The sequence below is a fragment of the Anguilla rostrata genome, chromosome 9 (assembly GCF_018555375.3).
Source record: "Anguilla rostrata isolate EN2019 chromosome 9, ASM1855537v3, whole genome shotgun sequence".
In the NCBI taxonomy this organism is placed as follows: Eukaryota; Metazoa; Chordata; class Actinopteri; order Anguilliformes; family Anguillidae; genus Anguilla; species Anguilla rostrata.
Window position 1 is genome coordinate 39,041,913 of NC_057941.1, and position 72,089 is coordinate 39,114,001.

A 72,089-nucleotide genomic window follows, 5' to 3' on the forward strand; every position below is an offset into this window, starting at 1 on the left:
CGTACATTAGCATGTGAAGTCTGCCCTCTGAACTCTCAACCGTGACGTAACCATCCATGTGATATTTGGACCAACAGCTGAGAGGGGGAGATCGGAGAACAAGAAAGACATTTTCTAAAAGTTCTCCCTGGTCCTGTCGCACACTGCACCGTGAAAACACACAACACCACGTTTTTGTTCTTCAGTTGTTCTCATTGCGTCTTTTTGCTCAAAAAGTTCTACTTCTTACTAAGTATAGCGCCTACTTTATTCTTATTCTCTGATCATCGAACATTATCAGCGGAATAATGTATATTTACATTGTAGGCTACTGTAGGCTATTGTGCTACTGTGGAATTAAATTCACACAAACAAATATATTTGAAGAAAAGTGTTTTAATTGGGACGGCAGGTATGCCAAGTTACAGCTTGGTGGGGTGGCACGCCCCATACCTATACAGCACATTGTGGTTATTTGGGTTTTCCACCAAAATAACCACAATGACCACAGGTGCTCATTCCTTAAAAACATTAATTTCTGTACCTTCTGACCTCATGTGAACAGACAGAATTCACAAGCTATTACACACGTACACACAATAAATCCCTAAACTTAGGGGATTTTGTGTTTTTTCCTCCTCCTTTTTCCTGCCGATTACATCATCACAAATGTTCCAGGCCCACAAAGAATATGTCTCCCCATTGGACATTTAGCTACATGAACCAATAAAAATAACGGATGCGCACGCAAAATGGATATATAGCCTATAGGAGCTACTTCACTACTGCCGTCCAAAGGCTAACCGCAGTAACTACATTTTTGGTCGAAACTGAGTTAACTAAAAATAACTTCTTGATATCTGTTTTATCTTGTGACAAAGTTTCAGAGTTAAATTTAGCTTTGTTTTGGAGAAAAAACTGTATAAAAATTGCAGTAACTACAAAACCCGACTCAAAACCATGGCAGACCGCAGTAAGTGAAGTTACGGCGGTCTGCTTTGGGATCCTACCGGCCGATTTAGCGCTCTACCCATCTAAGTTACCTCACGCGACTGCTTTGGGATTCTACCACCAGCCGATTTCACCCATCTAACCTCACACAACAAAGCCATTTAAGATGGCACTATCCAGGGGAAAGAGGATAGTGGAACTGGTGTTGAAAAGAAAATACCCAGGTAGGCTAAGTAACGATGACATTAAGCGTTGAGAAACTAGCACATTATAAAACACCTGTCAGCCTCGCTACACATGCTGACTGACAGGCGATGTTTAGTTAGCTAGCGTTAGCTTACCTGCTCCCTGAAAGCTGTAACATTATCATCTGTAACTTCACATCATCGCCAATGCTATGTCATGCACTTCAAGACTGTTTACAATCTAGCCTACACATTGTGGATATTTGCCATGAATACGAGTGCGGAGAAAGAAGTGCATGTATCCGCAAATAATGTTGATTAAAAATGTGCACAATTTCGTACTGCAAATGAAAATAAATGTAGGCTATACGGCCTAGGCTACTCGCTAAAACTTCCTATTTGGGTAGAGCTATGATAGTATTGAGTAGCCTATTTTGTGGATTAATTGTATTGATACTCAAGGAAAATCTGGGAAGTTTCTGCTACTGCTTAGTGATTAAAACGGATTTTTCTAAATCGCATTTATCATTTAATCTCCCTAACAATTCGAAGAAGCTGTGTGTCACTTTCCAATTGATTAGTCAGATCGTTTGCATGCTTGTTAATCACTGAAAATTAATTAAAACAGTTTGAGATCAATTAGTTTAAAGGAATGTTTTGCGCCCCACCAATTTTCAGCTCACCAGTCACCGCTGTTTAAAACATGTAATATAATAAACACATTTTACTGTGATTCAGTGTAGCCTTGTATTTATTCATTGTGTTAAATTGTAAAGACAAGGATAATGAAAATTATTAATGTGACTCATCAAGGCAACAACAGTGGTGGCGGTGACAACGATGGTGAAATTGAAGATGATGATGCAAAGTTTAATTGATAGGAAAATAATTATCTAGATAGGTGAATAAGTAAAAAAGTGAAATGAAATGATATTAAGACTAAAATATGACGTCTAACTTCTCAATTTGTCCAGACTTAATTAAACATGCACAAATCCATACATAGAGTTGTTAAATACTGTTAAATACAATTATAACAAAATCAGTGTCAAAATAGTTTTTGTTCACTGAAAACACAATATAAAAGCTGAGAACATTGTAGTTACTGCACTTTGCTTTTGCATTGCTCTTAGAACCATTTATAGCAATGCAAAGGCAGAGTGCAGTAACTGCATTTTTGGGGTCAAAGGTCAAATCAGCCATCATGGTTTTTGGGCATAAAAATTACCTCATGAATACATGTACAATTAGTGCAATATCACTGATATACCTGTAACCCATTTGGCTGGCCAGTTAAAATACTTTAAAGCCATTTTTCTCAGTTTTACCCTTTGCATAGTTACTGCAGTTCGGCTTTGTAGGGCAGACTAGTATGGATAAGAATAATACAAATAAATAATAATAATAATAATAATGTTGTACTTGTCATACACCCAAAGCACTGGAATTTTGGAATTATCAGTGCTTATTGTCACAGCCTTTGCTACAGATTCAAAGGAGTGCAGGCAAACGTGTTATTCTCTCAAGCATGTGATGCCACCTGGTGCTTGTTATCACACTGAAGTTTGTAGCACATGAGTTGGAGGAAAGTACTCTTTGTGCAGCATGACAGGCAGGCCACAGCAACCGATCGAACAGCTGGGTTTACTAGTGCACGGTGGGAAGCAGTCACCCAGGGGGCTGCCAGCCACAGTCAGCACTGGCACAGTCCAGATTTGATTAAGATACACTTTATTTGCCGATGAACACAAGAAAACAGGAATTTGTTTTTCTGCATGCAGTGCTGTGAAAAGTATTCCTGATTTTTGCTATTATTGCATACTTGTCACACATATGGATGTTAGATTTTTTTCATTAAAGTAATAATCTCGCAGATTTTCATTAAAATAAATGTCTGTTAAGTCACTATCTATTGCCGAATTAGGTAGCACAATGGTGATTGAGCCTATTATTATATTAATTTATATTATTATTATTAATATAATAATTTATGATTAAAGAACTGGGTGTCTGTGGTGACATTCCCGGGAAAAAATCACAAGCGGCGCATAGTTAGTGATGCGTTTTCCATCACCCATTAGTGGTTGGTCCGCCAGAGAGGGTAGACGGGTGGGGGGGGGGGGCTAATGCTACCACCGGACCATGTCAAGAAAGGCAACATTAGTTTAGACAACGTTGCGCACAGTGTCCATCTCTCATATCAGGTAACGTTGCGTTAGCTAGCTAGCTAATGTAATTAACACAATTTAATGTCAGCTAACAATTAGAAAAAATGCTAGCTAATGCTACCGACTGGTACTGACCTCGCAAAACGTCTCTCGAATGCAATGCTACCTTGCAATGTAGCTAACTAAAGGTCAGTTCAGATCAATGATTTGCTACGAGACTGGATGCAACTTGCTAAATTCCAAGACGTCTGATTGTAAACGTTCTAACTGCTCTTGGCGAATTGACAAGGTGGGTCTTTTGAAACCCCAGGCAACGGCTTCAGACGCTCTGCAACTAACCAGTTCACACCGCTGCAATTTTCTCTGCAACATTCTAAAACCGTTTTGTCTCGTTGCGAATCATTGATCTGAATTGGCCTTAACGTTACCGTTATTTACATTGCCATCAAATGAAATAATTTTTTTAATGTGTTTTGCATTTACTCAGGTTCCCTGCCCTGTTTAATATCAAACCCTTCAGTGTGACAAATATGCAATAATAGAGGAAATCAAGGTGGGAAATACATTTTCACGGCACTATATCTCTCCTAGAGACATACACTTATCCTACAAACATGTATAATATCATCACAGAGTTCAGAGCGCAGGGTCAGCTACCGAACAGTGCCCCCTGGAGCAGTCAGTGCCTTGCTCAAGGACACTTCGGTAGTGTTGGTGGACACAATAGGTGTAACCCTCCAGTCACCCTCTAGTTGCTTGCCCACAAATGGAACTCACCTGCTTGGCCATGGCTGGGATTGAACATTCCGTTTGTCAGTTGGCCTCTTTTCCATCTAAGCCACCTGCTGCCCTTGATACCAGGCCATGGGCCCAAACAGGGCTTTAATGGTGCATCCGGTAGTACATCAAACAGTTTTCTTCTCCAAATTAAGAGTGATGGGCATCCCTAATGCTCTGGAGAAACGGATGTCCTCTCTTTCTTAATCAGCTCATTTATCCTCATTATTTTAATGATTGGAAGCTGAACTTTGAATCTGAATCAGTATTTTAAAAATGTGCATTGAGATATATATATATATAATGTTTAGGACAAAGACACTTTTAATGATAATAAAATATCATTTATACTAATAAATTTGTATAAAATGTATATAAAAATTGTAATTAATAAATGACTGAACTAAATAAATTACTACTTTTTTAACATAGTTCCCCCAATAATGTTTGGAACAAATGGTATCACAAGTGTTTCCGATTAGTCAGGTGTGTTCAATTGCTTCCTTAGTGAAAGCATTAGAGAGGTTTCAGTATCTAGTTTTGATTTTAGCCTTTTGACTGCCTTTGGAGTCTGTTATTGGCATTTGTCAACACGAGGACCAGAGTTGTGCCAATGAAAGTCAAGCAAGCCATTATCAGGCTAAGGAATTATGAAAAAAAAAAACAGTCAGAAACATAGACCAAACCTTAGGCTTACCTAAATCAACTATCTGGAACATCATTAAAAAGAAAGACAGCACTGATGAGACTGTAAATCACACGGCCTGGTAGATCAAGGAAGACCTCTACACCCCAAACAGCTTTCCAACAGATCAGAAACACTCTTTACTCTTCAGGATGCAGGCCTGGATGTGTCAGTCCATGATGTTGACAGAAGACTTTACTACATAGGCTACACTACAAGATGCAAATTACTAGTTAGCCACAAAAACAGGATGCCCAGGTTACAGTTTGATAAGAAGTGCCCAAAAGATTTCTGTAAAAGGGTGAGATGAGACCAAGATTCACTTGTACCAGAGTGATTGCAACAGTAAAATATGGAGGCTAAAGAGCTGCCCAAGATCCAAAGCTCCCCCTCATCTGGTGATGGGGGGTGTTATGATTTGGGCATGTACAACTGCCACAGATACTGGCTCACTTGTCTTCAGTGATGATAGATGGTGCTTCAACTTACAGCAAGACAATGATCCCAAACATACTGCTGAAGCAATAAAGGAGTTTTTAAAAACTGGAAAATTTTTGACTGGCTAAGTCATTCACCTGATCTGAACTCAAATGAACATATGTTTCGAATTCTTAAGTGAAAACTTAAGGCAAGTAGCCCCCAAAACCAGCAGGAGGCAAAGATGGCTGTAGTACAGGCCTGGCAGAGCATCACCAGAGAAGATACTCAGCACCTGGTGATGTATTTGGGTCACAGACTTAAAGCAGTCATTGCATTCAAAGCATGTTACATTACTACAGTCATTTACATAACATCATATTACATAACATACGTCCCAGAAAAACCCTTAAATAAAAGTTGAGAATGTGCAGTTTAACAATGCGTGAACTGTTTGATTACAAATCTAAAATTGTTGAGTACAGAGCCAAATCAAGAAAAAATAAATAGGTCTTTGTCCAAAACATTATGGAGTTCACATTTATATAAATATATTCCCTGTAGCAGCCTCTCTCTCTTTGTAACCAAAACATCATTTGTTACTGAGAAACATTGCAACAAGGCTGTCATGCTTCTTTCCTTCCTGTTTGTGGTCACACATGCTGGCCAGGGCTGAAGGCTGCCTCTTCTCCTCTCTTTTGTAGAAGGGACAGACTTTCAGGTGCTGGGACATGGAAGGGATGTTGTCAAAGCTCCACCTCTCCACCGTAGAGAAGAGGTTACTGAACTGCCACACCTATAAGAGACAGGTAACTGTTAACAGAGATGGGGGAAAGAGCAGAGATGATAAAATTGGGCGGTGACCTCACCTTACCAGTAGCAAACAGAGGGGCTGCCTTGACCAACAAAAAAATCATGTATTGAACAGCATTCTGTAACATAGATGAGCAGTTAGTGGCTGTTCCATGGATAATGAAATAGAGACAAATCAGTTGTGATGTTATGTTTCTAGTAGAAAACATAAGGCAGCTCCACCGATCACAGCCTATGTTGCGAACAAGTAATACACCAACCCTGAATTCGATTGGTGGATACTATCTGGCTGCACTTCTCAGGTTCTGTGGGAATTGATAGGAAGTAGCCACCGATCACTGCTAACATGTTTGTATTGCTTCTTGACAATGTACTCCAAGATAGCTGGAACTCCCCTCAGTTTACTGACTAAGGTGACATCGCAATGGATCATCCCTGATTTATCATCCCTAGGAAATAGCAACAGCCACAAACTGTCCATTTATTTTGCTGAATGATGAGGTGTACAAGCCCTTTTTATTAAATGAAGCACAAAAACTGAGAACAGACTAGGCTGAAATACTTTATGAAATAAAATATCAGACCCTTAAATATCAGTTATAGCTCCTGGTATCTATTCTTAGTGATATGAAGAAGATTTTGTGAATTTTTGGTTTAGTTAACATGTATTGTTCAAAATATTTAGGGATCAGGCGTGTAGTCAATTTTGATCACATACAAAGGGTTAAAGTGCTTTAACTATGTTATTGACCCAGGTCTGGCTGAAAATCCTCCACAGTGAGCTGAGTGGTCAGGCAGCATGCAGCTGATGGCCCTGGGTCCAAAATCACAATTCCACAGTCAATGGTCATGGCCATGGTCCTGGGGAAGCACAGTGGGTGACCAGTTTTTATTTTCACGTTCATATCAGCAACCAGTTGAGACCCAAGGAGTCAGGTGATGCAAGTCAGCTGTGTAATCAGCTGGTTTTATTGACATTTAAGTGTTGAGTCACAATGAAACCAGACTCTGCAGCTGTCCAGGACCAGGATTTCAGGCCACTATATATCAGGCCATATATATATATACTTCATTAAACCTTTCACAAGGGTTAACATTTCCAGTTAAATCCTGCAGGTGGCAGCACTGAAATATGGAAGCTAAAACAGGGCCCTGACACATAATTTGCCAGGAACTCCAGTTTCAGCAGGTGTTTGCTGTGTCAGACAGGGAGGCCTCACACACTCACCCCCTCTGACTGATATTCACTTGACATTAGAGAATGTCAGAGAACGGCCTGCTGGGTCAAATATGTATTTCAAACTCTTCAGATGTTGGAGAAATGTGAAAGCACTCCAGCAGATCTTTGAGAATTTTGAAGGAAACAAGGATACAACCAAAAATGTATGCTACATCATACACCAATTATACAAATAATAATGAAGAAATAATTACAGAAGGAATAATCTACTGTATGCTTTATAGCACATATCTGCTGTATCTACAAAATGTATCCATTAGAGTGTATTGAATCACGTTTTATGTCAAAGGACAAAATACATTTCTGTGGGTGAAATTAGATGAATATTGACACAGCTGGCAAGTTCTGGCCTCTCGTGTTTCTCTACAGGCAGAGAGAAACACGAGAGGCCGGGAACAAGGAATAAACCAGGGCCACGTCCAAAACAGCTTACTTGCTTACTATTGAGTATACAAGTTGCATACAACTTATATACTCAGCAGACAAGTAAGCTGATTCAGAAATGGCCCAGAACTTTACACAATCGCAAAAATAAAGAAATAAACATACAAACTAAGACCACGGGCACACACAAGAGGGAGGCATTTAAAAATGACTACTTAACCCAATTAAAGACTAAGGGAACACAAGGAACTTAAATACCCAAGCAAACAGGTGAATAACATATTAAGCAAAACGAGATACAGGTGCAATAAACGAGGAAATAAATAATACAATAATGAACATCAGGAGACACACTTTGGCAAGGGCCTGGCTGGACTATTTTCTTACAGATTGTTTTTACAGTAGAAACACTTTCGCTTGCAATTGAGGCTTTTTTATTTGCAACAACATTTTTTCAGGGGACATTGTTTACTATGAAATTATTTGTATGCTGCAGTATACAAATTAATGTTTGCACTTTGGCCACGATATGTAGAAGGTGAACACTTGTTACTTTCTTAACCTCTTAAGGTACAAGCCAAATCTTGCCAATCCTTGCCCATTTAGGGGGTACCCTATTTAAAGCTTTATAACTCCAGATGTGAACACCACAAAGACTTGGAAAATGGCTTAAAAGAAGCAAGACATTTGTACAATTTACAATACTAACGCAGATTAGTTTATATTTATAATTTTGGAAGAAATAAAGTGCCACAAATGCAATTGTTTTGACAAAAAAACAAAAATAAATTTGCACTTTTTAAGTTTGCAATGAACTACTGAGAGATTGCATATATACAGGAGGTTAAACCATGCATGTGCTAGGTCAAAAACTTCTTGACCACAAGTTCATAAAATCTAAGGGTGGATATGTAGAACTACTATAGATGTATGAAGCAAAAACTAAGCTTCATACATCTAACCCTAACCCTAACCCTAACCCTAACCCAGCATCTCCAAATCTATCCAAAATGTCTAAATTATGCATTGCTGTAAATCATAACATATCCACGTATTTCACTGCAAATCAACTGTTTTGACTCAAGAAAATCACTGTTGCATAATTTTCAAATGGGAATTACAAGCTTTCAGTCAGTACAGTGGTCTAAAATAGCTAGGTGTCCAGAAACATATCCAAAATCTCTCCAAAATTGAATAAAATGCTTTTTGTCCATTATAAAGCATATAAATGAGCCCCTTATGAGGGTTTAAGATGAAACATTGCTATCAGATTAAAAAAGTAATGCAAAAATATTGTCACACAATGTGGTACAGTACCTAAATGTGTAATAATTAACTTGTGTGTATTTCTATACTCTGTACTCTCGTATGTTTTCTTGTATGGGGATGAGACAACATGAAAACAATTTTCACCCGTCCACCACGTTTTGGCAATGTTCCAGCTCTGACGTCATCACTGTTGCATGCTTCACAAAAACTATTACACTTCCATCTAACGCTTACATTACAGTGTGAAATATTTACATTATATAACACCACTAACCTATTTAAAGATACTCAATTTCAAAAATAACATATATAACCGAAATATTTTGAGTGGTAATACTTACATAGCAATGATGAAATCTCCTCTATGTTCAGTAGATGGAGACAAGAGACAGTATCAATGATATTGTTCTATTCGCTTCTGTTTAGCTCCAGAAAACGATGTCAGCTAGGTCTATCAGCAAACATATGGCTTAGCTATGTTCAGAAGTCCTCAATAATAATAGTATTTTCCAAGAAATTACGAAATATCCTTGAACACGTTTCGTTAGGTGCATCGTATTTGTCTGCTAACATAGTGAATGCTGAAGTGAATGTGATGCTAAGAATATTTTATGTTACGCTGACCTATAAAACGCTATTCCAAAAGCAGAATTAGACATGTTATACATCGTTAGAAAGCTTATACTCTCGCCTACTGAATAAATGAATTGTCAATCAAGTCAGACTGTACTAAAAAGGGCGACGACGCCGTAAACAACATGTGTGGTGTTACGCACAGCTATTTTGGAAGATACCCAGGCGTCACAGATGCGCCTATATTTCACAAAGGGATTGTCCAAGACAATATATGACCACGCAGTCTCAAAGGGGACATCTCTACACGTAAAGCCAACAGTAAGGTTTTATATTTATTCAATATTTAGTCCCAGATATTGACTGTAGAATGACATGGTATCATTTTAAAAAACTTTTTCTCGTTTATGTCGTTATTCAGTGAGCAGCGTTTTCACTGCTGTATAGGCATATCTTAGGGCTATTGTCGGGTTTATCTTGTTGCTATGACGGAATACGATTTTTTAGTGGTGAAAGAATATTTTTGGGGGGTGTTTTTTGGATGAGACTGCAGGGAGGGGGTGCGTGTTAAATGAACGACCGGAGAGACAATGGTGGGGCTGCGAAACTCCGTTTTCGGCATAGTTGTCATGTATCGTCTACTAATGAAACTGAAACAACCCGTTTCTGTTTTCATCTCACACGTTGGTTGCAGTAGCACCGAATGTTTGACTTTAGTAATCTAGGCACGCGAGCGTGCCCACCACTAGGGGCTGTGCGCTAAGAGGTTAAATTATGAGGCAGAACAGGGACAAGACAGGAGGTAACAAACTTACCTTTTTCCTGGATTTCCAGCAGGACCTTCCGTGAGCGTATGTCTTTTTTTCCCACTTTAGGGAGACCATTCCCCTCTCCTGCAGGAGAGTCTCACAGACATCTCTCATTAGCCTGGAGACCAGGGCTAGCTGGGATAAAGTGAAGCTGTCCAAGAAGCCAGCAATGTGCACAAGGACCTCAAAAGGCAGTCTACTGAGCGAGTCCAAATTTCGGGCACGCTTTCTTTCTGTGGTGATGGTTTTTACTCCCTGATAGAGTGAGGGAGAGACCTCGGGTCTGAGGGTGAAGGTGCTAAGCTCCTGGTTGTAGGTAACTGTGGCTCTGTGGGTGGAAGGCTGGAATCTCTTTTGACTGTAAGTGCAGCCAAGGTATGCCAGCGGGCAGCGCTGCTCGAACCAGCCGTTCAGGCCGGACTGGATGTCTGAGTGAACATTCTTGAAGTGTGCGGGGAACTCATCCCTTCGGTAGAAATGGCCGCACAAGAATGTGAACGCAGAGCTCACCTTGTTGTGCCGACTGGTCACACACTCAGCCTCCATCTGTACATGCAGCTTCAATGCCCTGTCAGCCACAATGTCTGCTAGGGAGTCATCTTGCTTGAATGGCGCAGAAAGGAAGTGATAGGTCTGGGTTCCTATATCAGAAAGCAGGGCGTCTGTTGAACTTGGCTCAGAGATCAGATGCCCTTTTAGCTCCTTCTCCAAAGCACACAGCAAGGTTGCTTGGATCTCGTCACATTTTGGAATGTCTTCCATGCAGATTCCCAAATCGGACGTGTCCACAGCTTTGCTTATCTTCCGGATGTTTGAAGGGTTCCGGATGCGGCCCTGCTTCTCCTGGAAGCTGGTGGGGATTTTAAAGGTTCGGACAGTTTTGATCTGCATGGGTGCCAGGTAGGCGTAAACAAAGTGCTTCGGTTTGGGGACACAGGGGGCAACCTGGCCAATTTCAACCATCATGGTCCCATTCTGCTCCAGGTACCCACTGTTATCTGACATACTGTGCCCTTTCCCTTGCCTATTGATGGTGCCCTCCTGCCAGGAAGCCTGGTCTGTTTTGGTAACATCAGTGAGCATGGTGACACCCTTGCTATAGCTCTCCTGAGACACTTCTTGTAGTGTTGGAATTTGCTGTGACAATGTCTTCTTCTCATCAGGTTTTGCATTGGCCAGAGCCTGCACAGCAGAGTCACAGCCACTCTTCTCCATGCTGAACATTTTCTCCCACAAGGTGTAGTTCTCCAACCCTGCCACTTCCCTGTCTTTGGCCAGAGCCTCACGCTCTTCCTGGGTCAGCTCTTGCATTTCTGGGTCATTGGGGAGAAAGTACAGGGATGTGCCTGACTGATGTGCCACACAACCCTCTGAGGCCATGCCGCCCACGGCCCCAGCCACTTCCACAGGGCAGGGTTCCTCTATCTTCTCAATTAGCTCAGCAAAAAGGGCATTCATTTTCAGAGAGCTGAAAAGGTGCTTCTGGTCCCTGAGTGCCATGGACAGATTCAGCTGCTCCTCAGAATGTTGCTCTTTCAGGGCATTGTCATAGACAGCATTTGTCTCCTCCACAGGCCAGCGGTTCCATTCTAGGGAGCAGCAGACCACACTGGCTGGGCACACCTCCAGGTGCTGGGCCTGTTTGGAGCGGGCAATGGTGAAGGGGCAGCCAAAGTGGGCATTGAGGCAGGGTACCTTCTCATTGGGGCAGAGGAGCTGGTGCTCCTCCTCCTTGCACAAGTGGAAGACAGCTCCACAGAGCAGGCGGCAGCTGATGATCACACAGGAGACAGAGATCTCCACGGGGGCCCTGCAGCGCCGGCTGAAGCATGTCTCACAGTGCCTGTGCGGTCGTACAGCAGAGTTCCTGTTCCTTCCCTGCAGAAAGGAATCAAAGAACATCAGCGCATGATCAATTACTGCTGCATTAAAAATGTTTGAATGGTAAATGTTTGAAGCATCTCTTGTGCTTTACAATTAAACATGAAAAACAACCTCAATGGAAACTGTCAGGGGCCTGTAACCCTGGTTCAGGAATACCGCCTCATTTACTGGTTTTTCTCCCCCTTAAAATCAGTAAGCAATTCAGATACAAGAAATCAGCTGAGGTTAGTTAGCTGTGTAAGCAACTGATTCAACTGATCAGTTAATTGCTGAGTAACCACGAAAAGGCCAAGACCAGGACTGCAGACCCCTGGCAATGAGTCTTGGACTTTAATGCATTATTCACAACGATTTTCATGTGCAGCTTGGGGTTTACATTGTAAGAGACGCTTTAAATACACCAAACAGCAGAATTATCTGAGTGGAACACATAGTCTTGCCCGGTGCTACTGGAACAGGACTAATTTAACCTCTTAGCGCAAAGCCCCTAGTGGTCGGCAGGCCGTGCCAAGATTACTGAACTCAAACATTCGGTGCTACTGCAACCAAAGTATGAGTTAAAAACAGAAACGCGTTGTTTTACTTTCATTAGTAGACCATACACGACAACTATGCCAAATACAGAGTTTCGCAGCGCCACCATGTCGCTCTGGTCGTTCATTTAACACGCCCCCCTCCCTGCAGTCTCATCTACAACTACACCCCCCACCCATGACATAATGGACAATATTGTCTATCTTGGCATTCATAAAAATATTATTTCACCACTGAAAATTCGCATTCCGTCATAGCAACAAGATAAACCTGACAATAGCCCTAAAATATTCCAATACAGCAGTGAAAACGCTGCTCACTCAATAACTAAATAAATGAGAAAAAGTTTTTAAAAAATGATAAAATGATACCATGTCATTCTACAGTAAATATCTGGGACTAAATATTGAATAAATATACAACCTTACCATTGGTTTTACGCATAGAGATGTCCCTTTTGAGACTGAGTGGTCATACATTGTCTTGGACAATCCCTTTGTGAAATATACGCGCATTTGTGATGACTGGGTATCTTCCAAAATAGCTGTGCGTAATACCACGTGTTGTTTACGGAGTTGTCGCCCTTGTTAGTACAGTCTGATTAATTATTGATTGATTAACAATTCATTTATTTAGTAGGTGAGAGTATAAGCTTTCTAATGATGTATAACATGTCTAATTTTGCTTTTGGAATAGCGTTTCATAGGTAAGCGTAACCGGAAATGTTCTTATCATCGTATTCAATTACGCATTCACTCTATGGTAGCAGTAAAACAAAGACGCTGCTAACGAAACGTTGTAAACTATTTTCGGAATTTCTTGGAAAATAATATTATTATTGAAGACTTCTGAGCATAGCTAAGCCATACGTTTGCTGATAGACGTAGCTGACATCGTTTTCTGCTGTAAGACAAGAGCGGATAGAACTATATCATTGATTTCCTTTCTCTGTCTCAACCTACTCAGAACAGATAAGATTTCATCATTGCTATGTAAGTATTACTGCTTAAAATACTTCGGTTATATACGTTATTTTTTAAATTGAGTGTCTTTAAATAGGTTAGTGGTACTATATAATGTGGATATTTCACATTGTAATGTAAACGTTAGTTAGTAGTGTAATAGTTTTTGTGAAGCATGCAACAGTAATGATGTGAGAGTTGGAGCATTGCCAAAACGTGGTGGACGGTTGAAAATTGTTTTCATGTCATCCCATTCCCATACAAGAAAACATACGAGAGGACGGAGTATAGAAATACATACAAGAGTTTATTATTACACATTTAGGTACTGTAACACATTGTGTGACAATATTTTTGCATTATTTTTTTAACCTGATAGCAATGTTCCATCTTAAAACTTCATAAGGGGCTCATGTATATGCTTTATAATGGACAAAAAGCATTTTATTCATTTTTGGAGAGATTTTGGATATGTTTCTGGACCCCTAGATATTTTAGACCACTGTACTGATGGAAAGCTTGTAATTCCCACTTGAAAATGATGCAACAGTGAGTTTCTTGAGACAAAACAGTTGATTTGCAGTGAAATGTGTAGGCCTATATGTTGTGATTTACAGCAATGCATAATTTAGACATTTTGGATAGATTTGGAGACGCTGGGTACACTGCTTAGTTTTTGCTTCATAAATCTATAGTAGTTCTACATATCCACCCTTAGACTTTATGAACTTGTGGTCAAGAAGTTTTTGATCCAGCACATGTATATTTTAACCTGCTGTATATATGCAATCTCTCAGTATTTCATTGCAAACTAAAAAAGTGCAAATTCGTTTTTGATTTTTTGTCTAGACAATTGCATTTGTGGCACTTTATTTCTTCCAAAATTATGAATATAAACTAATCTGCTTTAGTATTGTAAATTGTACAAATGTCTTGCTTCATTTAAGCCATTTTTCAAGTCTCTGTGGTGTTCACATCTGGAGTTATAAAGCTTTAAATAGGGTACCCCCTAAATGGGCAAGGATTGCAAGATTTTTGTGCGTAAGGTTAAATTGACTCAAATATCTGCTCTCAAAGTAATGTTATTACCTGTCCTCTGTAGCTACAGTGAGCGCTGCGAGAAGCGTGTCGAAGTCAAAACCAATTAAGATCGAGTCATTAAAGGTAAGAATCGATTCAAGACTAAGACCGGTGAAGGGTCAGACCAAGTCGAGACCAAGACCATAAGGGTCAAACGCATGTCGAGGACAGAGACCGACTAAATAAAGCGAGTTCAAGACTTATTTGCACCATAAGCAATATTGTTATCCAAGGATTACATTTTGGTCATTGCCTAAAATGCGATGGCCATGTTTCAAATTGCATGTGCTAGATAAAATTAATTTAGTGCAGCTTGTTTATGTTAAACATATATAGTGCAATCTTTAAGTGTTCATATATAAATCTCACCTATACTTTGTTTGGTCATGTTCATGCCATAGCTGCTCTGACATTGTTGACTGAAAATATTCTTCCTGACATGCCTTTAATTTAATCATAATATTGAAATATCTAAGTCGATACAAAGCAGCATAGCGATAACTACAGCCTTCGTACCTACATGGTTCGTATTTTTTTAAAAATAGAACAAAATCTGTGTACAACATACATTACATGATCATACACATACAGAGCTCTATCAAGGATTACACAACTTTCACATAGCATTTTATATTGTATCCATTTGTACAGCTGGATATATACTGAAGCAATTTCAGTTAAGTACCTTGCTCAAGGGTACAACGGAAGTGTCCTACCCGGGAATTGAACATATGACCTTTTGGTTACAAGCCCAGTTCCTGGGTGTGCTACACTCCGTCCTGTCAGTACACTGACATTCTAAAATCAAGGGTTGCTCAAGTGTATGAATAAAAGTAAAAAATCGGCATGTGGTAAACGTTCTCTCTCTGAGTCATGTTACCTATTGGCTGACATGTGCCACCTTATGTATTCAGGAAGATTCTAACACACCAGCCAACAGGTATTTCACTACAAATCAACAGTTTTTACTCAAGAAACTCACTGTTGCATCATTTTCAAGTGGTAATTACAAGCGTTCTGTCAGTACAGTGGTCTAAAATAGCTAGGGGTCCAGAAACATATCCAAAATCTCTCCAAAAAGGAATATAATGCCTTTTGTCCATTGTAAAGCACATAAATGAGCCCCTTATGAATGAAACATTGATATCAGATTTAAAAATAATGCAAAACTATTGTCACACAATGCTGTACAGTCCTAAATGTGTAATAATTAACTCTTGAATGTATTTCTATACTCTGTACTCTTGTATGTTTTCTTGTATGGGGATGGGACGATATGAAAACAATTTTCAATCGTCCACCACGTTTTGGCAATGTTCTGACACTCTCATCATCACCGGTGCATGCATCACAAAAACTATTACACTACTAACTAACGCTTACATTATAGTGTGACATATCCTCATTATATAATACCACTAACCTATTTAAAGACACTCAATTTCAATAACATATATAACCAAAATATTTTGAGCAGTAATACTTACATAGCAATGATTAAATTGTATCTGTGTTCCGTACATAGAGACAGAAACAGTAAATCAATGATACAGTTCAATCCGCTTCTGTTTTGCTCCAGAAAATTATGTCAGATAGGTCTATCAGCAAACATATGGCTTAGCTATGCCCAGAAGTCCTCAGTAATAATAGTATTTTCCAAGAAATTATGAAAAATCGCTAACAACTTTTCGTTAGGTGCAGCGTCTTTTACTGCTACTACAGAGTGAATGCGTAATTGAATACGATGATAAGAAAATTTCCGGTTACGCTGACCTATAAAATATAAGCTATTCCAAAAGCAAAATTAGACATGTTATACATCATTAGAAAGCTTCTACTCTCACCTACTGAATAAATGAATTGTCAATCAAGCCATACTGCACTAAAAAGAGCGACAACGCTGTAAACGACAAATGTGGTATTACGCACAGCTATTTTGGAAGGTACCCAGGCATCACAAATGCACGTAACGGATTGTCCAATAATAACAATATATGACCACCCAGTCTCAAAGGGACATCTCTATGCTTAAAACCAATGGTAAGGTTGTGTATTTATTCAATATTTAGTCCCAGATATTGACAGTAGAATGACATGGTATCGTTTTTGAAAACTTTGTCTCGTTTATTTCGTTATTGAGTGAGCAGCGTTTTGACTGCTGTATTGGCATATCTTAGGGCTGTTGTCGGGTTTAAGTGGTGAAATAATATTTTTATGAATGCCAAGATAGACAATATTGTCCATTATGTCATGGGTGGGGGGTGTAGTTGCAGATGAGACTGCAGGGAGGGGGTGCGTGTTAAATGAATGACCAGAGCGACAATGGTGGCGCTGCGAAAGTCCGTATTCATCATAGTTGTCGTGTATCGTCTACTAATGAAATTAAAACAAAGCGTTTCTGTTTTTAACTTTGGTTGCACTAGCACTGAATGTCTGAGTTCACTGCAGCAACTTCAGTTTCGTTTTCACAGAAATGCGGTGTCAGAATTTTTCTACAGACACACACACACACACATACACAGAAGTGTCTGTAGAGTTGCTTCGCAACTAAAAACAAGAATATTATGCAACGTTAGCTATGCAATTTCGCACACAGCTTTTTGTCTCCTCTCGGAACGAGTCTTTCAAGACCAATTCATCAGAGACCAATTCAAGACCGAGTCATATTCACTCCTGAGATCGATTCAAGACCGAGTCATATTAACTACGAGTCCAAGACCAAGACTATCAACAATCGGTCTCAAGACGGAGACCGAGACCGGACTCGAGTACTACAGCCCTGGCTAACAGTTTGCAATGGAGGAGATTGCTTTCCGCCAGCAGTGTGGCGCAATATGGATCGATATCTATCTTGGTAGACGAGGATGTGCCTCTGGCTTGTGTCGCCTTAATAAATACAATTGTGTATACTGCTGGAACACTATTGCATGGACCAAGGGGTGCAGATATCCTAAAATCTATGTGTATAGGACCTTAAAATTGTGCAGTGATAAGAGTCAAAGAGGAATGCCAGGTTAAAGTGAATTCAGTTTATTGTACAGTGTGTTTATAATATACCAAAGTGCAAAATGTGTGTGTAGTGAGATGGCTATGATTCACCGGAGACCATTTTGATGACTCTTCCTGAACCATTGTACCTTTCCCGTTATATACTCAATGATCAAGGTAAAACACTCAAGTCATCAAATAAAGACACAAACATAACAAAACAGTACATTAATGATTTTTCTCATGATATCTCGGTAAGCATTCCACACCAGGTTAACCTTTTTATCTGGCTGGTATCAAGATCTTTAGTCAGCACCCCACCACTAAAAGACACCAACTTGTTTCCCAGGACAGTGGCTTTCGAACAATACAAAACACGGTGACACTGACTGTATCATGGAAGGCCAAATTTTACATATTGCAAATCCAGTGGGTTGTTCTGCAACTGAGTCACTTTATCACACCTTGCTGACTCCCTGTCAGCATACATTACATTTACATTACATTACAGGCATTTAGCAGATGCTCTTATCCAGAGCGACTTACACAACTTTTTTACACAGCATTTTACATTGTATCCATTTATACAGCTGGATATATACTGAAGCAATTTCGGTTAAGTACCTTGCTCAAGGGTACAACGGCAGTGTCCTACCCGGTAATCGAACCTGCGATCTTTTGCGAGTCCAGTTCCTTACCCACTGTGCTACACTCCGTCCTATTATTATATTAAACAGTCTGTTAAACAGCCTGTTTTCCTTTGGGGGTGTGATACGGGGCACACTTCTGTAAACTGCCATACAACATTTACATATTTATAATCACAAAAATAGTAATTATTTACTAAAATTGTAAATGACCAAATAAGCATGCATAACTGACAGAGGCACAGATGAAATCTGTAACTCTTTCTTAACTCTAATTGAAGCTTAAATTAAGAACAATTAAGAATTAGACAAACTTACCATTTATGCAGGATTCCCAGCAGTATCAAGCATCCTAAACACGGAAATAAGATTTCATACATTGAAAGCAACACTGATATTTACTTCTAGCTAATTGCTTCACTAACACTAAACAAAGTACGTTTTACGCTGGCACACTTGATTGAAATACTAGTCTTCAAAGCCATATGTTTTTATGTCTAGTGTTTCATTTGTGATATCATCTCTTGTACTGAAGGAAAATTCAGGTCATGGAGCTGTAAGCACACCCTTAAATGCAGCATCATTACAATAGTATTACACTAAAACAGACACTTAAACTTATACTGAAAAAATATTTCAATACAATATACTGAGGATCATGCTTCTTCTGTTTTCCAAAACATCCACACATTTATGATATATATTGCCGGATATTCCACATCCACAAGGGCATTGAAGGTAAAAGTCTGAACCATTGCTATTTTTCAAACCTGTCCATTAGTGCAGATATAAGAGGGTATCTCAGTATCTAAAAAGAAAGCATTATGGTTTAACCCAAAAATAGAGGGGAAATTAGAACAGTCTCATCTCATGTGACATACCTTAGGTCACATTATTTGGGCACCACTTGAATTTAACAATACTTTTCTGAAAATGAAGCATGTGCATGAAAGACAAGCGTATTCATTTACAGAAATGTTTAAAAATCATATATGTTTGTATGCATTATGGATGCCTCATGCATAAGTAATTGCAGGTCATTTAAATAGACAGCTCTTCTTTGCCACTCCCAGCATTACCCCTCTCAGTACATTAGAATAGCTGCTCTAAAGCCTTAATAAAACATGAAGGTGAAATGATTGATCTTTAACACAACTTTACAGATTGTTTCCAACTTTTCTTTAAAAATGTAAATGCACAAAAAGCATGCCCTAAGCATGCAAGCTAAGAATTACATTTTCATACACCTGGGCAAAAAGGCACTGCTATTTTAACAGAATGTTGGGAAATGTACCTTTGCTCTAGTGACAGTACTATTCCATTCAGTGCACAACCCTGAACTAGAGACATTTTTGGTTTCAAGAGATGTGAGCACAAAAATTGGAATAACACCATTCCCAACATATTTATCCAGTACTTTATTATGATTCACTGAAGCAGGGGATCAACAATTTGATGGAAGATTGTCTTACCCAAGTGCTAATGAAGCACAGATCTCCAGAAGCTCCCAGTCCAGTCACTTCAAGTTTGTCTGGATGTGGATGTCAGGAGTTTGTGAGTGTTAAAAATAGACAGAGATGGCATGCAGGGAGGATAATGTGACTTGGCCATCGAAAGACATGGCTCAAATTGCAGGTCCTGTATTACTGTCACTTTCACAAATTTTCCAACAATTGCGATGATCTAAAATGAACACAAGCATCAGATTTTCAAATTTATGGCCGCAGACATGCAATGAACTCATACACAGATCCAGTAAAATGTTGTTGAAATCGATTTGATATTTCTAATAGGTGTCTGTGTAATAGCATATGTACAATATTGACACAGAGTTGTTTGTGCGGTAGCAGTAACATTATTGTAGTTGTACTTCATATGTAACAATTATTGCAGCTGTTAGGAATGCAAGTCATTGTACTGAAATCTTAATTTGGTGAGTCAATGGTTTGGAAATTCTTCCACCTGCCCACTAGATGCCACTATGACATTACTGAAAAAGCATCATCTGGTATCATTTTTGCATGTTTCATCATATGTCAGTCATGCTCGCTTTGTATTAAAATATCATTAAATAATACAGCTGCAACGTATTGCTGACTGATGAGGTTATTTGGAGTGTTTGAAAATATCTGAATTGGCAAAAGATGTGAGAACAGTTATTTTAATTGTACACTAAAACATTGAAATTATGACGTACCTGTGCAGGTGTGCCTCTGCTCTGCAGCAGGCACATATTGCAGGAAGAAAGGGGGAAAGTAATGGGTCCTCATATAGCTCGGATTATAGATTCCAAAAGGATGACCTTAGCCCAGAAGAGCGCTGGACAGGAGAATTCCAGTGTATACAAGCAGGGGCATTCAAAGCTGCACACAGCACAACATGAATAGGTAAATCTTCTACTACTTGTCTCTGCTGCATTTGTATGTTTTTTTATTTTTTACAGATTTGAAACAACAAAGTGCTGATTTCTTTTTCAGGTCTCTTTATGTCATACTACAGAATGCAGAATGACCTCACAAAAATAAGCTGAAATACAAAGTATTTCAGTTGAAGTAAATCATTTTATTTTATGTTTCAAATAGTTATGCAGCCAACATAACAGCTTCACAACCCATCATAATGCTTGGCAAATCTGACCTTACTATAAATTAATTACACAGCTTTTGACACCATAACAGACATTCCCTGCAATGAACAAAATAAAAATGACTACAAACATAATGCATTATGGAACATTATAGATGTTATACATTGGGAATGCAGACACTATACATTAGACATCAAGTTAACTAAAGATACTAAATTACTTAACTAATTCACCCATCTGTAGTCCATAATAGGTAAACAATCTTGTATGGACTTCAGAAGCTTTTTCCCAAACCTTTTTCAGAATTCCAGGCTTAATAGCTATGTAAATAGGCTCCAATCTTGAAAGTAGTAACTTGCATTCATGATGTTGAGCATGGTACTATACCTGGTTTACTTAAGTAAAACATTGTTATACTGTAAACTGTATATTAAAATGCAATTTCCGTTTGTCCCTCTTAATCAAGGTTTCTGCCAAGAAAATCTAAAAATAAATAATAAGAAAATTTCCAGAAGTTACAGATCAGCAAATTGCAACTGCTACAAGTCCAAGTTTAACAGCTGAAGGACAGCACGTGTCACCAGGTCCTCATATTAGGTTTCATCACAGAGGGTTCGGACAGAAACATGTCCGAACTAACCCTTAGCCTCACAGCTACATTTTACACTGTGAGAGGCTTTCTCACAGCCTCAAAGTGTCCAACCTCAAATGGTTTTACTCTAGACCCCTCCAAAAAACATACAGTGGCCACTATCTGCCCATTGGTGGTTAGCCATTGGAACAATCATTAGCCTGCCAGCATTTTGAAAATTGCCGCTACTGAGGTATGCCAGTGGACAGTGGACCTGAGACAGTTGAGATGAGGATCTGCTGTTAAACAAGTGAAGCTGCCACTCGTGGAACTATGCAATGCCAATTTGTAAAATGTAGGCAGACTGAAAGCTGACATTCATTTTCTGATAGGTGCTTGCTTGCTAAGGAGATACCTTGTTAAAAATATCCACACTATACTTCTGCTGTCCAACTTGATGAAAATCATGAAATGATCTGATTTAAATGTTTATTATTATCTCTTTCTCCTTCTTTCTCTCCATGTCACTTGTTTCCTTGGAGCAAGGTGACCAGGCTTTGGCGTTCCTCAGATTCCGCTTTGGTGTTACACATACTGGCCAACGCCACTGGTTCCTTCTTCTCCTCAGTTTGGTAGAATGGACAAAGCTTCAAATGATCAGACATCGTGGGAACATCTCCAAAGTGCCATCTTTTCACTGTTGAGAAGAGATTGCTGAAATGCCACACCTAAGGGACAGGAACATGCGACAGTCAACAAGCTATCATCTTTCAAGCTATCAGAATATGAGCTTTATGTTATAAGAGCTATTTTGTTATTTGTTATTGTAAGGTAGCGAATATTGGTAGCTATTAAGTTAGTGAAACTGTGAATTCCTGTTAATTGTGAACTTAAACATTGATAAAGCCAAATGTTTTAAGTAGTTAATTTCAGGAATGGCTGATTTAACACATTTAAATATGTCATGTTAAAAACCTTGGAGAGTACAGCAGCATTCTCTGTTTTGTGGATATTGCCAACATTGGAGGCTCATTTATTTTTATCAATACACTGCTGCAAATTAAGTTTTAGCATTGATTTCAAACTTTAATCAGGCTATCCATGCAGGAATCTCCTGCCTCTGTATGTATTAACATGTTTCCTCTGTGCCAGTCAAATTTAACAAGAGGAGAGCTACAACTACTGATGACAAATTGTGTAGATGATCTTTGAAATGTATTTGCTCTGTTTTGACTTTCATATTGAAAGCCTGCAAACACTGCAGCATTTGAGATTTAGCCATGAATAGCCTTGCTGTTTTATAGCGTTGGGCGAGTGAGGTTTCATAAGCCTGATAATGGGTGGAGCAACACTGAGCTGTCAATCACTGATGTGTCTGAAAAGTTTTGTGCTCACCACAGCTTAAGTTAGTCACTGATATATATATCAGCCCCATCCATTTTTAGTTCCATGAAGCCTCACCCTCCCATCACAAGTCTTTTCTTTTTATTATAGTCTTGTGAACTACTGTATTTTCCTGAAAACTGTTTGACTACTTTTTCTTCCCACTATCTTGCAGGATTTTGGGGGGTTTGGGCCTGGTCTTTCATCATTTTTAAATTAAAATTAAATTAATTAAATTGAACTACTTGTCAGGTTTACCTTTTTGGATTTCCAGCAGGACCTTCTGTGACTATATGTTTTTTTCTCCCACTTTAGGGAAACCATTCCCCTCTCCTGCAGGAGAGTCTCACAGACATCTCTCATTCGCCTGGAGACCAGGGCCAGCTGGGATAGAGTGAAGCTGTCCAAGAAGCCAGCAATGTGCACTAGGACCTCGAAAGGCAGTCTGCTGAGTGAGTCCAAATTTCGTGTGCACTTTCTTTCTGTGGTGATGGTTTTTACTCCCTGATAGAGTGAGGGAGAGACCTCAGGTCTGAGGGTGAAGGTGCTAAGCTCCTGGTTGTAGGTAACTGTGGCTCTGTGGGTGGAAGGTTGGAATCTCTTCTGACTGTAAGTGCACCCAAGGTATGCCAGCGGGCAGCGCTGCTCGAACCAGCCATTCAGGCCAGACTGGATGTCTGAGTGAACATTCTTGAAGTGTGCGGGGAACTCATCTCGCCGATAGAAATGTCCACACAGGAATGTGAACACAGAGCTGGATTTGTTGTGCCTGCTTGTGGCGGACTCTGTGCTGATCTGTACATGCAACTTCAAGGGTCTGTCCGCTGTAACTTTGGCAAGGGAGGTATCACTCTCAAATGGCGCAGAGGGGAAGTCATAGGTCTGCGTCCCACGGTCCATCCACAGCCCATCAGTGCCTACGGTTTCACAGATTTTGTGTCCCCGTAGCTCCCTCTCTGCGTAGCACATCAAAGTGGCAGTGATTTCATCCATCTTGGGGATGTCCTCCAGTGCGAGGCCCAAGTCCGTGGTGTCCAGGCTTTTGTTTTCGCTGGCCACCATCTTGGATGGGTCTTTGCGATGGATGCGCTTCTCCCTGTAGCTTGTTGGGACATTGAAAGAGCGGAGAGTCTGGACGGCTATGGGCTCCAGACTGCCGTAGACAAAGTCCTTCTCCCTGGGTGTGCAGGCAGGCATCTGCCCAAAGCTAATCAGCATGCGGCCATGGTGCACCACATACATGTTGAACTCCCTGGGGTTGACATCTCTCCCCAGCCTCTCCAGGACCCCATCCTGCCAGGGAGCAAATCCCATCTTAGTGAAGTCGCAAGGGGGCGTGGTTGTTTCAGCTTTGTGCCCCTCCTGAGATGTTTCTTCTTGGACATGAGGACCAGTTTCAGAGGGTTCCATTTTCTCTTTCTTGTCTTTGATTTTTTTATCAGCGGCAGCTTTGGCGGCTTGCTTGCAGCCTCCCTTCTCCATGCTGAACATCTTCTCCCAACGATTGTAGTTTTGTGTGTCCACCCCGTTCTCTGCGGTCTTCTGATTAAACTTGTGTCGCTCTGCTCCAGCCACCACGAGGTTGCAGCCAGGGGCCTCACCTCGTGGTGCAGAAGCCCCTGCCGCTTCATCTTCAAGATCTGACTCTCCGTCGACCTCCTCCAGCTCAGGGTCTTCCACTTTCTCCATTAGTTCAGGGAAGAATGTCTTCATCTTCAGCCTCTCACACAGGTGTTTCTGGTCCCTGAGTGCCATGGAGAGGTCCAGCTGCTCTCCAGAATGTTGTTCCTTCAGGACATTGTCATAGAAGACAGTATTTGCCTCCTCTACAGGCCAGCGGTTCCATTCTAGGGAGCAGCAGACCACACTGGCTGGGCACACCTCCAGGTGCTGGGCCTGTTTGGAGCGGGCCATGGTGAAGGGACAGCCATAGTGGGCGTTGAGGCAGGGCACCTTCTCATTGGGGCAGAGGAGCTGGTGCTCTTCCTCCTTGCACAAGTGAAAGACGGCCCCACAGAAAAGACGGCAGCTGATGGTCATGCAGCAGACAGAGATATCCACGGGGGCCCTGCAGCGCCGGCTGAAGCATGTCTCACAGTGCCTGTGCAGCCTCACCACAGGCTTGTTGTATCTTCTCTTGGAGGATAGAGCCAATGATAAGTGTGTCAAAAAGAATTAAAAACCTATTTATCTTACGGCAAACTATTTTCTCTGAATTTCTTCAAGAAGAGCGCTGTTTATTTAAACATCCATCCATGCATTAGCCTGTCCTGCCCTTATTGGCTGATAATTGCCGTGTTTTTTTAATGCTGGCATTTACATCTTTTGGGCATTCTTTGATGTGAACCAGTTCATATTTAATGTAGAGAATCCATGTATTATATTTTATAATTACTTACCATATTTATTTTTGTAAGCACTATGGACTTCTGTTTGTGTTCTGAAAAGAAAAACAGCAATTTCAGTTTGGCGAGCCAAAAAAGCATCTACTGCTTTGATCATGCTCAACATCTTTTTAACGATACAGCCTTTTTCAACATCAAAGAAAGCAAGCATACACTGTGAAATCAGTATCCTATGCACAATGTAAATGCAACAATTTAAAAAACTTTCAGACTATTTGCGCTTTGAATTAATAATCATTGATGTACATACCTTAATTATTCTCACTGTACCTAATCCTGGTGCTGCATTACCCTGTTTTCTTCAGATTGGTCATCATAAGCCTACAATCTGTTAATTTCAATGCTGCTTAAACATTGATTTTTATATTTTATTAACTTTTGTTATTATTTGTTCATAATAAAGATTAAAAGCACAAAACGCTACCCTTTAAGAAGTTTTTAGGTATCTATTCATTTAGCTTGCAGTGCAGTTACAGCCAAAACCGTATCTTCTCTGGTGCCACAACACTGCTACTTCTAGTTTGTCTCTTATAGGTTCAGCATGGAAACCTGTTAAAAATAGACATCTTGCATGCAGAAAGGATAGTGTGACACTGAGTAAAAGGAGACATGGACAAGCTCTATGTCCCATAGTGCCCTCAAGTGTACTTTCTCCAGATTGTTTCTGAATTTGATAAAAATGTAAATCAACAATAAAAGCAAATATATCCGTTGCGGGGGCTAGGATGTACCAGCTATCTAATCATGTATTCCAATAATAGAGGAGAAAATGGTTAAATCTCTGCTAGCCTTCAAAATCAATGATACTAGATACAGTTTTGGCAGTTTTTGCAATTTTATTAAGGTATTAAGATTGTATCTTAATGTTTTCTTAATTGTATCTTAGAATGTTAGACTGTAGGGCTGCCCAACCCTGTTCCTGGCGATCTAACATCCTGCAGATGTTTACACCAACCTTCACAAAGCACACCTCATTCAACAGCTAGGTATCTTGTTAAGCTGCTAAATAGTAGAATCAGGTGTGCCAAATTAGGGTTGAAATGAAAACCTACAGGACAGTAGATCTCTAGGAACAGGGTTTGGGAGCCCTGTTGTACTGCATCGAATATGTTCCTTTGCATCTCCCTCCACTGGGTGTCAGTGTGACCCTTCTGAGTATTGTTAAAGTTAATTCTGTCATGGAATGTCAAATGTGTATTCAATTAATAGACACATAAAATGAGTAGGAAGGGTTTTGCAAAGCAGAACTGTTATGACCCGGCTGCCTAGAGGTGTTGTAAATGGGGGGAAAAAATGAACGTCTGGGGAAGGGAAAGTGTGGTGAGTTCTGAGAACGATATGACAAGAATAGACCAGTAAAGTGGCTCATAATTTTAAATTAAATTAAAAACAGAAAAGGAAAAATGAGAAAAGGTAAAAGCACAACAGCAGAGGAATGATGTGGCAGTTCATACAAAAATAAACAGGAAATAGAGAAGAAATCAAATTATTAAGTGTTTTTGACAAATTTGACAAAGTATGTTAACATGTTTTTTTTTTTTTTAATAATGAAAAAAGATGTACATGACAAAATGGGACATATTTCCCTGTTCAAAAAACAGATATAGATGCATTGAATTGGAAGATTTGGAACAATTAAGTGTCTCATTTAACATTTTATTCATTATATGTACAGTGATCTCCATAATGTTTAGAACAGAATGTTTTTTTTATTTTTTGGTTTGGCTCTGTGCTCCACAATTTTAAATTTGTAATCAAACAGTTCACTTGTGAGCAAAGTGCACAATTGGTGCAAATGTATTTTTTCACATTTTGGTTTCACCATGTAGAAATTACAGCACTTTTCATAAATAGTCCCCCAGTTTCAGGGCATCATAATGTTTGGGACAAATGATGTCATAGGTGTTTCTGATTAGTCAGGTGTGTTCAGTAGCTTACGTTTTTCAGGTATAAGAGGTCCTTCAATATCTAGTTTTGATTCTAGCCTTTTGATTGCCTTTAGAGTCTGTTATTGGCATTTGTCAGCATGAGGACCAGAGTTGTGTTAATAAGTCAAGGAAGCCATTATGAGGCTTAGAAATAAGAAAAAAGACAGTCGCAGACATAGGCCAAACCTCAGGCTAACCTAAATCAACTGTTTGGAACATCATTAAGAAGAAAGAGCACTGGTGTGCTCAGAAATCACAAACAGCTTTGTTTGATTACAAATCTAAAAATCTATAAAAAAATATGTTACTGTCCCAACCGTCATGGTGCTCACAATATATATACTGTTCAGCTTTTCCATTGCCAGCTGTGTGTCTATGTTATTAGCTAATGCACAATAAATCTAATACAAGGTGTAGAGTTGATCCTAGGTCTGGCATTTGCATTTGGAGTCTGCTGTTACCTCTCAACATGAGGAGCAAAGAAGTGCCATTGTAAGTAAAACTGGCTCATAAGGCTGATATTGCACGGTCTAATTTTTGCGTTTGCAAGCAGGATGATAGCTGCTTGGATCACTCTTACTGAACTGAGCTTTTCTCAACAAGAGAGGACTTTGTCACTGGCAAACAAAGTGGACCGTCCATCTCACAGTAACTAAATCCACGTTTGTGTTGCCAGGAGAATATCAATGGAGTCATTTACACTCACAAGAAGCTAATGATAGTATAACATAAAAAATAATATGCAGATATACATTTTTTATTAAGGAGGGTTGCCTCAAGCTCACATTGGTGTGAAAACTATCTTTTAATCAAAAAACATGTTAATGTTAAATGTTTATGTTAAATGTATCTGTTTGTTTGACCTAGCTTATTTGTAGATTATTTTACCAATAATGTTTTCGGATACATGGGGTCTCCTCCAGGGATTTGTCTGAATATCACAATGATGATAACATAAAATCAAAACATAGCAAAAATAGATATGTATCGTATAACATTTAAAGAAATACTATCAAGGCCGCTAGGTTGCTCATCCTGATAAGGCACGGTACAATTGTATGAATGGGCCCATGGTCCGGTATTGTGTCTGGACAGGGCCAGTGATGATTTTGGCTGGCATTCCCACAGAGTGGTGCACCATTGCCTCTAGCATCAGTCAGGCATAGGAGGGTTTCCATCAGCCAGGGTGACAATTTCTCATCGTGCATTAGTGAGCCCTGTTGATTGATTGGGTGTCTGCAAATCCCCCTGTTAAGCTGCACATGAAGTGTTTTTTCTGAGTCATTTCTGTGTGAGCTAGACTTGTACACTGTGGTGTGATAGGAAGAGGCGTCAGACCTGAGAATGCATGCTTATCTGCATTCTCCAACATTTCTCACAGAGAATGCTGCAATTGGGGAGAAAAAAGAAAGAAACATTAAAAATGTGATACTATCACAATACAATGAAATAATATGCTCACAACATGACTGGATACCAAATTTATTGAACTACCTTGCATATCCTGTATACTTGTCTGGATCACCACCTGTACACAGCTAAATCTGGTGACACTCTCCATTTTTAAAGATTACAGTGAAACATGATAGCTGATAGCTGATAGAATGATAGTTACTTCACACCATAAATGGCATTTCAATATTAATTGTTGAATAGTCTTGATTATTTATATCATTGTTTGTGATGGAAAAGGAGGATGAATTAGCTAGCTAACACTTACAATTGTGAGTGTTTAAAAAACAGAGGTGGAAATTCCAATGGTCAGAAAGTAAGTCACGCCATGTGTTTCTTCCACCCATAAGCTCAGCCAGTTGATTTACTAATTAGTTCTACCTCTTGGGTGTACAACTGTGGTAATTAGAAAATCCAGTTGATTGGAACAAATAAAAAAAATAAAAAATAATATTAAATACAGGAGAAGACTTCTACTTTCTGAACCTAGATTTTCCACCTCTGGTAGAAAACGACACTTGAAATCGACACAATAGTTTATGTTTTTATTTTTGTATACACTGTGTTTTTTGTTTTTAAAAGGCACAGCGCACTTTCATTTTTAATTGTTGTTCATAGACCTGTAATAAGACAGGAACCTGCTAAATAGAAACACATCTCACACTAAGTGTGACTGGAGAGTAACTGATCTTGTAACCTCCATGTAATATATCAACAAAACTAGTTTCCATATTATTTATAGTGAATAAAACGCAACCATGTGTTCTGCAGACACAATTGACTTTGACACCAAGTAAAGGTGTCCTACAGGAAGCCTAACAGATGTTTACGGTCGTAAAAATAGTTCAGAGATAACCTTTCTGCACCCAATCGCTGCCTTTTGATTTTACAAAGTAATTAAAACCACCCTATGATGATGTCTCCACTGCCATAACAACTTAATTAGAACTGGGATTTTATTGGTTCCCTTTAGGGCAAGGAACTGTCTCTAATTTTGCTGTGTTAATGGAGAAAATCAGTGGACCAAGACCGATCCTAGAAAATTCTAAATGAGGCATTAAAGCAGACTTGTTTAGTTTTTTAAGTAAAGCTACTGTAAGGCAGGGTAATATCCGTTGAAAGATGGATATTTACCAGCAGGGGTATCAGAGGAGAGATGTGGTGTCAGACTGAACTAAATCAGGTTTAACCCACGAGCTCTGACTACATGGCTCAAGCTGGTTTCTGTAAAATACAGATGATGCATATGTCCTGCTGCCTGGAATATGAGAATATGAGAGCTAAAGAGAGAACAATGGGGGAATGAATGATTTCGTCCGTGGCTGAGATGAAATCTAAAATTTTCTTTAGATCCATTTCTAAAAAAGAAACACTTTAGCAAGAAAATAACATTCTTTATTTAACCAAAGGAAGAAATTGTCTTTTTTTAAAAGGTCAAACCTTTGATTTGTTATAAACAATTACCTAGGAAACCTAGGAAAGGAGGTTTTTTGCAGCATTGCTCTTGGTGAATATATCAGTATACCCTATATTTAATTTGTCAATTTCTGTCTTCTATTGTCACAGCTCACAAATATTATTAGATGATATCAGTTATCTGGAATGGACAAAAAGGCAATAAAATTTCACACACAAAAAATAAATACAGATCACTTTTACTCTGTGAGATCAGTTTTGATCTGATGTGTGTGAAACTCTGGGGGTGACCGATAAGATTGAGGCTTAGAAAAGGGCACGAATCAGACCCTTGTTCGGGCTTGTGTGGCTTGCTTTAGGATTTTATTGCCACTTATTTTTTAAAGACTGCGGAAGAAGAAAGGAATTGGATTCAGTGCCATGAGATGCAGTACTGTTTTTGGTTTCAGAATTCAGGAATTGTTCTACAGTCCCACTTTTATTGGTAGCCAACAGTAGCTCCTACAGTTCACTCCTGAAAACTGCAAAATATACGTGTGCTTTTAATCAGAATATGCACTTCACTGTAAGCCAATTGGTTTAAAATGGGACCAGCTGTGAAATATGAAAAAGATTTAATGCAATTATGAGTAGTTCACTTGCATATAATACAATGGTGGATAGAGGTGTTAGACTTTAGTTTACAAGGGACGTTGAAGCCACAATGAAGTACTACATAATAACTTAGTGGGCTTGCTTCCGGCAGGCCCACTCTTGCTGTCTTTCATATTTTTTATTATTATCTGCACTTTCCACCCAATTTTTCTAGCTTTAACTACTACAGTTTTTGCATTACATTCAAACTTTTCACAACAAAATGACTGGCTAGTTCCAGACATTGTTGCTTGTATTCCGATTATTGAAATTTTCAAAACTTTTTGAAATATTCAACTTTTTGTGAGCAATTTTTGTGGTCACTCAGTGACGTTTAGTGGAACGCTTTAGTAGGACGCATGCGCAGGTGATCACTCACTCACGGACGTTTAGTAGGACGCATATGCAGGTGGTCACTCACTCACTCATGGACGTTTAGTAGGACACACTACGAATGGCACAAGATTTTTAAGCACAGCTTTATCGCCTAACGTTACTTTAGCTAACCCTAACATGTTGGGGGCGATATAGCTCAGTCGGTAAGACCGGTTGTCTGGCAGTCGGAGGATTGCCGGTTCAAACCCCGCCCTGGGCATGTCGAAGTGTCCTTGAGCAAGACACCTAACCCCTAACCTCTAACTGCTCTGGCGAATGAGAGGCATCAATTGTAAAGCGCTTTGGATAAAAGCGCTATATAAATGCAGTCCATTTACCATGTTAGCGTTTTGTCTACTTTAGTTAACCTAGTTAGCGCGTACAGAAGCTATCCTGCATGCACAAGTAGGAGCTACGGACACACAGCTACAACCCACGTATGGATGCTATCCTGCACACATGAGTAGGAGCTAATGACACATAGCTACAACCGATACAGATGTATGGACACACCGACGCTACAACCACTGATACAGATGTATGGACACACGGAGGACAACAAATAACGTTACAGAGGTGAGGACATGCCATAGCTAGCTAGCTATATAGTTAGCTAAGTTTTACTCATGACACTTTTAGAATATGACTCATCCCTGGACCATAATGGCTAATGGCTGATCCCCGGCTGTATATGTAACGCTACGGTGCACCGTGGGTCTGGACAGTTTTGTGCTTGTTCTGAGCTACCCACCCTCATTGAAATGCATTGAGGCTTGAGGACAGTGCCAGGTGGAATTTGAAGCAAGCCCACATAATTCCTTCAGGAATTGTAACCTTTCTAGTTATAATTTGTTATACACCATTTGCTGTAATTATTGCATCCAACTTGAATGGAATCCGACTTCATCCACCTTGAACTGAATCCAGTCTGTAATAATGACAATGATGTTATCTATCAGAACTAATGGTGCTGAAATGTTGTAGTACTGCTAGTTTTCCTTCTGCCTCTCCAAAGTTCCTCTGGGACTGGTTTAGACCTGGGACACCAGAAGAGTAGAATCTCTAGTCAGTCAGTACTACTGGCTTTGAGGGCCAGATTTGAGTATCCTTTAACTACGAGGTCACCATAAAACCCCAGCCCTCTATTATGGATGTAAATTTATGCAAGTATGTAATGTTTCATGAACTCCATGGTGAGTGGATCTTCAATGAGCTGTCAATCACAGATCACTGTCAATCACTGCTTCAACTAATCAAATGGTTTTGCTCTTCACAGCAAAATAAACTAAATGGCTCAAATAAGTAAGTCACTGAAATCATATAGTAGCTCTTCCCATCTTTTATTGCCTGAAACCTGAAATCTCCCATCACTTGTATACACTGTATAATGCACAGCTTTCCACAACCAATAATCTTTAATTGCTCAAGCAAGCAACTTTTCTGGCCTCTAGTATGTAGTGGAAAGATGGCATGTATTTTCCATAACAAAGACAATTTCTGTAAGCTATTTTCACATATTTTCCCTATTATTATCCTCATTTGAATGATTTGTACTCCATACAAAATTTGCACCCGTTTCTACAATAATAGCAGTACTTGTAGTTATTTAAGTTCACAAATAGTGCATACAGATTAAGCATTGCTGTCCAGGAAAAGGCCTTAATCTTGAACTCAGAGTAAGCAATTTGTTTTTGTACACTGTACGTAACATGGTTCTTATAGCTCTCTGCTTCATTACTCTTAAATGTCACAAGTTGTTAGTGAGAGCACAGCCGAAGGAGAAATTTAAACAGACATAAATCATTGCTAAATGAGCAACCGATAATGTGATATTGATTCCTTCTAATTACAAACAGTGGATTTACTGTCTTTGTTTGCATAAGTGCTACCCAGGGCTCTGGGCTGTGGTATTTCAAGCTTTCAATCCACAATGGACTAATCCTGATATTGGATCTGAAATTTAAATGGGCGTGGAGATGTTTGGAGTGTAAAATAGACTATAATTCCAAAACAAAAATCAGGCTTGAGCATTATAACAAACAAAAGAGGCGAGATAGGAATATTGTTTCAGACTTGAGCAGGTACAGTATAATTGGAAATTAGGATTTTAGGGATATCCCCCAAAATTGAGGGATACTCATACAGAAGTTGTATTCTATTTTAATTGATTGAATAAAACACATATAACATGGATTAATCTAATGTCTGTCTTACAGATAATACAGAGTTATGCAAACTGTGTCCCATTTTTGGCTCATTACCATTTGCTTAGTCTTTGGACTGTTTGTGTTCAACAAATGGTTACAGTTGAGGCCAAAAGTTTACATACACATAGGCTAAAGACATTCAAACTCAATTTTTCACTCAACTCCACAAATTTCATGTTACCATACATTTCCCATGTTAAGTCAATGGGCTATATTTCAACGATCTAAGCGCACGGTCTAAAGTGCATGTGCATTTAGGGTTTACAAATCCACTTTTGCTAGTTTAACGGCGGATATCTGAGCGCAAAGTAAGGTGCATGGTTCAAAGGGGTTGTACTTAGTCTCTTAATTAATCATAGGTATGTTTTGGGCGTAACATGAAATAAACCAATCAGCGTCATCTCCCATTCCCTTTAAAAGCCAGGTGCACCTGAACCTTGGCGGATTGCTATTATAATGGCGGATTTTCTGTACACTCTCAGAAATAAAGGTATACAAGGGTACAAATTCTGGACAAGTACAAAACTGTACCTCTAAAGGAACTAGTGACAAGTGATCGTACCTTTCTAGGTACTGAATGGTACCTTTTTTTCTGGTAAAGGTACAGTTCTGTACCTTCAACGGCTACTGCCACAGTGACAAGCGATTGTACCTTTCTAGATACTAAATGGTACCTTTTTTCTGAGAGTGTAGTAGGAAAGAACATTTCTCTGCAGAGGAAACTGATATAAATATTATGACTAACCATTATGACATGTATTTTTTTAAATATTGCACATTGTGCACCCACCTATGTAGGCCCATATTACTATCTTAATAATGTGCCCTTAAAATAACAGTAAAATACTGCGCCATTGACTTAAGACCAGGTTTTTGTTGGTCAATCGCGCAATCGCTTTCTGCTGCCTCAAGATAGGAATGCGCCAACAATGCACCTGTCCACACCTCATTTTAAGACCATGCCATGGGCACAAGGACATTTGCTATTTAAACAACGTGGGTGCTCGGCGGGAAAATGACAACTGTGACAGTCTGAAACTAGCAAAGACACTTGCGTTGTGCTTGGCGCCGCTTTGCGCCAGGTGTAAGATTAGTATATCTACTTTATTTCCATAAGAGGTCATTTCAAAATAATAGCTAAGAGACAGATTTATTTTAGCTTTTATGTGCTATATCAGATTTTCAGTGGGTCAAAGTTTTGCATACACTTTGTTAGTATTTGGTGGCATTGCTTTTAATTGCTTAACTTGAATCAAACGCTTGGGGTAGCCTTCCACAAGCTTCTCATAATACTTTGCCAGAATTTTTGCCCATTCCTCCTGACAGAACTGGCGTAACTCAGTCAGGTTTGTGGGCCTCCTTGCTTGGACACACTTTTTCAGTTCAGTCCACAAATTTTCTATGGGATTCAGGTCAGGGCTTTATGATGGCCACTCCAATACTTTCACTTTGACCAAGTTTTAACTTTCTAGCTGATGTCTTGAGGTGTTGCTTCAGTATTTATAATCCTCCTTCCTTATGATGCCATCTGTTTTCTGAAGTGCACCAGTTCCTTTTCCAGCAAAACACCCCAACAACATGATGCTGCCACCCCCATGCTTCACAGTTGGGATGGTGTTCTTTGGATTAAAAGCCACACCCTTTTTCCTCCATACATAGCGCTGATCATTATGGCCAAACAGTTCAATTTTTGTTTCATCTGACCAGTGAATACTCCTCCAAAAGGCATCCTGGTGATCACCTGCAAATTTCATTCTGGCTTTTTTATTCCGGTCTTCCTTGTGCGACAGCCTTTCAGGCCATGGCGATGTAGAATTTTTTAAATGGTGGATGTAGATACTTTGGTACCTGATGCCTCCAACTCCTTCACCAGTTCCTTTGTTGTTGTCTTGGGGTTCAGTTGAACCTTTCGGACCAAAGTTTGTATAGCCCTGGGAGTTAATTTGTGCCTCCTTCCTGGACGATGCAGTGTCTGTGTGGTTCCAAGATTTTTATATTTGGAGACGCTCATGGTACCTTCAGTTGGTTGGAAATTGCTCCTAAGGAGGAACCGGAATTGTGGAGGTCAACAATTTTTTTTCCGAGGTGTTGGCAGAGTTGCTTGGATTTTTCCATGGTAACAAGGGCAAAAAGGCAGTGGTTCTAAAGGAAGGCCCTTAAATACAGCCACAGGTGCCAATTAACTCCCAATGAACTCCTAATTATGACAATTGGCCTATCAGAAGCTTCAAAAAAGTCATTACATCAATTTCTGAAATCTTCCAGACTGTTTAAAGAGACAGTCAACTTGGTGTATGTAAACCTTTGACCCACTGGAATTCTGATATAGTGACTTAAAGCTGAAATAAACCTGTCTCTAATTGATTGTTTTAAAATTACCTCTGATGTGAACAAAGTAGATGCCCTAATTGACTTGCCAAAAGAAATGTATGGTAACATGAAATGTGCAGAGTTGTGAAAAACTGAGTTTGAATATCTTTAACCTAGGTGTATGTAATCTTTTGACCTCAACTGTATTTTAAGTGACCTTGGGCCATATATACTAAGGATTTATGGGGCTTTTATAAATGATGAGTCGAATAGTGTTCCACCATATTTACTATGGTGCCACAGGGGATGTTTATGCTGGGAAAACAAGAGGAATGTGGCATCCCTAAAATTTGCATGTTTGGGTTAATGCATATGTCAGGAGGTGAGCCTGACGAGCCCCCAGCTTAGCAGTGCTGAAATCGCGGGGAATTGTTTGATTGGGATCCGTGTGTTGCATGCATTCCAGGGTAATTGATTGATTGCTGGTTGCACTAGTGGGGAAGCAGCGCAGCAGATTCTTGTTGAAATTAGTTAATGGACCAGGTTATAAAGAGGGAAAGGAAGAGGCAGAACACAGACACCTGTACTGACGAATGGGTTTCCTCGTGTGAGGATTTTAAACCCTTGGTTTTTTAAAATTATTTTTCTTTTGTTTCTTGTTTTTGAGTGAGTGTGTTTGTGTGTTGCATGGCTTACTGGAGGGCAGTCCTGGAGGAGGAGAGACGCTGCACTGGTCCTGCGAGAAAGAAAGGGGAGGCGAGGAGAGATGGCGCTGGTGGCACCAGGCAAACAGGCGGCACTGGGGGTACCCCGGACCCTGGGAATCTTGAAACCACGTTGTGGGGGTGCGAGAGTCCTGTTCTGGACGGGGTTCAGGAATTGAACCAGTGCCTGCTCCCTTCCTAACAGTGTGTGGTCACGGCGAGACTCTAGATTGGCGGCACCAGCAACTGGGTCTAGGCTAGAGTGCGGGGTGCAGCAGTGCAGTCCGGGACACAGCCCGGAAGCGGTCCAGGAATTGAACCAGTGCCTGCTCCCTCCCTAAGTGTGGGGTCGCAGCGAGACTTCAGTCTGGTGGCAACCGGGACCAGGCCTGAGTGCAGGGTGCAGCAGTGTGGTCCGGGACACGGCCCAGAAGCCTAGGAAAGAAGTGTGGACGGGCTGGAAGCAGCATGTTTTTGTTTGGGTTTGGGTTTTTTAAAATTTATTTTGGGATGTAGAAAGGCCCAGCATAGAGGCGTGGGCCAGACTACATCCCACCCTTACGCAGTGTGTGTGCGTGGGTGTGAGCAAGGGCATATAAGTGAGAACCCCTCAGCATTGGTGACGTCCCCCCCTTAGATGGCTGAGTGGGGTCTCCCCTCCCAGAGCGGGACTGAGTACAGGGGAGCAGGAGTGGGAATCACTATATGGTGACTATATGATGTGCTGAATGTGAGCACGTGTGTGGGGTAACCTGAAGTGGCTTATGTGTGTGTGCTGTGTTGAGGGGTGTGTGCTATTACCTGTGCTGGGGCTCCGTAGGAGGGAAGGGGGGCCATAGGTGGGTAGCGGTGTGTGGTAGAAGTAGGGAGGAAGTAGAAAGGGCTGGGGTTAGTGTGGGGTACTCTATTTTAATGAACTGTGTAAAACCTGTAAAAGAAATAAATACATTTTCCTTTTACTTGCCTCATCCTGGTCTCCTTGTGGTGGGTGGGTTTCTGTTAAAAAGGGAATGAAAAACCTGGTTACTGTTGGGTGGCAGGAGGTAGCGTGTGCGACTCCTGACACATGGGTATTTTGGGTGTTCTGGTGTTAGAGTACAAAAACATTGGAGGAGAGAATGGAAATGTATGCATATCACCTGCTAGAGGTGATTTATCATGGCTAGTGGTCGTTGCTGCACAGGTAATGGCGTTTATCTTTTTAATGTTTACGAAAAGTGGGTGTTAACTTTCTCTGGCAGAAGATCAGCATGGCCATTCATAAGAGCAGACTTCGTTGGCATGTTAGAGTAGGACAGAGTAGACTTAAATGTAACACAGTTTTAGGATTTTGCTCTTTTATTCAGAAAATATTTAGCCTACTTTGAAATTTTACTTCATGCTGACATGTCAGTAGCTATAGCGTTTCAATTACATTCATTACTTAATTGAGTCGTATGCAATTAAAACCAAGGTACAAGCAGGCAGATATTACATTCATATCACCTAGTCGGTATGATTGTATCAGAGTTGCGGAACAATTGTGACGGTAAATTAAAATGGCCTATAATGTGCAGATGACAGTTTTTTCCTGCACGTACTGCTAATTATTAAAGAAACTCATTTCCAATTGTAACGAGGAATCACACCCTCAGATTATGAAGCAAGGGATACTGTATTCATGAAAAATACTGTACGTGAACATTGGTGCACAAGCAACTTCGTTACTTACCATGAGAGTTGTGGTAAAGTCTAAATAGATGAGGAAAGCTGCTTTGTTTGCTTCTCAACATTACAAAGAAAATAGCCGACCATACAGACCACTCTGGTGTGTGCTTATTATAAATGCCTGTGATCAGTAGCTGTTTCTTTTCCATTAACCACTTGAAGCATGCAGAATATGAGGTTGTCAACATAGCAACCAAATTAGCAGAACACAGTTATCATTAAACATTGAACTTAAAAAGTCAAACACGTTGAGTAAAATTAATTTCTTTAATAAATACTATACTGAATTTTTGGTTCCAACCCTCTCGTTTTCTCTTTAGATAGCATGCTATAAACACACTGAAAAAAAACACATTGTTTTGTTATAGCAAGCACAGAAGCAGCATACTGTGTAACACCAGTTGAATTTATACAAACAGATGTTTTTTGGTCACCAAGCATCCAAGTTCCACTAGAATATAGGGAAGACACCCAAAATAACTAATGGTTTTCGTATTTGCCTCAATACTGAAAATATTACTAGCCGAATGATAATCATTTTTTAATACAAACAAACCACATCCTTTGGCTTTGGCTATTACTCACCTAAATTAAGTTTTTGGGACATTCCATTCTCTAGAAATCTGACCAAAAGTACAGTACAGAGAGTGAAATATTACATTTAATCTCAAGGGTGGGGTAATGCGGCCTGAAGACTCATCTCTTCAGACTATACCTAGACTAACCACCACCACGCTGTATAAATATATTTAAAAAAAAAAAAAAAAAAAAAAAAAAACAAAAACCTTTTTTCCTGTCACTTGTTACATGTTGCCCCATCCCTGCACTTCTTGGTAAATTGTATTTGTCCTAATACTGTAGCTTATTCTTCTGCCTAGTTGGCTTTGCAGATGTTAGACCAGGATAGTGTTCATTGTTCTCAGCTAGAAATAGCTGTACAAAATAAGTAATTGTACCTTACTGAACCCGTGAACCAGTGTTCAGCAGTTGTCTACGATCATGAAAATGCACTTTTGTACGTCACTTTGGATAAAAGCGTCTGCCAAATGAATGTAATGTAATGTAATGTAATGCGGCACTGGGTACACCTAACAGTCTTAATAGCTTCAAAAGTTAACACTTGGTAAGACAATTCAATACAATTCCATGTTATATGATACAAACAGTCATTAATCTAAAACAACATCATTTTTTATTACACTTATATTTATATGTTTTTTTGAGGCCTACCTATATCAGTGAAAATCACAAGACTGTACATTATTTTCCTGTTCCCATCTAATGTCTTTCCGATCCTTACAGCTGTATCAGCTGATGCCACATATTACCACATAGCCTAAAGTTAAAGTTAAGTTAAATATATTTCAGTCAGGACAACTCACGTATTAAAATATTTACATGAATATGTAAATACATTTTTTGGTTTGGTGTTGAATGGATCTGCTTCAGGTATTAGTGCACACACCAGCGTGCACTACCCTATTTCCCCTACTAAACAAGAGGAATACAAGAAAACCCTCCAGTATCCAAGATCCAAACAACAGGTGGCGCTGGGCTGGTGGAGGCTGAGCGCAATTCTGAGCAGTAGCAGTGAAACATGCAAAAGCAGGGCAGGCAAGCAGCAGCACTGAGAGGTCTGATTGTTGGTGTAAAAAGGTGCTACATTGGTGATGTGTACATGTGATTGGATGAATAAGAAGGAAGAGAAAAGTGTTGTGTGTATGCAATTGGTTGAATATGGAAATGCGTGAGTATGCGGTTATTGGGGCCAACCAATTGGTCAGCTGCGATTTTGAGTTTCCTGACAGAACTTGCTTTCTTGCTTTACGAAGATAAGATGTATGAGAACTTTTGCCTGGCTAGCAATCCCAGAAAACTAGCATGCTTATCAAAACTATGCAATCTGTTAGTCACTAATAGACTGATTACATACATTTGGATTTCTTGACAAACATACACAATACAGTTGCCGAAAAACACTTCCAGCAAAATAATTCACTTGCATATAGCCAAAACAGTCATTTGGCAATATCTCCCAAAATATTAATTGAATTCTCCTGCTGTTCATTGGAGACAAAGAGATGGTAATTCTGTGTGTTTAACCTGAAATATGTCATTCAAGCCTGATGCATCTACCTAAAAAGTCTGTGTTACATTTTACCCCATGTTAGATTTGGCCCCACTCTCCCCACAACAAGGTATACTTTTAAATAAAGAAATGATTTATTAAGTAGAAGACAATGATGTGTGTATGAGTGAAATGTAGGGTATTTATATAAAATTTGTATGTGTCATGGTTCTGTGTTTGTCTGCGTTTCCTTTTCTGGGCCGCCAGATGGTGGCACTTCAGTTTGTAGATCTGGGCTGCGTTTCCGAGTTTAGATGTACCTTAAAGTTTTACGAAGGTTTCTAACGTATACCTTTAAAAGGGAAACCGCTTTTTTACGAGTGTTTCCCAGACTGTACCTTAACAATTCCCTTAAGGGACACTTCCAAAGGTACGTCGTAAGTTGGAGCTGGCCTTCACTGTGGTGCTGAAAAGTTTATCAATCGATGCCAAGCGAATCGATTGTCTCACTTGTAAAGGCTTATGAATGACGTTTTAATATAACAAGTGTTGTAATAATCATTTTACATCAATATAATATTGCAGAAGAGGAAGCTATCTACTAAAGATCATCTGCTAATCTCTTTAAGAGTCAAGACGAGACCTTGTGACAGTTTCAATAAATACGTACATATAGGCTACAAAAGATAAAATAAAGAGCATCAATCGGGACATATAAGCCATAGTCTGGGACTTCTTGTAAGCCCAGTAAAAAGGATATAGGATACATATGGGTGAATTATTTTGTTCTTATTGAAACAAAGGTCTAATGTTAATTTGTTTTTGTCACACAATACATAGGCAACTGTAGCAGCATATCCACTGATTCCCGCGGACTTTTCCCTACAGTGCAAAAATGATCGTAGATGAAAGGCAAAAGCGCATCTGTGGAAATTGATCATGATTAATTCTATACCGGGTATGCCTTATGGATAGGCCTACCTGTTAAAGTGATATGTTCATCCACCTTGATTTGCTGTTGGATAATCTTAAGTTTAACCAAAAATATCATTATTGGGTTGTTTACCGAAAAGTTCCACTACGTATAAATAAATAAAAAAAAATTTATTTATTTATTTTTCCACAAATTGGATTAGTATTATGGATAGGCCCTATACTTAATTGCCATCATGATAGGAATAGACAGGTGAAACGACAACATTCTCATGACGTGCTATGCACAGAAACATTGATTGGATAATTAATTTTCATAAAGTTAATATTAAACTATCTATGTCATTTTCGCATGCAGATGTGCTACTAGATGCGCATTGTAGTACAACTGTCGATTTGAAAATCAAAATGTTGGCATAATAAGGCTAAAACTGTGACAGGATGAGCGGAGCGCATCGCTAAGGGAGTGCCTCAGACCACCCTTTTAAAGGTATACCTTTCAGAAGGTATACCTTAGCTAAGGAGGCCCTGGGAAACAGCTCGAGACCTAAAGGAAGACCTTAAGGTATACCTTACGACACACGTAGCGCTAAGGAGACTCTGGGAAATGCTTCACTGTTCCTTTTCCCTGTTTAATTATTGTTTTCAATTATTCTCTTATTGTTTTTTGATTATCTTTCTGCCCCACCTGAGTTCTGTTTCTGCGTGTTTTTGGACTTCTGGCTTTTTTGCCGTTTTATCTTTGTGAGAGTTTTTGTTTTTTTGTAAGTAGCCCTGCGTGGCCTTGCTTTGGTTTCCTGCTTGTTGTTACATTTTGTGATTAAAGTGTTTTTTGGATTTGCCTTTTGAAGTTTGAGTTTTTTACTCTGCATTTGGGTCCATTCCCTCGCCAGTCCTAACAGTATGGATGCGCGTGTGCAACAATGGGATGTGAATGTACAACGCAAAACCTGTGGAGAACAGAGGGTGAAGAAAAAAACCTGCGGGCCCTCCAACCGTCCGACCTGGTGCAGGATTACCTAGAATTTAATGAGAAAGCGAAAGAGAACGGCCCAGAAAGCACTGGGGCTTCCTTATTATAGGGTTTCCCCCCAGGTGCTCTCAATTAGAAAGGGGGCACCCCACACACTGGCCGACTCCTGTAACTACAATAAAATAAAAACAATGTTAGAGACAAAGTCGTCACACCCCCACCGTTAAAAGGGGCGCTACAGACGTGTTAACATTTAAAGGTGACATTGCCTATCTATTGCACCCATGGATTCTGACATGTATCCAAAACTCAACTTCACTAGAGACAACGATGACTCTTTCCTGCCATGCACAAGAGGCATCATAAATACAGGCAGCGTTTTAAATGAATTTGTGACTGTGCTCATTTACATAACCAGTCTTAGTAAACACCCTGCTAAAATGAAAACATACGGCAACACACAATTTTACAACACAGTCATTTGTGGATGCTTAGTAAATATGGCCCCATGCGTCCACACTCAGTACTTGGCACACTGCTGAGTTCACCTGTCAGTCAATAATTTCAGAGATTCAGAACAGTCACTTCTTTCTAAGAATTATTTGCCATGTAACACAATAAATGAAAACATTGACTTAAATGATTAAATTCAGTCCTGGGATGTCATTACTAATTTCTAACACAATGTAGAATCATATAGACAGTAAAAGGGTCAATTTAACATTACATTACATTACATTACAGGCATTTGGCAGACGCTCTTATCCAGAGCGACGTACAAAGTGTATAACCATAACCAGGAACAAGTATGACGAAAACCCTAGAGAGAAGTACCGATCCAAGTACAGGGAACAACCGCATAGTTCAACTTGGACCCTGATGGTTAAACTGATTAACACTAACAACGAGAACGGCAACAACGCAATCTATGGAAAAATAAAAATAAATAAAAATACAATTAGTCGTTAAGACAGGCGCATCAACTAAGTCACCTATGAAACAGCTGCCTAGTTACAACCCTAAGTTTAGTCATTTACAGGGGGGAAGGGAGGGATGGGGAGAGGTGCAGCCTGAAGAGGTGGGTCTTCAGTCGTCGTTTGAAATGGGTCACAGTCTCAGCTGTTCTGACCTCCACAGGGAGGTCATTCCACCATCGTGGGGCCAGAACAGACAGGAGACGTGTTCTGGAAGTGCAGGTGCGAAGAGGGGAGGTGCTAGGCGTCCTGAGGTAGCAGAACGGAGGGATCTGGCTGGCATGTAGGTTTGAATATCTTGTGAAGGTATGCTGGGGCTTATCCCTTGACTGCCTGGTATGCTAGGACCAATGTTTTGAATTTGATGCGAGCTATAACAGGCAGCCAGTGGAGGGTAGTGAGCAGGGGAGTTACGTGGGAGTGTCTGGGGAGGTTGAAGACCAGACGAGCCGCAGCATTCTGAATGAGCTGCAGGGGTCTGGTGGCAGATGCCGGTAGTCCAGCCAGAAGAGAGTTGCAGTAGTCCAGGCGGGATAGAACCATTGCTTGGACCAGGAGCTGGGTTGAGTAGGTGGTGAGAAAGGGGCGGATTCTGCGGATGTTGTATAGGAAAAATCTGCATGCCCGGGTTACTGCTGCAATGTTGTTGGAGAGGGACAGCCTGTTGTCCATCATCACTCCGAGATTCTTGGCGCAGGGTGATGATGTCACTACGGTGTCCCCTAAGGAAATGGAAAAGTCGAGGAGGGGAGAGGATAGAGCAGGAATAAAGATTAGCTCCGTCTTTCCCGGGTTGAGCTTCAGGTGGTGATTGTCCATCCAGCTCTGTATGTCCCTCAGGCAAGCGGAGATGCGGGCAGGGACCTGTGTGTCCGATGGGGAGAAGGAGAGAAAGAGTTGCGTGTCGTCGGCATAGGAATGATAGGACAACAGCTTGTTACAATTCACAGATTGCAATTGCGGCTGGAACAAAAAGCAGCATAAATGGGTTATCTCCAAGGACATACCATTTTCCCCATTCTCAATGCATAATGCAAAAGATGTGATGCATTTATTCCACTACACTACTATACTATAAAAATGTAACAGTAAAAAGATCTTGATCCAAATTCATGTTAAGGTGAGATAAGGGTGATATCTTCCCCTGAGCCATAATGAAATATACAATTAATTAAAAGTGACATCTTTTGATTGCAGTCTAAAGCAAAAACTTGCTAAAGCGAGCAGCATGTTGTGAATGGACATGGATTTAAAACTGATAATTAAATCTAAAAATAATGAAGCAGAATCCGATAACTTTTCTGGATTACATGGCTGCTGAAGAGAAGGGCAAAAAACTTGCCTGAGGACATCTGTAACCAGAGAAAAACAGCAAGAGCTATGACCCCTTCATTTTCCCCACATTTTCAACACATTTTTTTGCAAACCAAGGGCAATTTAAAAGCCATTCATTTTTTTAAATCCTTTTAATCTCTGGTAATGTGAGTTAGGGCAGCAGTGTAGTTAAATTGTGAGGGAACAGGGCTTGTAACCCAGAGGTTACAAATTAAATTCCCAGGTAGGTTGCTGCTGTTGTACCCTTGAGCAAGGTACTTAACCTAAATTGCTTCAGTATGCATCCACTCATATAAACGGGTATGATATGGCAAAAATATGTGTAAGTTGCTCTGGGTAAGAGCACCTGCTAAATGTAAATGTAATCTCATAAAAAACACGTTTTCAACGTACAAAAATGCCAAGTTACTCAAAAGTATTGATATCAAAATGACGACAAGTTACGGTACTACAAACAATATAGGCTATCTTGCCTCACCGAAATTAAATACGATGTATTCCAAAGCAATGCTACCCAATATTTCCTCAATTCTTTCAAGTCACTTGGCCCTGTGTTTTGTAATCTTACCATTTTACAATGTCATGCAAACTTTGTGTCAGATCAAAGAGTCAAATATTTCGAATTGCCTCATGGAACACATTGAAATTCATGTACAAAACTGCTGCTGACTAACTACAGGAAGCATATTTCTCCAGAAAACATGTTTATACTAGCTTCTGAACTGAATTTGAGTACATGTACAAGTGATTGTATATTTGCTACGTACAATAAATACTGCATGTAAAATACATATTGTACATACATACATAGACAACTTCTTTATCCCCATGGGGACATTTCCCTGTGCATGTTACATGCACATTTACGAACAGACATTTATACCAAGAAACATACAATCATTCACGCAACAGAAAGGCTGGGCAGCGAAATACATACATACCAATACAAATTGGACATATAGACTCCTATTCAATCAATCTTGACTGTGAGAAACCCATCCACACATATGTTTGGCCTGTCCATGTACTGCATGCTTATACACACAGGGCCAAGTGACTTGAAAGAACTGAGGAAATATTGGGTAGCATTGCTTTGGAATACATCTTATGTAATTTCGGCGAGGCAAGATAGCCTATATTGTTTGTAGTACCGTAACTTGGCGTCATTTTGATATCAATACTTTTGAGTAACTTGGCATTTTTGTACGTTGAAAACGTGTTTTTTATGAGATATCATTTCTTTTTGCAAAGCGTTTTATTATGAGTGAGAAATGCGACCCTGTAAGAAATGGTTGTGGATTATGGCTATCGTTGTGTGAATTTGTACAGTCTGATGAGCGTGTACCGTTCAGCAGTTTCAGTTTGCTATATATGTAAAACAGTGGCTGTGAGAAAGGATGCAGTGGCGTAAGCGTAAACGCAACAGAAACGCAGATGAAATATGGCCAGTGTATGTACTCACGGATTTGACGTCCATCCAACGAGCCTTGACTAACAAAAGAATCAGCAAGCCCGTAGAATTATAACTCCCTAGGTCGCAACTTGTGTAGCCTTCTGTCCTGCTCCGTTGTCTGTTATTTCGTGGAGATGCACTTTTATTGTTTGTAAGGTTTATCCTTCTGTCCTGCTCCGTTGTCTGTTATTTCGTGGAGATGCACTTTTAGTGTTTGTAAGGTTTATAGGGCATTTTGATAGGCTTATCAGCAGGTAGGAATCCTCTTCGCTGTTTTGCTAAACTAGAAAACATGATAGTGGAGAATAGGAGCAGACGCATATGTCCCAGCAGGCTTTGCATATGAGAAAATAACAACAGTGTGAGAGAAATGAGGATGAAATTACGAAATTCCGTAGTTGAAACAATATGTTTTTAGCAGAATGGGCATGTAGGTGAAGGTTGACATGATCACAGACTATAGTGCGAAGTAAATGGAGTGACCATGAGCGATCTTATATTCCTTATGGAACGGTATATATAACAGTCGCTATATAGTATTAACTGTTAAAGTGGAGGGTTAAGTAACGTGTGAAATCTATTGCACTGCTGTGTTTTTTTCAAGTTCAATACTAGTAGTTATAATTATGAGTGAATCATGATTTTAAATGTAATGTTTTAATGGGGAGTTGCAGAACGTACATACGTAGTAATTGTTTGTATGTGGCTAGATAGAGAACAGGGCGAGGTAACATGAATGTAGAAATGTGCGTTTGCTGATAAGAAGGTTTTGTACGGTAGCCAAGTGAAGAAATGTAGTTAGTAGAAATGGCACAGCGGTGAACTGGTGTAACTTTTTAATAAAAGGAATACATTTGCCGTCATGAAATGCATATGGGTGGCCATGAGTGAGTTTTGGTAAAGCAAATATAAGCGTAAGAGAACGTTAGTGTAAAAGAGGAAATTATCTGCCTGAGGACGAGGCGGGATTCAATCGTTCAACCGGAGGTTTACCAGTCTGTCACTTTGTTAGGGGCAGCACCATGACATAGTTATGCAATGCGTGAAATATCATTAGCAAACCTGTCCGTGGTTTTAAAGAAGAACACAGGCGAGTAAGCGCAGAAGAGCTCCCGTTGAATCCATATGGATTGGCAATATTGTAGCCGGTTAACAATTGAACGTGCAGACGGTACGTCATAATACAGTGTATACGTTCGGGGAACGGCTGGTAGATCTGGTGCAAAAGCAATAATTGAGTAGTAGACAATTATTAGTGAGGGTAAAAGCAGGTTAAAGGAGCAACATGGTGGTTGAACATGACACTTCCCAGTTGTCTTTAGGCAACAACAAAACAAATGTGCATAATTTTTTATTATTCAGTCATTTCAATGTACTTTAAAACATATTTTTCTAAGCCTAAATTTGCCACTATAAAAGTTCACCCGAACCGTCTGGGCGTGGTAATGAGAACTGTCAGTTAGCTATGATTGACAGACCGTGCCCCGTTACCATTAGCTACCCCCATGATAAGCGCTATTTTTGGGAGACTTTTCACAAGCTAGCTAGCTTAGTAGTATATCAAGTATCGATAGATAGCTAAGATAAGGACGTTGACTTATATCCAATTATAATTTTTGCTATCTAGCTAGCCAAGTTAAGATAAAAGCACAACTATAACGTCTTCATAAAAGAAAACTAGCTAGCTAACGTTATCGATAACATTGCCTTATGAAAGCAAACTAGCTAAATGAATATAACCAGAAATAATCTAATAGTCCTTAAAAGCCACTCTAATTAAAGTGAACCGAACGTTAGTCAAATATTTCCATTGTCTTGCCTGTAAGGCAGCGGCGCAAACTATGGGTCTGGAGTTATCCATGGGTTTACGGGGCGTGGAAAGGGGAGTGGTTACTGTGTTCGTGACGCACCAAGTTGACAACTCTCTCAACCGGTTGAAAATAGGACGATAAATTTAAAACGCATATTTCTCCAAAAATGACGAACGGACATATTTAATACTTTACTCATTGTGTTTCTTCAATGCCTCTTGTGCAAATAGCACATAAAACCGAGAAAGTGTGAAAATCACCATGGTACTCCTTTAAAGAAAGGCACTCCTAGCTGGGCTTGAACCTAGGACCCTGTGTTCCCAAGACTGTAACCTTATCCACTAGGCCACAGGCGGACTAGCTGTTTGTACTGAAAATGTTTCAGAGTAAAAAGGTATGGGTATTTTGCGTGTGTATGCGAGTTTTTCATTGGGTCGTGTGGGTGAAGATTTGGCGTGTGTCGGTAAAATGTCCAACGGGGAGACATGTTATTAGGGGGATAGGCGGCAGGAAAAATAAGAATGAGAAGAAGAAGAAGGAGAAAACGCAAAATCTCCTTAGTTTGGGGTTTTATTGTGTGGACATGTAAAGTTGTTTATGAAATCTGTTTGTTGAAATGGGGTCAGAATGTACAGAATTTAATGTTTTTAAGGGCTGAGTGTCTGTGGCTGTTGTGGTTATTTCTGTGGGGAACCCTGAAAAGTGCCAAACTCTCGGTGCTGTATAGGTATGGGGCATGCCCCCGCCAAGGCGTAACTTGGCGGGATGGCATACATGCCATCCCAATGTGAGTCTTTTGTCTTGATTGCAATGTCCTGCATTGCCAGCTTACTGTACCAGCAGTGGGCATTGTTATATTCAGATAAAGCATTGCTGTATTCAGGTTTCTGACACCTCAGTGCTAAATGCCCGTGATACATTGCAAGGAATCGTTTTTCTCTGGAGCATGGCAGGTCAAAGCTTAGGGGATGCATAGACATGAGATGCTCATAAAGACCTTCATATTGAAATCGAGGAGCAATTATCATTTTTGCAATATTAAGTGAGAAGGAGTGAGAATTAATACATGGGAATGAGACGCAGGGTAAAAGAAGCAGGGATGGAGAGAGATAGAGAAGGGGAGAGAGAAATATCTGCAAATTAGAGACAGAAGGTTTCTAAAAGCTGAAAACTGCTTGTAATCTTATTTCCCCTGGTTCGGCTGCGGTATTTCACTCTCAGTATGCCACCCCCCTCAATTTGCCTAAGTGTCCACATCTGTTTCCCTCTCCTGCCCTGATGTCCATAGCTCAGCATACACACTGCTTTGTGCTATCCTCACTCATCATGACAGCATGGTTTCAATCCCAACTGGGGCCTTTCTGTGTGGAGAATGTTCTCCCCGCGTTCACATGGGTTTCCTCATACAGGTAAGGTTAATTGGAAAGTCAGAATTGCCCATACTTATGATGTGTGTGCCCTACAATGGACTGGCCAAGTGTAGAGGGTGCATTCTTGCCTCACACCCAATGCATGCAGCCTCTCTCGTGACCCCAACCAGGAATAAGCGTGTACAGATAATGGATGGATAGATTTTTTTACACACTTTTATGAAAACAATTCATTATTACTATTATTATTATTATTATTATTATTATTAGAAAGATGATGTTGATACCATATTTCCCTTGAATGCTTATGGCAACAGAGATGGGTAATACCCAAACAATGGCAGACACTCATTTTCCAAAGCTGGGAGACTCATCACTTTCTGTCCTATTATACTAAGGGACCAATGATTCCTCCTGGACCCACCGATGGCCTGCTCCCAAATCACCCCTATCAATCTTCAGTTACAGTTACTCTGGAAAAGTCCCTTCAGCAGGCCTGCCGTACCCGATTCAGATCATGCACAGCGCTCTGCAGTACTCTCTTCCAATCCGTCACATTCTGGGTGTGATCCCAAGATGCAGCATGTGATCCTCAGCTCCATTAGTGCCTATCTCTTCAGTCAATGAAGAAAAATGTATTCAGCACAAGACACATAAGAATGGATGTGATATGGGTCCTGACTTCCTCCATGTCCACTGGCTGTGATATGAAATATGCTCAAGTTTAGACAGCTGCCTGGACACGTCACAGTGCATGCAGAATGCAGTAGCCACCCTCCCCAAACCCTGCTGCCTCCTGATGCCTGATCCAGCAGTTCAAAATATGAACTTGTTAAGCCAAGGAGGTAGATTAACCTCCCCACCTTTATTTATTATTATTATTATTATTTTTTTTTTTTTTTTTTGCAAAGTGCAGAATCTTGCTCCTGTAACCGTAATACACTTTTGTGTTTGGGTGACCTTAATGTACCCTGAACCATTCAGAAACATAAATTCTTCTGCAAGATTATGCTGCACATCTCAATTTCTTGTACCTTTTATTGTTTCTTAAACATAGGTATTTATCATCAAAGGCTCCAAACACACGATTGGACTTTCCTTCCAGCTCTTGTTTGTGAGCATTTTTGGAAGCCTTCAGTCCCCCTCATTGATCAGTCCATTAATCATTCATCAAAGGTCTGCTCCCTCTTGCATCTATCACACATTATTTTTCAAACCGCAGTTCACAATCATTTTGCCTTTGCCCATTGCATTTGAATTTGAAATGACAGTGAACCAAACTTTCTGTCCATTTATCCATAGGTCTTATTATAACTGTACACTAAAGAGACTTAGGGTGGGGTGGGGTGGGGTGGGGGGGGGGGATGGGATGGCAGATAAACTGGTGAGTAGAGGAAAACCACATGAGAAGGTTAACATAGCCTGGCCTTAAGCCATACTAAATGCATCCACCACACAAGGGGGTTTAAACCTTTGAAGTTATTCAGAGTCTGCACACAGCAAAAGCAAAACTAATCAAAGATCAGAAAGAGGAGTGCATTTTAAAATAAGATGCAAGCACACACTTGTTTAATGATCCATTGTTGGTTATACATGCAAAAAATGATGCTTAGGTTTTATTTTATGATCAGTCCACTGTTTGGTCTCTCTCTCCATGTTTAGCAAATTCAGTCAATTTATCTCTTAGATCTGAATTCAGTAAAATTGTCATTTCCTGTTGTTGTTGATCAAACAGCAGTTTCCCTTTAGTCACCTTTCTAGTTTTGATCAAACTGGTTCACAATGGATTTGAAGGAACTTGTTTTTAGACCTCCACTTGTCTTAAGCAGCATGATATTTAGGAACAATTTCATCATGTTCAAGTTTCATGGACATTTAGGCTACACTTCACAACTTCTGAATATGATCTACTGCATTGTATTTCATTGCATTGCACTGTATTTACTGTGGCATGACATTGGAGGCCAACAGGCCAATACTCGAGAATGTGCAGCAGCATAACCCTTATGAAAATGGCATATACAATAATAATTAAAATAATTGAAATAGAATACATTATTAATGTGAGTAAAGCTATGCACAATACATATACTGGCCAACATACCAATACAGATTATTACCACTTTCAAAGTGGCAAATATTTTACAAAATTTACCATGGATTGCATTTACTCAATTTCCATGAAGAAATGGGAGGCTAGCCAAGTTTAATTAATGACTTTTTATATATAGCTCCCTGAGATGGTTCAATTTCATGGTACACTGTGTCTTCAATGGAACCGAAAGGCCATGTCATACCAGCCTGGTTTTCTTTCTATAATGCATTGTGGCCCTCAGTTGTAAAGTATTGCATCAAAATTAGACTTAGCCTTTAGTGATTTCAACAACAATACTACTACTACTACGAATAACAATAACAACAACAACAACAATAATAATAATACTAATAATAATAGGTGATACGCTTTTTTATAATAAAAAACACTTCTATTTGTATAGTTTCTTTCTTATACCCAAGGTCACTTCACAGAGCATAACAATGCACATACATACAAATACATAAAAAAAGGACAACAAATTTATACTGAACCCTGTTTACTTTGGCTCACTTCAGAGTATGAATACTATAAATACCCTAATATACTCTTTGTTCTCTGCACCCACACTCAGAGAATATTCATGATCTGCATGTACACATATTGTAATTTAAACAATCTTGAATCACAGGTTTTGTTTTCTTTATTCAAGGTTGTACTGAAAGCAAACACAGTTGTCAACAGAGTGGCTTTTTTTTCATTTTGTGTATTTTTGATTACAACTGATTTTTCTAAATGGAATTTGTCATTCAATCTCCCTAACATGATGTGAGGAATGAAGTTGTGTTTATCTGCCAATGGATTATTCAGATCATTGGCACATTTGTTCATGAACATGAATGAAAACAGGTTTACACCAATGATTAATTTAAAGGGAAGGTTTCTGCCCCACATGTTTTCAGCGCAGCAACCACAGATAAATATATTGCTAATTAATTGAAATGATATACGGTAATAGGCTATCAAATGAGGATTGTTGCTGCTCAGTTCAAAAACTTTACTTGCTCAGCTCACCTGTGCACACTGATTGATTGCAGTGGCGGCTGGTGATAAAAAAAATTTGGGGGGGCACACTGTTGAGGGAGACAAACAAACTGAAGCAGCACTTCATAGCTCAGCAAAAAATATATAAAATAAAATAAATAAATAAATCTAAAAACAACACAACACACTAATGCTGCCTAAACACTGACCAGTAGCACTTCTTGAACATATTTTGCCCTCCTTAATAATATAAAATAATATGTAGAGATGACAAAATACCCATTTCACCTACATCACCTAAAGTTGCGAACAGGCAACAGCTCAATTTCTAAATATGGAACTACTAAAGTAATTTTTATTGCCACTGTTACATTCTATAAAGTCATAAAAAAGTCGAAAAATATGAGCTAACTCCAAGGTCATTTATAGAGCCTTCTGCTGCCATCTGCTGGACAAAATGTGAATATGTGAATGCTGAAGTTGAAAGGAAGCAACAAAATTCACCAACCCACGGAATATCCCGGGATTATCTGAGCTCTCACTCTCATCATGGCTACGCAAAGCCAACTCAAAGGCTTCACAAAATTTCACACAGTCTATTATTCTGGACAGGATGTGTCGATTTTGTCACCTCTTCGTTGTGCCTTCTAATGCCAATCCTGTAGCCTTCATCTAGCTGTTCAGCAATGCTAAGCCTGCCAAAAAATTTTAGTCTCATACTATTGTCTAGATGGCTGCAGCTACTTTCGTGCCATTTGCAGAAAGATGTTATAGGTCTTGTATCCCCGTCGTTGTCCACAACGCTTCGATGCCGACACTTTGAAATAGCAAACAGGGAAAGCAATAAAAGGCATTACTTACACCACATCCAGCTAGCCAACTCCGTTTGTCATAACAAGAGCGGTCAGTCCGGTCTAAGCTCCGTTATCCTCTTTTTTTCTTCCTTTTGTAAGGAAATAACCAATTTTTCTTTGATTTCCGCAGTTCCACTTGAAGTTGCCATCTCCTGAAAGTCCCGGTCAGCTAGCTAAGGAGCAGGTGTGACAGTCGCGCATCCGTAGTTATATTAATGGCGGGTGTGAACATGAAAGATAGCGTCGAGAATTGTCCAATCACATTAGATCAAAAAACATAAAAACAATACCAATTCGCTGCCAATAAAAGTAGGAGTGTCTGGGGCGCAGAGAGCTGCGCCCCGTGGAAAATCTGAAGCAACCATTTAGAGAGCAGCCTCAGGTCACCTACTTGCCAAAAGTTGAAGGACTTACATAGACACTCATTTGACCGGCGCCCTTCACCCACAAAGTATATGTATTCACACAGAAATTAACCAAATACAATTTGATTTTGAAACCAATTTTTAATGAATGCTGACAGGCGCTGACAGACTACCAGGCGCATTGTACGAGTAAACAATTTTTATTTTATAATTATTTCGCATTTAGGGGGGCGGCGCCCCAGCGCCCCGCATTAAAGAACCGCCACTGATTGATTGACTGATTGATTGACCGATTGATTAATTTTTTGAATCATACAGTTGGCAGAAGAGAACACAACAATAAAACCTCAATAAATAAACCTCAATGCACTTATTCAGTCTATTCAAGGCCCTATACATCAGAACAAGCAGCAATACAATCAGACCATCGCACTCACACTGCCTAGTAGACACACACAAGGGAGTCAAACACACGCCTCACCATTCTGTCTAGATTCTAGATAGGCACTAGTCAAAATTATTTTATTGTTTTAATGGTATAGTTTATTAGGCAGGCTACTGTTATTACCGAAGTCAGACGTCATCCATCCATCTATTATCTATACCCGCTTATCCTAGTCAGGGTCGCGGGGGGTGCTGGGCCCTATCCCAGCGTGCCCTGGGTGAGAGGCAGGAATACACCCTGGACAGGCCACCAATCTATCACAGTGCACACACACCATTCACTCACACACTCATACCTAGGGGCAATTTAGAATCTGCAATTCGCCTACCTGTATGTCTTTGTACTATGGGAAGAAACCGGAGTACCCGGAGGAAACCCACACGGACACAGAGAGAACATGCAAACTCCACACAGAAAGGCCCAGGCCAGATTCGAACCCAGAACCTTCTTGCTGTGAGGCAACAGTGCTACCCACTCCAAACTTCTTAAGTCAGCTTCCAACGTTCCGGAAGGAAGCTCCCAACGAAGAGCCAACTCGTTTACAAATGACCCACTATGGTTTTTTTTTTTTTTTAATTCTCAAATGTTGTTTGCCAACCACCAGGAAATATCAGATGTTTTTTCTAAAAAAAAAAAGAAAACTGCGTTCACCAATATGCACATTTGTATCTCTCTTTGCATCGCGATTATAGACACAGAGGCTGCTGAATTCTTTAGAATTTAGATACTTCCGATGAGGCATGAACAAAACACTGTCCAATGCGATTGGACAATGCGTCGTAAGAACCAGTTTGTTTGAAGCATGTAGAACCTTTAAAGAACATCTGCTGGGACAAGGGCTGTGTGGAATTGACTATTTCCAATGGTGATTTAGTGACGTCTGCTTGTGAGACAGGACCTGAGCCAAGCTAACACAGTAAACAAAATCCCAGTACTGGATTCAAGAAGAGACAGCAAGATATGATTTCTGACAGTGTCAAAAGCAGCACTGAGATCTAAGAGAATTAAGATGTTAATGTCACCAGAGTCACATGAATGGAGAAGATCATCAACTATCCTGATTAGTGCCATCTCAATGATATGTGAAGAGCATAAGCCAGACAGGCAGGGCTCAAAGAAGCCATTACTCATTAGTAAACAGGTGGGCATGAATCTGGGAAGTAACTCCTCTCTCTAATATCTTAGCTGGAAAGGGGAGTTTAGAGGTGGGTCTATAATTGTTCAGTGAAGTACCATCCAATCCAGGTTTTTTTTTGAATGCAAGTGACAGCTGTAGTTTCCAGGGAAGGGGGAACTGATCCAGATGCAGATGTTTATCATGTGGGGGATGGGGAGACAGGAAGAGAGGAACACAGTTAAGCTGACAGGTTGAGGAGCTGGACTTCCTTGTAATTTCACTTACAAAGGTTGAGTCTGTGGGAGTGAAACAAGAGAGTTAATATTGAAATGTAAGGAGGAGTGAGAGATGATAATAAGAGGGAGAGATGTTGATTTAAACTATCATTTTGTCCTTGGAAAAAAAATGTAAATAAAGCATTACATTGATCTGTGGAGAAGATGTTGGTGTTTTGAGAATGTTGTTGATGGTGGTACAGGGGGTTTGTGGCTTACCACTGCCCTCAAATGACAGAGGAAAAATATTCTCAGGATTAAGGAAAACACTGTAGTTGGCAAGAAGGTCAGTATTTGCCTGAGCATGCATTGTAAGGCCAGTTTTCTCTGTAGAGACGCTTAAGGTGTTGGGCAATGGTTTATAGCCCTTAATTGTACCATAGGGATGAGTGGGATGCGACTAGCCTGATTTCTGTGGGGCAAAAACATCAAGGGACCTGGAGAGGTTGTCATTGCAGTTGATTATGAGGGGAAGAGAGAGTGTCAATTTGAGAGGATGAAGCAAGAGCACATGAGAATGACGCAGGGTTGACACACTGGACAGTGTAATATCTTAGTGTTTTTTTGTAGTGTTTGGGCAGGGGGTCCAATCAAAATCTATAGTATTGTGGTCAGAGATTCCCAAATCTGATACCCAACATTAGTGATCTCAAGGCCATTGGAGCAGATCATCAAGTGTTGCTATGGGTGTGGGTAGAAAAATGAACATGTGAGAAATCAAAGCATTCAAGAACAAGCATGAATTCAGTGGCAAGGGGGCTGGTGTGATCTTAACACAATAGAGCACTGATTAGACCAAATGGAAGCAATGGAATTGTCAAACACATGTGCGGCAGTCTGAGAGGTGGATTGGTCTCGGCTGTGCCGGCTGGTGGAGAGTGCGCTAATTGGGGATTTCTGCACTGTGAAATCGCACGGGCATTTCAGAATTAAAGACTGTTGATTGTCAAGCTGAGGAAATCACCAAAAGGTAAGTGTAATCAGTGAAGTGTAGCCTAATTAATGAATCATGCAAAACAAAGTGTAAATTATCCTGTTTGCTTTAACCAAATAATGTTAGCGTGAACATCAGGTCACACAATGATTTGTGACCTGATGTTCCTAAACGAATCCTGTCAGTTGATGTGCATCATTTGAATGTAATGTTATCTTGCTAAGGCCTATGTTGAGTAGACATACGATGCGGTTATCATCAAAAAGCTGCAACTTTCATCTGTTCAACAGTGTAGGCCAATGCATTGTAGTTTTAGTGTTGACAGTAATGTTAAATTTGCATTTGCATAATATTTCAGAAACTATTGAGAGGCATGAAAAATGAAGAGAAAGGGTGACATCACTAGTTTCTTCCACCCAAAGAGGACGCGTAATGGAGACACAGCAGAGGTAGTCACAGATGATATAGCAGGAGAAGTGTAAAATACAAAGCAAAATGGAGGAGAAGTTGAGCAAAGGCAAGAAGTTGATATGTTGAAAGGAGAAGAAGAAATAGACATACAGTTCAGAGAGGAGGAGACAATAGAGTCAGACAGCAGAGGGGAGGAGAGACAGCCTGAGTTCCCTTAGGTTATGCCCAGTTGTTCTGGTAAGATGATTATGCCTGTCTGAATTTGAATGATTGTTGGAAGAGGAGCTTCAATATTACTATGCTACATTGCCATGCAAGAAATAATTAACAGTAATGTTTGAAATACTGTGTATAATGTTTGAAATACTGTGTATGTTTAAATCACTTGAATCATCATTAGAACCGTGTTGCAATACAAAGGTAGTGTAGTGCTTATCAAATTTATTTAAACAAGAAGGACTGTCGAGACACTATTGAGAGTTGATGCAATATTTTTCTTTCTTTTTTTTTTTTACCTCTAGACATATCCAAATTCAGAACTGACGGCCCAACACAGCCACATCTGGCCAAATTTCCCAAGACATATCAAGGATGTGCCAGGAGGACCTTCCGAACGGAATGGTATAAAACACACCCCTGGCTGGAATATTCCCAGTGTAAAGACTCCTCTTTTTGTTTTGCTTGTCGACATTTCTCCCTTCCTGATGCCCCCAAAAGTGTATTTACCTCAACTGAGGGATATCGTAATTGGAAGAAAGCCACGTTTCTGTTCTGTTCTCACGCCAGATCTTAGAATCACATAACAGCAATGCTTGCATGGGCAGAGAATAAAAAAGAGTGAAAAAAATGTATCTCTGTTGACTGTTATGGATGCTCATCGCCAGAAAAAGGTGATAGAAAATCAGAATTACATTAAAACACTTGCAGAAATTCTAATCTTACAGAAAATATAGCCCAGTGGGCTCACAGGGAGTCTGTTGACTCAGATAAAAGGGGCATTTTCCTAGAAATGTTAAACTTGGTGGGCAACCATGATCCTGTTGTTAAAAGGAGACTTGAACGACAAGCCAAAAATGCTTTGTACACCAGTAAAACAAAACCAGTAAAATTATGTTATATTTGGCTGAAATGGTTACTGAGGGTATCATGAAAGAGGTTAAAGAGAGTGCCCAGTCTTCATTCATTGTAGACGAGACTAAAGATCAAGAAATCAGAGCAAATCTCTTTCGTAGTGAGATACTACTACAATGGTGTTATTCAGGAGTGTTTTCTGGAGTTTCAAAAGGCAGACAGGCTGGATGCTGAGAAACATGGGCTGGAGTATAAAAAGAACCTTGTAGGCCAAGGCTATGATGGGGCATCTTGTGATGAGTGGGTCACATTCCGGCATCCAAACGAGGATAAAGGAAGTAGCCAAGTATGCTTTCTATGTTCATTGTAGTGCCCATTGCTTAAACCACATCATAGTAGATTCAGTCCAAAGTGTACCTGATGCTCGACATTTCTTTTCTTTATTAGAACGATTATACACATTCATATCTGGATCTTATGTCCATCAGAAATGACTGAAAGTGCAGCAGGAAATGTACGATTGGGCACCAAGGGAACGGCAGCGCCTTAGTGATACACGTTGGTCTTCCAGACATATAGCATGTCGCACTATTATGGATAGGTTGCCTGCTATTCTGCTTGTGCTAGAAGAGATCTCATCGGAGAACAATGCACAGAGAGTTGTAGAAGTAAGAGGGATGTTAGTTCAAATAGATCTGAATTTTGTTGGATGCCTTGTACTCTTTCGGAAAGTCCTCGGTGACTCTAGCATGTTCTCGGAAATGCTTCAATCCAAAACTGTTGACCTATCTAAGGCTATTGGTCTCATTGAATCACTTGAATTATCTCAGTGAGGCCTTTTTTAATGACATGTGGCCTGAAATTGTGCAGACATGTGAGAAAAGTGGCATTTCAGCCCAACACATCCCAAAGAAACTTAATGATTGTATTGTTACTTCCACCCTGCACCCAGCATGCACAACCAGAAAGCAAACAAATGTTCCGAGTCAAAGTGTACTACCCAGTAATCGATTGTATAGTAGGGGAAATGGAAAGGTGCTTTTCTAGCCTTAACTGCAATATAAGGTGTTCAAGCATTAATCCGTCAAGTGCCACATTTTTGAGAGGAGGATGTGCTACTTCTTGCCCATGCCTGAGTCCAACATTGAAGATCTGAATCACGAAATGTATCAAACCAGGCAAGTCTTAGAAAGACTTGCAAAGAAATGAAGAACATCCTATCACTCTCCTATAATTTGTCAATTTCTTGGAGCCATATTGTGATGTGTTTTTTTAACTATTCCGGTTATGCAAAATAGCTGTGGGGCTGCCTGTCAGCAGTGCTTCTTGTGAAAGGATCTTTTCAGCTCTAAAGATAATTAAAAACCATTTGCAGTCAACTATGACTGAGAGTAGACTATCAAATCTGGCTATACTCAGTATTGAGTCCAAACGTACCAAAGCATTGAATTTGGATGAGTTTGTGAGGCGGTTTGCTCACCAACATGGTAATCGCCGCATTCATCTCTTGTAGAGTGATCAACTGAACAGTCATTCTATGACTTGGCCTTGGGCATGTTATATTGTATTATAGTGTATTATAATACATTTGATTAGTGACCCCTAGTGGTGAAATAGTATAAACTCTTTGTTACACCACAGGTTTCAATAAGGCATTTTTTTCTTTTTTGTATCAATTTAAGAATAAGTATATGGTGTAAATGGACTGCATTTATATAGCGCTTTTATCCAAAGCGCTTTACAATTGATGCCTCTCATTCACCAGAGCAGTTAGGGGTTAGGTGTCTTGCTCAGGGACACTTCGACACGCCCAGGGCAGGGATCGAACCGGCAACCCTCCAACTGCCAGACAACCGCTCTTACCTCCTGAGCTATGTCACCCCACAAGTATATAATTTTTGCAATACACTGTTGAGCTTATATGTTATTTACAGTTTCCCAATAAACAAAGTGTTGCACTTAAGTTGGAATTGCATTTTTAATGATTGTGTATATAGACCTACCTCATGCTCTGTAGCTTTCTATCTGGGCAGTATATTTATTTATTGTATAGCCTATACAGTTCATAAAATCAAAATGCTTAGGTATTATTTTTATGTCATTGAAAAGTTTAATGTTTTAGGCTGATGCTTATAATAAAGTTATATGTGACAGGTGCTGGTGTTTTGCTCCGCAAGTAGGGCAAGGTCATTTTTCAGTTTTTTACAGATTACGAAAGTGCAGATTATAAACTTTAAAATGATGTGTCATACATTGAAATCTGAATATAGTTGAAGAAGATATGCTTATTTGAATGTTGGTACTCCTAAAATCAAGTAGCAGAGAAAATCCCCTTGAAAGATCTATGAAGCAAAAACTAAGCAGTGTACCCAGCATCTCCAAATCTACCCACAATGTCTAAATTATTAACACTGGTCTAAAATAGCTAAGGGTCCAGAAACAAATCCAAAATCTCTCCAAAAAGGAATATAATGCTTTTTGTCCATTGTAAAGCATATGAGCCCCTTATGACGGTTTAAGATGAAACATATAATTTAAACATAATGCAAACATAGTCACACAATGCTGCACAGTACCTAAATGTGTAATAATTAACTCTTGTATGTTGCCTATTTCTATACTCTGTACACTCCTATGTTTTCTTGTATGGGAATGGGACGATATAAAAACATTTTTCAGCCGTCCACCACGTTTTGGCAATGTTTCAACACTCTCCTCATCACTGTTGTATGCGTCACAAAAACCATTACACTACTAACGCTTACATTACAGTGTGAAATATCCACATTACATAATACCACTAACCTATTTAAAGACACTAAATTTCTAAAATAACGTGATAACCGAAATATTTTGAGCAGTAATACTTACATAGCAATGATGAAATCTTATCTATGTTCAGTAGATGGAGACAGAGACAGTAAATCAATGAGTTATATCCGCTTCTGTTTTGCTCCAGAAAACGATGTCAGACAGGTCTATCAGCAAACATATGGCTTAGCTATGCCCAGAAGTCCTCAATAATAATGGTATTTTCCAAGGAATTACGAAAAATCGTTGACGTCGTTTCGTTAGGTGCAACGTCTTTTAATGCTACCATATAGAGCGAATGCCATGGTAAGAAAATGTTCGGTTACGCTAACCTATAAAACGCTATTCAAAAAACAAAATTAGACATGTTATACATCGTTAGAAAGCTTATACTCTCACCTACTGATTGAGCGTCCGCCATTTTAGCAACCTCACACAGTAAACAAACATAGGCTACTACCACACGGCTTTATTTATGGGCGGTGGCTTGACCAAAACAAAGTGACAATAGCCAACGAAATCAAACATGCTAATTAAACTGCACCCCCATCACGCCTCCAAAACCCGGCTGTAAGAATCACTAAAACAAGCCGAATTTGCTGACAAATTATAAGTATTTAGTGACCATAAAAATGTTGTTTATTCTATCGAGTGACTTCTTCAACACTTTAACTTTCGTAATATGAAAAAAAGGAAAACAGTAAAAAAAAGATTTAAAAAAACCTTTTTTGCCTCCTAGCGCGATTTCAAGATTTGCGACTTGCTGACCTTTTCTCCAGCACCCGTCACATATGTGTACATGAAACATCTGTAAGTATGCTTACACTTATTGTAATAATGCTTTGATTTTGCTTCCCCATCTGATCTGCATGCCATCCTCATGCCACCCTAAGAAAATTTCTCTAGATCCGCCCCTGCTTTAAGCACCTGGGCTGATTAGCTAACGCAGCCCAGGTGCGTGTGCTCTCTCCACCAGCCGGCGCAGCCGAGACCAATCCGCCTCTCAGGCTGCCACAACATGATTTACAGCAAATATATGTAAGGTTATTAGAAACAAGCAACAGTGGTCATGGATGCTAGAGGTAATATTATGCCTAGTTCAGAAGTAGAATTGCAGTTAATCTGCTAAATGCCTGTAATGCTTTAGCAGACACAGTGACTTACTGTACACAACTTTCACATTTTTTACGTAGTATCTATTTATAAACCTGAATTTATATTGAAGCAATGCACATTAAGCTTTCTTACCTTATACTCATTTCCCTATGGAGATCCAGCAGAGCAGCGCATTGGTGCCATGTCAGTAAATCAGTAGCATTTAATCCAATAAAATAGAAAACATTAATAATGTTCAGACCATACATCACCTTCAGTTTAAACCATAGTAGCCAACAGTTAGAATTGCAACTGGCTTAGCACACCTGAGAAGCAAGGCAGCAGTGAAATACCTCACCAAACAAATTGCTGATGGCCAGCAACTCAGTGGTGAAAAACCTATCTACTAGAGCAGGGCCCAAACTAAGAGTGGGCTTGTGTTAGTAAGGTGAAACAGAGACCAGCAGGTACAGTTGAGGCCAGAATTTTACATACACCTAGGCTAAAGACCATCAAACTCAATTTTTCACAACTCCACACATTTCATGTTACCATACAGTTCCTGTGTTTTAAGTCAATTAGGGTATCTACTTTATTTTTAATAAGATTAATTGCTGAACTTGAATCAAACGCTTGGGGTAGCCTTCCACAAGCTTCTCACAATACTTTGCTGGCCTTTTTGCCCATTCCACCTGACAGAACTGGTGTAACTGTCAGGTTTGTGGGCCTCCTTGCTTGGACACGCTTTTTCCATTCAGCCCACAAATTTTCTATGGGGTTCAGGTCAGGGCTTTGTGATGGCCACTCCAATACTTTCACTTTGTTGTCTTTAAGCCATTTTGTTACAACTTAGGAGGTATGCTTAGGATCATTATCCTGCTAGAAGACCCAGTTGCGACCAAATTTTAACTTTCTGGCTTGAGGTGTTGCTTCAGTATTTCTAGATAATCCTTCTTCCTCATGATGTCATCTACTTTTCCAGCAAAACACCTCTACAACATGATGCTGCCACCCTCATGCTTCACAGTTTGGATGGTGTTCTTCGGATTAAAAGCCTCACCCTTTTTTCTCCATACATAGTGCTGGTCATTATGGCCAAACAGTTCAATTTTGTTTCATCTGACCAGAGAACACTCCCCCAAGAGGCTAGGTCTTTGTCCTGGTGATCACTTGCAAACTTCATTCTGGCTTTTTTATGCCGGTCTTGGAGCAGGGGCTTCTTCCTAGCGTGACAGCCTTTCAGGCCATGGTGATGTACGATTCTCTTAATGGTGGAGGTAGATACTTTGGTATCTTATGCCTCCAACTCTTTCACCAGTTCTTTTGTTGTTGTCTTGGGGTTCAGTTGAACCTTTCGGACCAAAGTTCGTTCAACACTGGGAGTTAATTTGTGCCTCCTTCCTGAACGATGCAGTGTCTGTGTGATCCCAAGATTTTTATACTTGCATACAATTGTTTGTACAGATGCTTGTGGTACCTTCGGTTGTTTGGAAATTGCTCCTGAGGAGGAACCGCAATCGTGGAGGTCCACATTTTTTTTCTGAGGCTGAGTTTCTTGGATTTTCCAGATCGGTTACCACTGTCAAGTCATCCTTGGATGAATGACGATATTCACTGTTTTAAGCGCGAATGCGAGGGCTGCTTACTTCTATCAACTGATCTCTTCGAGCAAACGTAATCCCAGAGTTTTGTTTGGCACCGTCAATAAGGTTGTGAACCCTGTTCCTCCTGTGGTACCTGTCTTTTCAAACACCGAGTGTGAAAACTTCCTTTCCTTTTTTGTGGATAAGATTAAAGATATAAGGACTATGATTCTTCCTTCCCCTGACTCCCTAATTGACTGCCCAGCCAGGCCAATAATTTTCGATCACTTCTCACCCATCTGTCTCCAGGACCTTACTGATATGGTCTATCAAATGCGGCCATCATTTAGTCCATAAGATATCATCCCTATTTCGCTGTTCAAAGACGTATTGGGGTCCATTGGTCGGAGTATAGTCTCTATTATAAATAGCTCTTTCACATCAGGTTGTGTTACCAATTATTTTGAACAGGCAATTATTCATCCTCTCCTTAAAAAGTCAAATCTTGATCCGTCACTGCCCAAGAATTATAGGCTGATCTCTAAGCTGCCTTTTATCTCCAAAATACTGGAGAAAGTGGTTGCTAAACAATTCACGAATGTTGTGGAAACCCACAACATTTTTGACTAATTCCAGTCGGGTTTTCGGCAGAAGCATTGCACTGAATCGGCTCTGCTCAGAGTCTCTAATGACATCCTGATGCGTGCAGATTCTGGTGAATGCTCAATTTTGATACTGTTGGACCTTAGTGCAGCGTTTGATACTATCGATCACAATATCCTTATTGAGAGGCTTAGGCAGTGGGTGGGTATAGCTGGGACAGCCCTGGATTGGTTTTTGTCTTCTTTCTGACAGAAAATTTTCTGTCTCCATTGGTGATTTTGTGTCTTCTTCTGTGTCACTGTCTTGCGGAGTGCCCCAAGGCTCAATCCTGGCTCCTATTTTATTCTCTTTATATATGCTTCCCCTAGGGCAAATCATTAGTTGTTTTAAATCAATCTCCTACCACTGTTATGTGGATGATATACAGCTGTACCTTTCCTTTAAACCTGATCAAATGGATAAGCTGGCTGTCATACAGGACTGTTTAGTTGCTATCAAGGACTGGATGTCAAACAACTGCCTTCAGCTGAACTCAGATAAAACTGAGGTATTTGTTATTGGCCCCGACAACGTAGCATCCAAGGTGCAGCAGTGTATCGGTCCATGGTCATCAAATATTAAGACCAATTCAAAAAAACTAACCAGCACATGAACTTTGAACAACATGTCAAGATGCTGACCAGGTCATGTTTTTTCCAGCTGAGAAATATTGCAAAATTAAGATCTGTGGTGTCTACAGCTGGAAACAATTATCCATTCTTTTATTTCGTCCCGCCTAGACTATTGCAATGCCCTTTTTACTTGCCTTAGCAAGTCAGCATTGGATCGACTCCATTTGGTCCAGAATGCCGCTGCTGGGCTGCTGAGTAGATCCTGCCGAAGGGCTCATATTACCCCCATGTTGGCCATGCTTCAATGGCTACCAATTAAATTCAGGATCGATTTTTAAATCATGTTGACTACTTACAAGGCATTGCATGGTCAGGCCCCTGCATACATTGGTGAACTGCTGTCTCCATATTCCACTGGTAGATCTCTTAGGTCTTCAGACTAAAGACTGCTATCCCTCAGTCTAGACGGAAGACGAAGGGTGATCGTGCTTTTGCCACCATGGCCTAGGTTATGGAACAGCCTTCCCATTGATATTAGATATGCGAACACTGTGTCTAAAGACTCATTTATTCAGACAAGCTTTCAATTGACGTTCAATTGATGTTCAAATTGTTTGTTTTATGTTGTTGTCTTATGGATGTATGTGTGTGTGTGTATATATTTGCTGTTTTTATTTACACTTTGTGAAGCACTTTGTGGCCCTTGTCCTTGAAAAGTGCTATATAAAAAAAGTTTACTTACTTACTTGCAATGCAAAGCAATATGCGGGCCATGCAGGGGAGAGCAGCTAGAAGCAGGTCAGACATCAGTAATCATGCAGATTATTTACAGTGAACGGTAGTAGGGCTGTCAACACTGGCCAAAAATGACGTTCAAATATTCCTTCTAAAAAATCCACATATGTTAGAGTTCGAATTTTTTTCATGTTGTTGCACGTTATGATCACAAGGCAGCAAACCAGTAAAAGGAGAGACATAACTAGCATAGGTATGTTTTATTTGAACATAAAAACAAGCACAATAAAGTTAGAAAAACTTTAAGATGAACATTTGAGATGGATTTTAAGATGTACATACAGCACTCTTTTATAATGCTTAATGTTTAAATAAAATTAAGGCACAAAAATCCATGGGATCTCTCCAGTCCCATCCTTCGCTCCATGGTCATGGACAGCATCAGCCCTGTTCCTCCCCTGCCCATGCCATGACACTGTCTGGAGCTCCAGATCTATCATCCAGCTCCTCTAAACTGGACTATTCTGAACTACAGTATACCATTTGGTCTATTCCTTGCTTTCACTTCAGCTGTAGCCTGCTTAATCCATTTTATTTGCTGTCTGCTACTTTACACCAGGCTGGCCAGTGGTGGATGGGCTCCCCCTCTATACCTGGGTTCCTCTCAAGATTTCTTCCTGTTGGGGAGTTTTTTCTCACCACTGTTTGAGGGTTTCTCCGCACTGGAAGTTTTTATTACCTTATGTACTTGCTATTTGTGGGTCCAGGCCTGGTATTTGTTCTGTTTTCTGTTTGTGCTTTCTCTCTTGCCTTGTTACTCTGTAAAGTGTCTTTGTGACAGTTCTCTGTAAAAATCACTTACAAATAAAATTGAATTGAATCTTCTTTGCACTCCAATCTGCCATTGTTTCCAACATTATGTCTTATGGATATGAACAGGATATGTATAGGGTAAACAGGTTAGGTTGTGGCCATTTCCTGACCTTTTATGGTGAATGTAGGAGTAGAGCCTATTCCTGTGAGGAAACATTTATGCTGATTTAATCTGGATGATAGAACATCCAGATTAAATCAGCATAAATGTTTTGCATAAATGAAACAGGTGCACGCGGTGTTTGGTAAATCTGAGAATAAACTTCCATAAGGAGAAAAGCAGAACCATGTGTACGCACATATTTAGTGCAGATTCTATGCAAACTTTGATGCATGCAGATCCCGAACTCTTTTTATTCAGTATACGTCCTGTCAGACCTGAGTCAAAAGCGTATTTGTTTTGGATTAAAATACTTTTCTGTGCTCTATTGATTTTGCCTGGTGTAACTGAGCCTGCCAATATGACCAGAAGACAGTTTGCACTTTTTGAGAGTATTTCATTGGTTCCAATACACCAGACAAGATCAGTAAAGCGTAGAAAGGTATTTGAATCCAAAACAAATATGTGTTTGACCCAGGTCTGCTTCCAGCAAAAGAAAATATGCATTTTCTTCGCACCAAGGAACGAGGAATTAAATGAAAGTGTCATGTCCATCATGTAACAGCAGGACAGCAATGACACACACAACCCTGCGACTTTCGTTTTCAACAGAGGAGGTGTTAAAATGCAAGATTTATTTTTGATTTAATACAACATGTTTAAAGCAAAACAGCAGCAATAAAGACATTTTCATATTTGACTGTTTTATTTCCATGCTTGAATGTTATTTTGCTTTTTACAATTCAAATAGCATTTGAATATCGAACCATTATTTGACAGCCCAAAGAGGTAGGCAAAGCAGGTTGGAGTTCAGTAATCCATAAAGTGGGCTTACATTGAAGGAGAGGCGAAGCAGGTTGAATAGCGGATGCTAGACAGCAGTTGCAGAAGTCAGAGTAGCAGGCTGGGAAATGCTTGTCTTTGGGTGGTTTTCAACAGTAAAATAGCTTAATCTTGAATGAACACAGTGAAATGTCCAGTGTTAGTTCAACTGCAGAATGGGACCAAATGTTATTTGTTAAAGCTGAATTAACACTGTTGGCGTCAAAATATATAAAGTACTGTCAAAAGAAGGCTGTCTTGTAGTGGTCTCAGAGGACGAGTAGCAGTTTCTAAACAATTTCTCAGGAGGGGAAACAGGTCCAAATGCTTGGGGTGGAAAATAAATACCAGCATTTCACAGTGGATGATTGGAAAAAAGTCCTATTTACTGATGAATCCAAGTTTGATTTATGGCAGTAACAGAAGGGTGTATGTAAGGAGATGAACAGGAGAGAGAATGAGACTACGGTGTATTAAACACACAGTGAAACATGGTGGTGGGAATATTCAAGTCTGGGGGTATTTTGCCTACTCTAGAGTTGCACCGAATTGACTACACCCTGACCAAGGATAAATACCACTCCATTCTTCAGAGACATGCTATACCCTCTGGTTTGCATATTTGTGGAGAAGGATCCATACTGCAGCAGGATAATGACTCCAAACACACATCAAAGTTTTGCAAGAACTACTTGAAGACCAAAGAGTCCTGACTGTCATGTACTTACCTCCACAGTCACCTGACCTCAACTCCATTGAACGTTTATGGGGGCACTTGAAGACTGAGAAAGCCAAGCATACTGTGATATCACAAGAAGGTCTTTGGAACATTGTCAAATCATGCTGGGTTAACATGGGTCATCAGGTTATTCACAAACTTGTGGAGTCCATGCCAGCTCGAGTGCATGCTGTCATTAAAGCAAAAGGGGGACATACCAAATACTAAGGTATTCTGAAGTTCATGTACATTTTTCAGAGATTCAACTTTTCACTCAAATTGTTAAGCTGATATTATCATTTGTAATGAAAAAATTAGTATTACATTCGAAACAAATGAAAAATAGAAATATCTTGTCTAGTGGTCTCAGACTTTTGGACCCCACTGCATATATATATATATATATATATATGTGTGTGTGTGTGTGTGTGTGTTTAATTTCTGTTTAAAGTCAGCAAGCATTAAGGAGTGTACTAAGGAGAGAGCCAATCAGTGAGTTCACTATAAATGACTGTGATAAGGAATGTCTGAATCTATATAAAATAACCAAATGATTTGTGTAAGGACCAATATCCATGGGTGTTAACTGAGCATGATTCATTAGGAGCAACATTAGTCTGTGAATGGGAATTCTGATTAAAGAAACCATGTATTTTTATTGAATTAATCTTGGCAAAGTATGGCTTTCACCCTGAAGGATGTATGCCTTAAAACCACAGCAATCACTTACGTTAATGAAACTTTGTTGCAAAGGCTAAAAAAACAGTGACTTCAACATTATGAGTGAGCGATGACATCTTCAGCTGTTGATATTAATATGTAGCCCTCAGTCAGTACAAATGAATTATTTTCTCAGAGAAAACTGCGTTACTTAAAATATTTTTTTTCTGTATTTCACCCAACAAACTCAATTTAGGCCATGCCATATGACAATTTCTGATTTCTCACAAAGAGTTTGAGATGTTGACAAATTGAACATACAGATAGCTCCTGACATGATAAGCCCTATCACTAAGTACTGCAGTTAACATGTGTGTAAGCGTTTTTCACTCTCTCTGTGTGTATGTGTGTGTGTGTGTGTGTGTTTGTGTGTGGGGTGATGGGGGTTGTATAGGTGTACTTGTATGTGTGTGCATGTAATGTGTGCGCATTGTGAAACAAAGCAAAGGGAAAATGAAAAATGTAGACATTAAGACAGCAGGGAAAACAATTCTGAAGAAGATCCAAAAAGGAATAATTACACATCCTGAATTTGCATGAAGCCCACTTACATTGTCCTGTTCTTTTACGGCCCACTCATCAAATGTCTCAGTATTTGGGCTGTTTGTGTTTGGAATACATAAGGAAAGTTCAGAAAAAGTTGCTCTTTTTCTTGCTACCATGGACTTAATTTTTTTTTTTTAAATGGCATGCTCTGAGAATGAAAGGCCTTCATTATTTTGTCATTAAGCACATTAATATTTAGCACATTCATGGAATTAGAGACACTTTAAAAATAATACCAATTCTAGCACCATCCCAATGTCAGAACACATGCAACAAAAAAGATAATTACTGTATCAATAATTCTAAAATCTGAATTCTAATTTTAAATTTCTATTATAATGTTTATAGACCACATCAATCAACTCCCAACTGGAAAATCAAATAGAAACTGCTTTTGAGGATACGTCAGTGACATTACAGTTCAACTGAGTGTAACAGTTTCAGAAACATTTGACACATCAATGAAGCTATGAAAAAGAAATTGCTCATTACACTGAAACTTAATGAAACAGAGAAAAAGTACAGATAGACAGTAGATCAAAATCATTTTCAAATAACTGTGGAATAATTCAATGTTCTGACAGAGAGATATCATTCTAAATGCAGTCATTTTGCTACAGGCACAAAATTACAGTGAAATCTTAAATCACAAATAAAGAAAATTCATCAATGGCCATATTTTGGAAAGTGACTTTGAAGTCACAGTCCAACTTTACCAAGTTTACATATTTAGCAAGTGTCTAATTCAACCAATATTTAAATAAATAGAAGGCATAAAAAATTTGAGGCGTAAGAATTTAGATTTTTGAGGCATAAAATAAATAATGTGACCAATTACAGTAACTTAAATGCTAATTGCTGCCAGCATGTTACTGTACATTTTACTGTATTCCAATTACAGTGTAAAATTCAAATTCAATGAAATTCATATGACTACATATAAATTAAGTGTAGTTTACACAGACTGCTATTGATCCCAAGTAGCAGACCATGGGATCAGAGACAAGGCACTTACAACCACCCACCCCCAACACACACCCACCCACACAAAACCAGGCTCAACCATTGTAGCATATACACACAGGCATGATGCACAATGAGTAAGCAGGGTAGATCTCAATACAAGAAGGCCCATTTCAAAATCTGCATTTTACACTAATTTACTTGAGTTCTGAAAAAAAATGTCTTTCATAATTTTATGACACTTGTAACAGAAGCAGGATGAAATAATCCACAAATAATGTTTTAGTGTTCTGTTCAAAACACATTTTTTTGCGACACAGGCTAATATTATTTTAAAAACCACGGGAGCTCTGTTTTAATTTACTCACATTGAGCAAGCTGGCTAGAGCGTGACATCTCATTTTATTCTTTTTGTTCAAATTAAGAACTTTCTCTTTGAATCTTGCAATGCTATCAACAGCTGTGTAAGTACAAATTTGAGACAACAAAAATGTCAGATGCTGAAAGATGATTAGCTCAAAGAAACAGGAGTAATTATTTTGTTGTGGGTTCAGTCTGGGTCATCGCTCCTTGTTATCTTAAAAAAGACCTTGTGGGGGACATGCCGGTACTTTTCATAGTGGGGCACCAAAATGTAAAAGATATACATCAATATCCTCACACGGGGCACCAAAATGTAGGGGATATGCCGCTACTTCTCATAGTGGGGCACCAAAATGTAGAAGATATACATCAATATCCTCACAGGTGGTCCCAGCATATTATAATCAGTCTAATTAATTAAATATACAAATTGTAAATTGGCAGCTTAAATTAATAATTAAATTAAGTATTATAAAAATTACATATTAATAGTCAATATTAACCAAATCATAATACCATACATTCAGCTAATACTAAATTAATATAAATGATTTAGCTAAGATGTGAAGGTATTTTAAGTTCTTTTGGTTAGCAGCGGCTGACTCAATTCAACACAAGAGTAATATCAATGCAGACAACCGTGTAAATATAATACAGTTTATTAAATACAAAGTACCGAAAAGGGCAAAGCACAATTCTCCACAGTGAAGTATAATAAACTATGTGAGTGCACGTGTGTGTAGGTGTTGTGTGTGTCAGGGTGGGACATTCTATGCTGTTTTAGTTCACTTGATCCTGATTGTTGCATGTTTATTTATTGGGTTTGGATTTTCAGTATTTATATATATATATATATATATATATATGTGTGTGTGTGTGTATATATATTCATGTACATTTTGCCTTATTGGTTGTGTGTTGCATGATTCCAATATTTTTTTAGGATGGTTTTGCGAACTTTTTGCATGATATGGTGATTTGCTGTGTTATATTGCACGTTTGGACTGAGGATCTAAGTGATGGCAAACAGTAGTTATTAATCGGACCACACCCTCCCCATCGTCAGGATTGGCTGACACGGGACAGCAGTTTGTTTTAAGTATGGATTGAAACAGGAAGCAAGGCAAGAAAGGGAGAGCTTTTTTTTACATGGACTTTGGAATGCACTTGAGACCGCTTCGCCAAAGTTTTATCGAAGGGAGACCAAGTGGAAGTAACGAGGTACTGGACCGAACACTGTGAGCGAGTCAGACGAGACCTGGAGGAAGACTTTGCCAAACGGGTGTGCGTGCCTCCATGTGCGATTCTGTTCGTGTACCCACTGCTGAGGGTGCTCTTCTTCCTCTGCTACAGCCGCCGCAGTTTGTGTGAAGGGGCGTTTGGAACTTCTTGGGCGATACTGCGAGGACCCGAAATCCGGATGAGACGGCGGCTACACTGAATTTCCCTTTTGTTCCTTCCTGCAATATAAATAGAACATTCCTCCTTCTGAACGGTTTTTACTCCCCATAACGGTTTTCCTTTTAGACTGTGGCATCGTCATTTTAAAAATCTGATTTTTAATCCTGTGTTTATTCCTTTTCTTAAAAATATGGTCTTGTACCTGGGCATGTTTTAATTGTGATAATAAATTGTTAACATTCTCCCTGGCATTTAATTTATTTAACAGTTGAAATACTTTCTGGTCAATTAAGAACCCCACACTGCTGTGTGACGTGTGTGCATGAGAGTACAGGTGTGAGGAGTGTTGGAAATTCTCCTATGTGTGGAGTTGCGTCCTGCAGACACGTGTTCCAGGAAAACAAAGGATAAAAGTTGGAGCGGGGTTTGAAACTAGCTGGAAGTAGTGATAGCGCATGGAGCATGCCAAACAGATGGAGGACATTGGCTATATTGCTATGGGTGTACGTTTTACGAGATCAACATGCAATGTTAAGACTAGTTAGTAATTAAAATCACATGCAAGATGTGTTCGGTGCATGACATATAATCTCCTGGTTCCTCGACCACCGCTAATCACAGGAGCGCTTCGGAGCACCTCATTCCTCCCGCAGC

The 72,089-nt window shown here is 39.7% G+C and overlaps 2 protein-coding genes and 1 long non-coding RNA gene across 4 annotated transcripts; 1 reads left to right on the top strand and 2 right to left on the bottom strand.

Moving 5' to 3' along the window:
- Window positions 1–359: 359 nt before the first annotated feature.
- On the bottom strand, window positions 360–19,889 carry LOC135263744 (F-box only protein 40-like). Its single transcript, XM_064352099.1, has 4 exons — window positions 19,818–19,889; window positions 18,664–18,697; window positions 10,257–12,128; window positions 360–5,958 (listed from the first exon to the last, which is right to left on the bottom strand). The coding sequence occupies exons 2-4, from the start codon at window positions 18,664–18,666 to the stop codon at window positions 5,755–5,757; spliced, it is 2,079 nt and encodes a 692-aa protein (XP_064208169.1). The 5' UTR covers window positions 18,667–18,697; window positions 19,818–19,889; the 3' UTR covers window positions 360–5,754.
- A 997-nt stretch (window positions 19,890–20,886) lies between these two features.
- On the bottom strand, window positions 20,887–26,026 carry fbxo40.2 (F-box protein 40, tandem duplicate 2). Of its 2 annotated transcripts, none has more exons than XM_064352097.1 (5): window positions 25,668–26,026; window positions 25,542–25,619; window positions 25,286–25,326; window positions 23,145–25,022; window positions 20,887–22,231 (listed from the first exon to the last, which is right to left on the bottom strand). In XM_064352097.1, exons 3-5 carry the CDS (start codon window positions 25,286–25,288, stop codon window positions 22,028–22,030), a joined length of 2,085 nt encoding a protein of 694 aa, XP_064208167.1. In that variant the 5' UTR covers window positions 25,289–25,326; window positions 25,542–25,619; window positions 25,668–26,026; the 3' UTR covers window positions 20,887–22,027. The 2 variants fall into 2 exon arrangements, with proteins under 2 accessions (XP_064208167.1, XP_064208168.1); XM_064352098.1 differs by having other exon boundaries at window positions 23,145–25,017; window positions 25,668–26,024.
- On the top strand, window positions 23,204–37,275 carry LOC135263747 (uncharacterized). The gene is made up of 2 exons (XR_010332533.1): window positions 23,204–23,338; window positions 36,319–37,275. It is a non-coding gene; the product is annotated as an uncharacterized LOC135263747 (long non-coding RNA).
- Window positions 37,276–72,089: the final 34,814 nt, after the last annotated feature.

What these genes read in the sequence shown, in the direction of transcription:
- fbxo40.2 (XM_064352097.1), bottom strand. An exon ending in CCTGCTGGAAATCCAAAAAG is followed by an intron (nt 22,232 to 23,144) that starts GTAAACCTGACA and finishes CCTGTCCCTTAG; the next exon opens with GTGTGGCATTTCAGCAATCT.
- LOC135263744 (XM_064352099.1), bottom strand. An exon ending in GCTGGAAATCCAGGAAAAAG is followed by an intron (nt 5,959 to 10,256) that starts GTAAGTTTGTTA and finishes TGTCTCTTATAG; the next exon opens with GTGTGGCAGTTCAGTAACCT.